Raw genomic sequence first — 72,089 nt, 5'->3', positions numbered from 1 at the left:
GTGATTTGTGCGTGGATGCCGTGAAGAGTAGCGTGAAGCCTCCACACGCGCTATGTCTCCGCGGTAACGTGGCCAACAAGCCACGTGATAAGATGCACTGATTGATTGTCTCAGACGTGGAGGCAACTGAGATTCATCCTCTGCCACCCAGAGCCGAGTCACTACACCACCTCGAGGACTTGGAGCACATTGGGAATTGGGCATTACAAATTGGGGAGAAAAAACAACAAAAAAAGTTAAAGATCAACGTTCAATGCACATACAATGGAAGTGAATGGGGCCAATCTGTAAATACAGTACTTACTGTTTCTAAAGTAAAGCCACAAGATGTAAACAATATGCATGCTAAAATGAGTTTAGTGTGACAAATTAGCTTACTAATAGAGGTGGGAAAATGTTTTGATATGCTACATTTGTTTAGCATTTTTTCCTTGTGATACTGTATCAATGCATGCCAAATATCGATATTATTATTTACATTTGCCAACATGAATATTGTAGTTATGTGAAAAAATGTCTCTTTGTCAAATCGATCTAAGAATTCAACAACAGTCCCTTAGAAGGTGCATCATGCTTTACACATAATCACCCTCCCTTACTAAAATGTATCATGATTTTACAGCAGTAACAGAGGAATTTGACAAAAATGTTAGTATCATATAAAATAGATAACTTTTTAGGTGAAATCAATTATAATTTTGTGTATTGAAACAGTGTTGTAATAAATTATGTTTTTAAAGTGTTTAGGCTGCGATTGTATTCATAAATACTATAATTTATTTTTAGAAAGACTAGCTACATTGACTTAACCACAGAAATAGGGAGCCGTGATAGTCTTTTATGTATATGGCTTTGCATTGTAAACAGATATTAGGAAATAAACAGGCCTTGTTTTGTAAACTGGCACTTTTATATTAATTTAACACAGCATTTGGTGATTTTGAAGCATTTCTCTTAAGTGCAATGAAGACAAATTAGAAACATTGCATGAAATATCACAATATATCATAGTTTTGAATCACAATACACCAGAAATCGCAATATATCGTATCATAACCTAAATATCGATATTATATTGTATCGCCAGTTACCTTGTGATTTCCACCCTTACTTATTAACCTTTTCTGTGTAAAGTTAAATCCAATTTTATACTTTGTTGCCACGACACTGTAACACCATGTTAAAATGCTGTCCATTAAATCTTATAATGCTTGTAGTACAGCTCTGCTTTGTATTTATTTTTGTAAATGTGGAAAAAATGAACAGATTGTGTGTTGTGTGTGTGGCCTATTAATGATTGATGTAGCTGTCTAAAGCCCTATTGAAACGGGAATAGTTGTCCCTGATGAGGTTCAGGAAATTTGTGTTTCACAAATGTTCTTTGTGTTTTTAATCCTGTCTGAATCCGACAAGTTTGTTTTTTGTCCTCACACAACCACTATAAAAATTCCAGAACAATTTTCCTACTGTTTTTTGACTAACTCAAGGGTCCTTTGAGAAGTCTAATCCCGTAAGATTATGTAATGTTGTAATTACATTATTCACAGATAATTATTGTCTATTTCAGTGGGTTTATTCTAAGTAGTCACTTCTATAAACTCGTGTGAAGTTTATTTTAATAGGCTTTTTAAAATAAGAGATTAATAATATATATTTAGAAAGAAAACAAATTAATCAATAAATTAAATAATTAATTATAAAACAATTGTTTTATTAATTATAAGTAATTTTAAATTGAAAGCGATAATTTTTAAATAATAAGTACATTTTACCACCCAAATTAATTAAATGTGTTCATCCTTATGTAACGCCTACATCCAGGGCTGGACTGGGAAGAGAAATCGGCCCGGGATTTTACATAGCAACTGGCCCAAATGTATTCGCTATTTTGTGGTCCGTTCTGCATAACGCGGCAGCTCATTTTAGCTTATCGCGGCCCATTCAGCTTGTTTCGCGGCCGAGCGACTGGCCCGCTCGGTTCTCCCGATGGCCAGTCCGCCCCTGATCGGCCCCAAAGTGCGTTGGCCCACTGGGAAAATGCCCGGTATACAAGATTTCCAGTCCAGCCCCTCCCACATCTAGAAAACAGACACTCCCACCTCTGTAACAAACAGAGAGATCTTTAGTCCCGTCTGAATCAGTACATGAAATCACAGACATCGGTTGATATTGTTTGTAACTCTAAGGTGTTTTAGAAAACTAATCCTATCCTAATAGGGCTTAATTCTGGTTAGCTGTGATTTGGAAACACCTTTACTGTAGGGAAGTGTTAACTTTGTGGTTTTGTCCTACTTTCAGGTCTTCTGGTCTACTTCCTCCAGCAGGTTGATAGAGCCCTTTCCAGGGCCAGTCCATTCGCCGCAGCTGGAGTTGTGGTGGGCACCGTCTATTGGTCGGCAGTTACCTATGGTGCCGTCACAGTTATGCAGGTGCGTTAATGTCAGATAGAAGGAAGTGGATTAGCGTGCTCGGCTCTTTTAGCACTTTTTTTTCTCTCCAGTTTGGAATTCCCAATGCGCTCTAAGTCCTCGTGGTGGTGTAGTGACTCGCCTCAATCCAGGTGGTGGAGGACGAATCTCAGTTGTCTCCGCGTCTGAGACTGTCAATCCACGCATCTTATCATGTGGCTTGTTGTGGGCATTACCACAGAGACATAGCGTGTGTGGAGGCTTCACGCTTTTCTCTGTGGCATCCACGCACAACTCGCCACGCACCCCACCGAGAGCAAACTACGTTATTGTGACCATGAGGAGGTTACCCCATGTGACTCTACCCTCCTCTAGTAATCGGGCCAATTTGGTTGCTTAGGAGACCTGGCTGGAGTCACTCAGAACGCCCTGCACTTTTAACAGTTTTTCTTCTCTCTTTAGGTGGTGGGTCATAAGAAGGGTTTAGACGTGATGGAGCATGCGGACCCTCTATTTCTGCTCATGGGTTTGCCCACCATCCCTGTTATGCTGGTACTGGGAAAAATGATTCGCTGGGAGGATTACATGGTGCGGCTATGGCAGCGACACTCCTCCAAGCTTCAGGTCCTCGGTGGGCTTGTTCCTGGTATGTAGATAAATCTACTTGAACATAATGGATATCATTGCATACATAGTTGGGTGCTTTTTCAACTGTGAACTAAAGAAAGTTAATTTGCACACACTCAATATTGTTTTTATTTTATTTGTCTACTAACAATCTCTTAACAGTGTTCATGCATCACATGAGATTTATGTAAAAAAAAAAAAAAAATGTCATGAAAGTTTTGATAACGATTGTGTGGTGGAAGTGACGGTGATGGATGGAAATTACATTTTTACGGTTTCTTTTTTTTCTTTTAATAAAATGGCCAACTCCATATAAGGCTAATACTATATCTAACATTTTATGTATACTAAATACATACAATTAAATTTATGTATAATTACAGCTGTATTAGAAATAATGACCAATATATATATATATATAATGGACTTTTATAGTTTAATAATGAAAGTCTGGGTCATGGACAAGGCAAAAATCTGTCAAATATATACATAAATAAAAATTATAAAGTACTGAAAATAAATGAAGGCTTGGATAAAAAAAATTAAAAATCTAATTCAGTTTTCATCAGACCTTCATATAACAAAAAGAAAAATCTGATCATTTTTTTAATTAAAATTTACCCCTGGGGCATGAAATTGCCAAAAGATTTAAAAAAACACCCTGTTATTATAACTCTGTATGTAATATTATTTAAAATGTAAATAGTATATTGTAACTCCTATATTACCCATGTAGTTAATATAACCTCTATTTTATGTACGGTACATTTGATAATAAACTAGTTGATCTTGGGCACTGTGTTTGTTAAAGCATTCACTGACATGTTGTTCCCTTTATGAGTCATCCAGTAAACATGTATTAAAGGCATAGTTCACCCATCATATCCTTTACTTACCCTCATGCAATATCAGATGTGTTTGTCTTCCTGTCTTCTGCTGAACACATACAAAGATTTATAGAAGAATATTTCAGCTATGTAGGTCATAGCAATGCAATTCAACAGGGTTCAGAACTTTGAAGCTCCTAAATGCACATAAAGGCAGCAGGAGAGTAATCCATAATCCAAGCTGGTGGTTAAATCTATGTCTACAGTAGCGATATGATAAGTGTGGGTGAGAACAGAATATTTAAGTCCTTTTTTACTATAAATTCTCCTCCCTGCCCACTAGGTGACAATATGCATGAAGAAAGTAAATCGGCAAAAACAAAAGAACTCTTAGGAGAGAAGAGCGCTTAGCAGGGCTGTTTGACGGTGAAATTTGATTGTAAAACAACTTAAATATTGATCTCTTTCTGCATACTTATCATATCACTTCTCAAGACATGGATTTAACCACTGGAGTCTAATGGATTACTTCTATGCTGCCTTTATATGCTTTTTGAGCTTCAAAGTTTTGGAACCTGTTGATTTGATTTGTGAGGACCTACAGAGCTGAGATATTCGTCCAAAAATCTTTGTTTGTGTTCAGCAGAAAAAAGAAAGTCATACACATCTGGGATGGTATGAGGGTAAGTAAATGATAGGAGAATTTTTGGGTGAACTATTCCTTTAATAACAGTAATAAGCTTAATTTCTAAAGCAACTTTAACACAGTTATGTACAACATAGCAGCATAGCTCAAAGGGTATTATTGATGTGTTTTGTGCAGGAATGGGCCGACCTGTGCCCCGGGCCCCAGCAGAGGGTGGTTATGGAGGAGACCATCTCTCCGTGTCTCGCACCCTGTGTGGTGCTCTTGTGTTCCCCTCTATCGCCAACCTGGTGGGTCGTCTCCTGTTCCGCAGAGTCACTTCAAACCTTCAGCGCACCATTCTGGTGAGTCAAGGTAGCCATGCATCTACCATGCAATCTGGTGTTACGTTAGCCTAACTGGGTTTTCCTTTTTAGGGTGGCATTGCCTTCGTGGTGATCAAGGGAGTGTTGAAAGTGTATTTCAAACAGCAACAGTACCTCATCCAGGCCAACAGACACATACTGAATTACCCTGAACCAGAGGCAAGAGCAGAGGGTGTTATTGAGGATGGCAATGAAGACAGTGGCAATGAATGAACACAAAGCACTTGGGGCAGTCTCAACAAATGCAATGTAGTATTGGATTCTCTATTGGTTCAGAATAAAAGTACATATTTACAGATGTTTTAAAGATTAAATCATTATTTTTGTTTCACATGGCCCTAGTTATTTTTTAAACATAGACCAGGAATTCACTTTGCTACATATTCTTTATTTAATTCAAGGATGACTCTCTGTGAGAAACTTGTCAGTGGTTGGGGTGTAAAAGTGCCTGTAGTAGCAAAATGAACCATTAGATGGCGCCAAATGTAGGGATATAAACACTGCACTGCTGTCTCTTGTGAGAAAAACAAAACAAAAACACATTTTAATTTAGATTGCTATTTGGACATAGTCCTGTACCAGCAATGTCATCTTGCTAAGGCATTTTGCAAGTCAATTGAATGATTCTATATGAAGGTAACTCATTGTATCTTTAAAGGCAATAACAAATAAATGACAATAAACTCAAACTCTTTTAAGACTTTGATCATGAATTTGACTATGTAATTGTATGTACTATATTAAGGAGTTTCATGGGGAAATCTCACAATTCCAGGTGACATTTCACGACAAAGTATTAAAGCAGTACAACAAACTATCATGGAACGTAAAATATTTGACCATTTTAATAGCGTATAATAATATAATATATAATAACGTAAATAGTAAGCACTTTGCAAATGGGAAAATTCTGTAAGAACGCCAATAAATTTGTTTGCGCATAGTGAATGGTGAGCAAAAAATTGGAAGCTTACAATTCCAGTGGTTTAATCCATGTCTTCTGAAGCAATCTCATCAGTTTTGGGTGAGAACAGACCAAAATATGAACTCCTTTTTCACTGTACATTGCAGTCTCTAGACATGATCATGATTTCAAGCTCGATTACACGTCCAAGTGCTTCACGTATGCACACAGTGCTAGGTGGTGCTATGAAGTGTAATTCGGCTTGAAATCACGATCGCCATGGAGACTGCTGATGTCAAGATTTATAGTGAAAAAGACGTTATATTTTGGTCTGTTCTCAGCCAAAACTCTTTGGATCTCTTCAGAAGACATGGATTAAATCACTGGAGGTTTATGGATTACTTTTATGCTGCCTTTATATGCTTTTTTGTGCTTCAAAGTTTTGGTACCCATAACTTGCATTCTATGGACCTACAGAGCTGAGATATTCTTCCAAAAATCTTAATTTGTGTTCTGCAGAAGATTGAAAGTCACACACATCTGGGATGGCATGAGGGTGAGTATGATGAGAGAATTTTCTTTTAATGTGTATACTGAACATGACCTTACATGATGTCAGCTTATTAAGGATAATTGGTTTAAGATCTTGCATGTAAACATGCTCAATGCAAAAAAATCTGAATGATCCTATATACAGTATATACTGTAAAGTGTATATAAACAGAACATGGATGTATTTTATATATTATATATTTGATTTTTAGAAATGGCCATCATTTAACATTATGACATCAGAGAGTGATAGAGACAGTCTTGATCTCACGTGTATTAAAAGAAACAAGTCTTTAAAAAGCAGACAAATAGATTATGTTGATCTTAATAAGAACTGTTCATTATCTAGTAGTTAGGGGAGAGGCGACAGGCAGAATATTTCCACCTCCCCAGCCACAATGTTTGACAGAGACCCTCATTACTCTTGTGCACTTCAGAATGCCATTTGAAGGAATCGCAAAGAAAAAAAAGACACCCCATAAATTTACTGGCCTGATCTGATCTTTTATTTCAAGAAGGGAAAAAAAATGGTATGAATTATGCAAAAGTTTACAGATGGTACATGGCTGGCTGAGAGAGAGAAGACAGAAGAGAGAGTGCAATCGTCTCACCCAAGATGACATCATTTGGGTTTAAAAATACACCTCCGCTCACACAGCCGTGAACTGGAACACTGCTGAACGTAATTTACACACAGGGTTTAAAATAGTCCCTTGGGATTGTTCCCACCTCCTTTTAAGCATCTCTGGCAAATATAACTATGGCAGACAGGCTTTGTTGAAGCCGCCAGACATATAGTGGTACATAATAATGTTTGTGAAAAGGCTATGCTGACAGATTGTCAAGGAACTTGTAAATCCCCTCCATGCAACTGTTGCATTCGAAACTAGTAGCACTTACCAGTTGTATATGTAAGATGCAACAAAAAGATGCTAAATGGTAAATATATTAATTATATGGATAGGTCGCCCAAAAATGAAAATTGTGTCATCGTTTACTCATCCTCTTGTTGTTCCAAACCAGTGTCACTTTTTTTCGTGGAATGCAATAGGAAATGTATAAGGCAGAATGTTAGCCTCGGTCACCATTCACTTCCACTGTATCTCTTTCCCATACAAAGAAAGTGATTGTTGACTGAGGCTAAGTAACAATTTGCATATCACTTTTTAAAATGAGTGTTTCGACTTTAAACTATAAAAAATATAACTATAAAATGCTTTCCCACACTTTTCATTTTGCAAGGCATTTTGTACAAATGTGAATCAAAGGATTTGGATGTGTGAATCAAGGATGCAGTTACTTATAAATGGCATCCGAGATTAATCTCACAGCCTTGAAGCAGAAGTTCACAAACCCATTTTATTTTTGAAAATGTTTCTCGGTGGTCTTTCTTGATGCTACAGAAATTAAAAGAATTTAACTCTGAAATGATGATAATGATATTGGAAACTAATGAATAAAGGAGCACAAAAAGCTACACTCCATTTGTAAGAATATCATAAAATCGCTTTTTAATAACCAGTAGCAACGTGAAAAGTTAAATGGGAAATTCTGTTAAATATATAATGACCCTATTTGTCTTATGTCTCAATAAATGAAAAATTGCAGTCATAAATGGGAGATGTAGATGTTATTATTTTAGGTGCATGGCGGTAAAATTTTAGTTCAGCATGTCCATGGAAGCATCTAAGCTAAGCGTAAAGAGAAAAAAGTGCATTATATAACAATGGCTCATTAGAAGTCCAACGTATGCCCTTCTTCTGTGAGTGGCACAACACTTCTGATAGTGTCTTATAGCACTGTCATAGCCGTTGGCTTAGTGGGCAACACCTGTTTGGTCTTCATCATGTCCAGACAGAAGGAGGTGAGGAACGTCACCAACATCCTCATCGCCAACCTATAAATCAATAAACCTGGAATGTTTCTTAAAGGAATAGTTCACCCAAAAAATTTAAATGTTGCCATTACTTACTCACCCTTTTCCCATTCCAAACCTGTATGACTTTCTTCTGTAGGAAAAAAGAAGAAAATCCTGGCCACTCTTATCAATATATTAAACGAGAATGGAGTTTGGGGCTGACAAGCTCCAGAAATTACATAAGAGCTTTGTAAAAGTATAATTAAAGTAACCCATATGACTAGCACTATAAATCAAAATTTCTTTATAATTCACCCTTATAACTTAATTTAAATAAATGAAAACAGCTAATATAATTTCCATCTTTAAAATGATCTAATATTTTATCCAAATTGTCTATATTAAGACATATAAGATGGGAACATTACTATACACTGCATAGTAGGAATGACCTTTGACTTCAAACATCAGAGGGTCTGAAAACGTGCTGCGTTTGCAAGTAAATGTGAGGCTAATGATTGCAGAAAGACTATAAGGGAATATCTGTCATATCAAGCAGTACACATCAAAGCTGCTTGGCTTCTTTAGATGGCGTTGGAAATAAATATACCGCAAGAGGGTCTCCTTTCCTATTAGACCATTGCAGATAATCCATGCCAGCGAGCCAAAAAACAGCAACGTTGAGAATTATAAATAAGAAGTGAGATTCAAATCGCAATCCCCCAGGACAAACGATGATTATCTGCTTCTATAATCTCAAAGCTGTCTTTTGATGGTATGTCCCCTGAGGATTCTGCCTAGATGTAAATGTACTGAACAAGCGTCTTCAAACACTTCACTTTCGGATATTGTTAGTGACGCATCAGAAATCAATTGCAATTTAAAAGAAGTGCATTTTATCAAGACTGAGAAAACAAGGTTAGCTGTAATCAGAGGGGAGAGAGCAAAGCTTTTATCTGTGTGCTACACGTTTCATCTTCTCTAATGAGAAAACGGCGGTGCAATAAAAGAGCGGGAACAGCCAGGCTACGAAGCCAGACTACTTGACCTGAACACCTTTCACGGAAGAGTGGCCGTGATTTTATCGCATGAGTCACGGAGAGCACTTGAGTGTGGCACAATTTGGCAAAAAGTCACAAATATTTAGAACTCAGTGAAACAAGCCCTGAAAATAAAGTGTTGGATAGGAAGCTAGCTAAAATGTGATGCCTGCCTGTATATAACTGTTAAGGTTGTAGTCCAAAATCCGGGAAGAGAGTTACCATTTTCAAGCTATGGGTTCCCTCGAGAATTTAGTAAAATAAGATCTATGGTTAACATTACTTGAAGATACTTGGACATTTTGTTCCACAACATGAATTACACACAGTCATACCTCAAACATGAATTTTGAAGCTGCAGTGTTTTTTCTTTTTTTTTTTTTTTTAAATGATTTTGCTAACAATTCGCTAGTTAAGAACTACTATGGTTTTCCTTTTCACCAGGCATGTTCACACACAAGCTTGTGGTATTTTTACTGTAGCTTGTAGGCAACATAAATTTTTCAAACATGGCAGGTTCAAAATTCACATTTGAGGTAATTTATGTTGCAGAAAAAAACCAACCTTATTATAAAAACCCAAAAGAAATTCCACAGGGAACGCTTGGCGAATTATCTTTCTGGGTTTGTCTGCAAATTGACATCATGGCTGTATCCATTTGAAATTCTGTCTGTCGATTGGTTGGTTGTGAAATAAAAGATGTACCTTTTTTGTAAGACCAAATTCGCACAATATCTTACCATTTTCCATCTCATTATGAGTTGATCTTCTAAAGGATTCCCATACAGTATGACCAATACATTTACTCAACTTTTACGTGATTTTTCCAGTGGGTTAATATTTTAAGGATTTCTATGCCTGCGGGATCCCTATAAAACATTTTAACTTCAGTATATGTGTTGAGAGTGCTATTGTGTTATGTTTTTCCAAACCACAAGGTAGGCAAATAGCCTCTCAGGCAATCAAGGAATTTGTTTCCAAAGCTACAAACATGACTAAACTGTCTAGTGCCTTGACGAACATCAAAACGATGACACCTTAGGTGGAGACAACTGCACGACTCTTTTAGTAAATGTGCACTAAGTGGCTTATACATTGTGATTACAGACACCTGTTGTATATGCAAATGGTTTCATCCTCAGTAATGAGTGCAATGTAATTACCAGTAATGCTGCAGCAGAACAACAGAAGATAAGCATAACAAACAACAAGTGACAGAGAACTGCATGGATGTCATGTTTCCAAATTTATTTGCGCTTTCGAAACAACCATTTATAAGGCAACAATACCATAAACACCAAATAGAACAAATTAGAAGTTTTCATTTGCTTGATCAGCCTTCATAAAGACATGATCAAGAAAATATTTTAAACTAAACTAGCATTGGCACAGTCATGTTTCAGTCACAATGGAATTAAAATCCTATTAATTTCTCCATCGACTAATTGATCAAGCAAAGTTCAGCTTTGTTCAAAATGCATGGGAAAATACTTCTGGAACAAAGATGGCTGAAAAAGTGGCATGGCACGTTTGTCCTCTATTAAAGATGGGAGTGTTGCTAAGCTAACACCAATGCTCAAACGTCAAAAATGTTTTCCAACATTATAGAGGCACAATTCAAAGTTAAAATGCAGCTTAAGCAGTCCCATCAAAGCAACACAATAAATAGTAACAGTTACACTTCGTTGAATAAAACAACAACAGCAACAATTAAAAAAACAAAACAGCGGTCTCATACATGAACTAAAGATATACTTTGGTGCAGGTTGTGAACATAACTGCTACAGTGATTTTAACAAAGAACACAAATTGCAGATGAAAAGTACTTTCATTATAACAACAACTTCCTGCTTGACAGCGGCGCTGGATCTGTTTAATGTTTTGAAGCGTTTGCCACAGTCATTGGAGACACTTATGCGCAATGACGATTAAGTCTCATTAATAATTTGTTTCATAATGCAACAGCTTGAAAGTGTTAGAGTGTCAGAGGAATAATCACATTCTTAATGAAATGTTCATCCCTTTGTCGTACATCAAGATGCCTGACTATCTTACATATGTCCAGAGTTGTCGTAAACAAAACGTTGCACTGTGTTCTTGAAGGATCATGACTTGACTTGAACCCCAGAACACTGAAAAAGTGGGTAGAGGTTGTTTTTAGATGCAGAAACCCACATAACAATTCCACATCTCCATGGAAACAGTGCCATCTCATCTTCAAACCCTTCCCTCTAATCTCTCATCCTATTCTCCTTCCTGCCCTCTCTCTTTAGCAGTGAGCGCACTGTTCAGATCTGATCAAGGAGCCACGTTGCATGGAGGAAACCTTGGTGACATCTGTGGCAACAGTTGAGAGCGGGAAGCTCTCGTAAGTCTCTGGTACCCCCCAGCCACAATGGCAGCGTTGAAGCGTTGCTTTCAGTTCCTTCTGGAAGTTAGTGTTGAGAAAGCCGTACACCACCGGGTTGACGCATGTGGAGGCCATAGCTGTCAGATGGCATGCAGAGAATATGACATCGTGCTGACAAGAAGGAAGGGCTTGGTGGTACCAGTCAAAAATGGTGTTGAAGACGTTGAGTGGCAGCCAGCATAGCGCAAAAGCGACTACAATCACTATCAACATGGCGTTGATGCGTTGAGCGCTTCGTGCTTTCCTTTGTCGTGCTTCGGTGGCTTGTTCCACCATGTCTCGCCGTCTGTGCAGACGCAGAAATATGCGCAGGTAGCAGAGGAGAATGAGCAGCAGGGGTAGGCAGTACTGGAAAAGCAAAAGCGAGGTGGTGTAGGCCAATCGGTTGCGTTCAGATGGCCAGAGCTCCATGCAGATGACGTGGTCACTGAACGGGTTGAAGGGCAGGCTGAGATTCTGGAACGGTACATTAGTAAGGATGTTAAAGGAGAGGAAGGGTAGGGAAATGAAGCAGGCCACCACCCAAGTGACCGCTACAGCCAGATACGAATGCCCGGCAGCAGGGGTCCAACCAGTTGGGTGGATGATCAATTGATGCCGCTCCAAAGCAATGAGAACCAACGAGAAGATGGAAACCGTCACGGACATGCACTGCACAAACGGTGTGACCTTACACAACGTCTCGCCCAAGATCCAGCGGTCCATCAACGTGTAAATAACTGTGACAGGGAGGCACACCACACACATGAGGATATCCGAGCAGGAGAGGTTGGCGATGAGGATGTTGGTGACGTTCCTCACCTCCTTCTGTCTGGATATGATGAAGACCAAACAGGTGTTGCCCACTAAGCCAATGGCTATGACAGTGCTATAAGCCACTATCAGAAGTGTTGTGCCGCTCACAGAAGGAGGGCATAAGTTGGACTTAACCCATGTCGTGTGGTCCAACTCAGCTGAACTGTTGCTGATGTTGTCAGGCATAGGGGACGAAGAGACATCCATAAGTGCTGGAGTTGATTGAAGAGCAGTTAGAGACACCGGTGGCGTTGTTTACAAAAGTGGCTCTTCAAACAGTTAAAGAAATTCGACTCATTGTTTAGGTTTTGGCACTTATTCACAGATGGCCAGTTAGTTGTTTGACCTAAGGGAAAAGGACCATGTAAAGATTGTTAGCTGGCATTAAAATGGACAATATGTTGAGAGGGATTTAATAGGAAAGTAATGGATTTAACTCTGGGAGAGGTTAAGCTCCTTCAACCCAACAGCGGTTTCAAATATGAGAACAGATACACGTTAAAAGAGAAAAAAAAAATTGTATACGTAAATCATTTTTTAAACCAACCAATTAGTTCATGCACATGTCGCTGCAAATACATGATTTGTTCAGCACTAATAACTGCATGGACTGGACTAATACTTTTTGCAATAAGTCCCACGAGATGTTGAAAGGTTATTCTGTCTGTTAAGCTGACAGATGGAGAATTCTCCACAGAATTCACTCTTTATCCTTTTTTATCTCTATGTTCTCTTATCCTCATCTCTAGCCTCATGTGGCTTTCAAGTCATAAAGCAATGAAAAAATTGAAAAAAAATTTCAAAAATTGAAAAAACTGCCAATGTAAATGTATTAACACAATTTTATTCAGTATTGATAGGTTTATCATGTATGAACGACAGTCAGTCTGTAAGGTTGGACAGAAAGAGAGAGAGAGAGAGATAGAGAGATGGATAGATAGATATTTTAAGATAATTTAACAAATTACAAACATCAGATTTAAAGAATCGTTAAATTCCTTTCAATTCCCATCCCACTCAATTTATTGCTCCATATACTTGAATAAGCTTCACATTTTGCCCTTGGGCAATCGAAAAGTTCACTTGCCTCCTGTAATGCATACAGATTGGCAATTGCATTGAATATTTTTCTCCTGCAGCCTCTTGGCTTATGTATTCCTCGTACCAGGCCACACTGAGTCTCTGGATTGAGTAAATGTCTTAATTAAGCCACTCTTAATATACTCTCTCCTCCAAACCAACTGTCTGGAGTTTCACACCAGCTTATTACGTCATTCATCTCACATGGAGTGGCAAACTGATTCAGGGAATGCCTTGGTGAGATTATATACTCCAAAGTTTCAAGCCTTCACGGTTCTAAAGAGCATAATTTATCACACATAATTTTTTGAAAAGGCACACTACAAAGTACATTTGCATTTTCTGCAGGAAATAGCTGTGCTTGAGATTAAGCAAATGAGTAGTGCTTTGGTGAAATTGTGATTGGAAAAAGTTTTAAAACAAATGGAGAGGGAGAGAGAGATTGAATATGACTGCCTAAAATTGATTCACTTTTATTAATAAACCAGCATGATCACATGGAAGATCAACGTGTTGCTTCCGAAAGTTCCATGTACCCTGAAATCAACCCCATATAGCCGAACGTGACATCCCCCATAAGACATTTTTGCATTATTTCAAATGTGAACAGATTTCGTGTTGTGCTAGCAGCCTCCGAGACATGGGTTCTGGTCCCGGGAGAACCAGGAAGTAATCGTGTTCACATAAATAATGGTAAGCTTACTTTGGAAGTAGCATTTTCGCTGACAGATAGGTTTAGGTTTGGAGTTCGCTTTAGGGGTAGATTTAATCAAATATTCATTCCTGTTGATTGTATTACATTATTTACAACAACAAAAAATTTGCCGCCACTCAATGGACATTTCACCCAGATACTGGAGCTCCCAAATGCCCATCTGATTAACAAAAATCAAGTTTCAACAACTGGGGGTAGTAGTTAAAATTTCGGTAAGCACAGATTGATTTCAGCAGTAAAACTTTCGACCTGCTGTTGCCGATTTTGTAAAAAGTTATGGTCTGTTTGTTTTTTGGTCAATATGTTTGGTTTGATACATGTATATCTGCAAAAAGTGTATTTGTCTGCATTTAGGAGGACACAAGTAAATACAATAGATAGCATTGACAGGGACTAAAAGCCACGAAACTCTAATTCTGATTTCATGAGGTTTTAAGTGTCTAAATTTAGACGTCTTTAAAATACAAACTTAAGAACAAACAAATATTCACAGCAGCACACCAAAGGCTGGAATTATCTTCAAAACTAAGTTTAAATGGTCTATTTAAGCGATTGGAGCTGAATTGCAGAAAATTGTGCAGAAGATGGCAGAAAAAGATGCTTGGAGACAATCTAAGGATATTCTCATATTGAGGTCAGATATGAGAATATCTGATATCTATTATTCTCTGACAGAAGTGCCCTTTACCATAGGATACAATGCATCATATTACCACAGCATTGGCTTGCTCTCTCAATCAGATATATAATGGCATAAAATGGCATATATATTACAGGCAAATGCACTAGAATTTGAGGTTTCTCTGTGTGAAGAGTGACTCAAAATTGTAAGGGAGTGTGTGAAATTACATAAGACCGTATTAAATTAATCATCTAATTTTCATATCACACATACAAGCCTGAGTGACGTGCTTTCATAACTGCTCGCAGAGACTCGCCATGATACTGCAAATCAAAAGCTCATTGTCGTTTGAGATATGAAGAATTAAGGAAATGAACTAAATCAAAAAGATAAAAACGAGGAGCAAAGAAATGACTAAATGTAACTCTAAGCTGGGAAAGGAGAAAGTATTTTAACAGTAAAAAAAAAAAGAAAATCATGCGCATTAAAAATACACATTAAAAAAGCGTATGTAAAACTAACCTCAAAGATAGCCGAAGCACACATCACTCTTTGCCAGGTGCTGACTCAGATCCAGATCGACTAGATTGGGTCAGAAAACAAAAGTGTTAATTCTATTCTCCAGTGCATAATACATACAGTCGGATTGATTACTTTCTTGTGGTTGCTAAATTACTACCATATGTAGTATCATTTCTGACCACGCTCCTTTTACTTACTTGCTAAATTTAAAGACCCTGGCTGATAGGGCTGAAGCCCCAGATCTTTTGTTAATAGCCCCGAATATTTTTTGTGATGAGAAAAAAGAAGAAGAAAAAAAAGCAAGGCTTAATGTTAATTACATCAGGGTACAAAAGCAACAAGGCAGGCTTCAATTCTCACTTAAAATGTAAATTAATTCTGATCAGTGAGCCCAACTTGCATTAATTGACTGTTCGCACTTTGACTTTTACGTGCTGTTCATGCTCAAGTTCATCAGATGAAACGTCACAAACGCCTCGTGTGGGAGCTTTCTATTTTCTCTTAACTGGGGTGCAGCTTTTCTGTATCAGAGGCACTGAGGTTTTATTATGCAAGCCTTATTTCTACATATATAATCTATAAGCCTCATTTGTTTTAAAAAAAATCCACATAACAAATAAATTTGAATGCATGCAACAGTCATCGGTTATTCAGGTTTAGTCGGGAGTTGGTATGTAGGAATAAAGAATATTTATTGCAATGGAATTTCCGGAATTCCAAACCGGAATCATGTCATAAAACCCAAAGCAGGTGTTTCGAGATGCTTTAATAAAAATGTAAGTTATTTATAACTAATATCCCACAATGGTGTTCAATTGCCACATTAAATAATAAAAAAATATATATATAATTAAGATATGGATCATAAAGTTGTAATATTTTGTGAATAAATCAAAAATTACAAGAATAAAGTCGTAGTATTTTGAGATTATAGTCATAATATTTTGAGAATAAAGTCTTAGGCTAAACAGAGCGTTATTACCACAACAATAGAACGGACGCCAAGCCAGCAGCTTCATTAATGCAAGAGATGGATTTAGAGGATGTAGTTAAATCACACTTTAGGATAGGATTTTACACTAAAGTAAGTCTTTTGGTGCATCAGCACAGAGTTATTATCAGGACACTGCAATGGCTATGTAGGAAATGTAATTTATTCAGGAGAAAGTACCAGAGAAAGAACAGATTCAAGCAGTCCTGTTCTGCATTGTTATTGGGTTTCCTCTCTAAATAATACTGTAACTGAGGGGATGTTACCACATACAATATCTTAATATGGATTTATATAATTCACAGCAGTTCCAATAATTTTTCGCTTCACTTGAGTGTGAGCCTTTATCTCGCACCTCCCTTGACAGGCGCCCACATGTTGAAAACTCCTGGACTAGTGCACACCTCATTCATGAACAGAGAGCTCGCCAAATTCCCACAAAATTCAGCTTGGTTGCATTGCCAAGTTTTCTCCATGGTTAGGGATGATGTATGTAATGACTCAGATGCTCCACTTTGTTGTTGTCCACCATGTCACTTTGCTGTTACTTTCCTTCAATTTATTCTCAAAATATGACAACTTTAATCTCATAATGCTTTGACATTCTTCTCGTTATTTTCAACTTTATTCTCAAAATATTATGATAAATAACAATTGCAAATTTAAATGGTTAAATTACTTTGATGTTATTGTTAGCATTAATTTCTGCACAATGAACAATGAGCCAATGCGTTTTAATTCTTGCTTTGATCCTCCGCAATTTAATTGAAAACCTGTTTTATCTGTTTATTTAAAGCTCCAGATGACACTGAAGTCCTAGCGACACCCCTGCTCAGCAGTAAGATTAAAATCTATACTTCTCAATAACCCAGTATATTGCTCTAACCTTGGGACCCAAACCAAAATATTTTTTGAGATGAATGATAATCCTAAAACCTCCTCAAATCTTCTCTGGGTTACTCTTAAAGCATATCTGAGGGGCCAAATATTTTAATTTGATTCACATTAAAATAAAATGAAGAGAAACGAAATCGTCATGGTTACTGTTGTAACCTCCATTCCCTGATGGAGGGAACGAGACGTTGTGTCGAATGTAGTGACACAAGGAGTCTTTCTTGAGAGCCTCGCGTACCTCTGGATTTGAGAATAGGCCAATGAGAAATTGGCAGACAGAATTTGCATGTCCCGTCCCCGGACATACGGGTATAAATGGAAGCGGACGTGCGTCTGTCAGTCAGGTTTTTGCACTGAGGAGCCGAGAGTAAGGTTCAGCCATTTACAGTAGTAGGTCTAGTGTCGTGGCAAGGGGAAACACGCCGTAGATCCAACAGCTATGCTCTGGTAGAGGTGAGTGGAACAGTAGTGAGACTCAGCTTGCTGCTGCACAACTGCTCGGCTCCGAAGAAAAAATCTGACTGACAGATGCACGTCCGCTTCCCTTTATACCTGTATGTCCGGGGGCGGGACAATTTCGAAATCTCATCTGTAAACCTAATACAGAAGGATGTTTTTGCCTTCCCCACTTTATCTGCTATTATTGGGCAGCAAATATGCGCATGTTGGCCTTTTATATGAATGGTACCACAGCGGTCCCAAACTGGCTATATATGGAAAAAGAAGAATGCTTGTATGCACTAGGGACAGTATTTTTAGTGTCCTCTCTTTTGAAAATGTCATTATACCTTCATCAGTCCGTATCTGGATTATGCAGACATTTGAAACTGACTTCTCCTTTTTTTCTGATGCCTGTTAGTGGAAACCTGGACTTTCCCCCCTCTGTCATCGTTACTTCTTTCAAATCTGGGAAAATCTGGGCATTTTAAAGATTTTGCATCATTTGATGATTTGCTTCCTAGGACCCACTTTTTAAGTACCTTCAAATTCGAGATTATATGCGTAAAATAAACACAACTCTCAGTATCATGGAATACTCACCCCTTGATAAGAGTCTTATGCTTCCCCCACATAAAGAGCATTTTATTTCCCTTATATACAGTGCATTACAGAGGTGCAGCCCTGTTCCTCTGTTAATAGAAAGGAAGCATAGGAAAGAGGTGTGAGTAGTGTCATCACAGATGAACAGTTGAAATGGGCACTTGAGCACGTCCACATCTGTCCTATAAATGCTAGGCACCGCTTAATCCAGTTTAAAATTATACACAGATTACATTACTTGTCAGTGAAATTGTATAGTATCTACCCATACTAGAGGCTGGATCTGCATGGTATAGGAGATTTTCATTATTTCTGAGGCACTCTGGAAAGTTTCCATAAATATGAGTCATCATATCAGATGGTGGAGGGGTAATTCGCTATATAGGAATAGTAATCGAGGTAATAGCCCTGTAATATCTCAAAGCGGCCCTAGGCAAGGTGGTTCAAATGCATCTGGGCAGGCCAACTACACAGAGAAAAGTCCATTTATTGGAAAATCAAGCTTGTAGAACAGCTGATGTATGGCTCCAGTAGAGTCTATTATATTTGGGAGGGCATGAAAATAGCAGGAAATAAAGTATTGAGCTATGTGAAAATGAAAACATTAGAATTCCGTAAAGGAATAGTTCCCCCCCAAAACAAGAATTCTATCATCATTTACTTGTCCTCATTTTCGTTCCAAACCTGCATGACTTTCATTCTTCTGTAGACCACAAAAAGGGATGTTGAGCAGTTCACACTGCTGTTGTTCATTAAATGAAAGTGAATGGTGACCAAGCACTGTCAAGCTCCAAAAATGACAAAAAGCACCATATAATATAGTCCAATGTGCCATACGACTCATATGCTATATTTCAATCCGTATATTAGCTTTATGTGAGGAAAGACCACAATTTAAGTCATTATTCACTGAAAATCTTTCCCTCCACTATAGCTCTTAGCATCATGATCTTTATGGTGATTTTTGTATTTTTTGGAGTTTGACTGCCTCTGATCGCAGTTTCCTTTCATTGTATGGAAAAGAGCAGCATCAGGGCCAATGGAGTGACATTCATTTTTTTGTCCAGATCTATTAAATAATTTATATATATATATATATATATATATATATAAAATGCAGTTCACAAAAACAATTACTTGAATACACCTCTTTAAAAATGAACATGTTTTTATTTCCAAGTTCGAAGTCAATTCGACGTTTTTCTTCAGGGGATTTAGTCAAAAATGTTAGGGTGTGTAACCATCCAGAGAACGATCAAAGTCTCATTAAAAGCTGAAATTCTTGAATAAAGAAATATTGGAAATCGTCATGCAGAATAATCTTTTCTTAATATTTCTACTGATTTTATCAACATTTGATGAATATTTGAAAAACTTTTGTCCACCAAATGAAGTCACATGGTGTAACTAACATAGGTTGCCATTTTGTTGTTTATGTTGACAAAAACATAAAACAGAGAGGACCCTGTTAGACTCTCATGAATGTTTCGATATGAAAATCAAATAAAAAAATAAAAAATTTTTTTATGAAAAGGCACATTTTGTTCAGGTTGTATGGAGTAACCCTGCGAAAACTTCTTGATATTTTTGACTCAAAAGTTTATGATATTTGTAAAACATATTCTTAACTCATTTTTAAAATCAATGATTAAGTTGTGTACACTCTCATGTTGGCCTATTCATGGTGCAAGGAAAGTACTTTAATATAATTTCTTTGATGGCTACACCACGTTTCATTTTTGAAGTCATTCAATCTTTGTTGTTGTTGTTGTTGTTATTATTATAATTTTAAATGCTATAAATGTCTTTTAGTCAAATTGGAGACATAGATTACGCGTACGTTTTAAACTAGATATTTTTAAAAAAAAAGTTTTATTTTTGGGTGAATTATTCTTACATTTTGGGATTTATTTTAGCTGTGTATCTTTTGTCAAAGGGATGCTTTAAACCCAAAGCTTGAAGCACATTCTTAAACTCATAGCAACAAGCATACATTTTCTGAGCATTCTCAAAATGAAAGATATTGGGCCACGGGGCTGTAGTTGAATCTCAAACTTCACCGCTGTCCTCTGTTTAACTGCCTTGGGACGTCCTTTAAAAAATTTCACAGTGTCACCTTGCTCTTTGGGAGATGGGTGTTGAAAATCTATGTACCAGGGGACAGCTTAAACAAGTGTCATAAAAAAACAAATAAAATAGTGCTTTTCTAGACATGTCATCTTCATCCGACTGATGAAGTTTGACAATCCATCAAATTGTATTACATCCGTCTAGTAATGTTAGATGTATTCATCAGCACCTTTTAAGGTCTGCAAGGCTTCCTCTCACAGGCTAATGCCGTTTCACATCAGACAGACATATGTATGAACTCTGCCCATTTAGAAATCCCCCAATGCAGCACATGTAAAGGCCTTTTTTTTTTTAACCTTGAGTCTCCTCTGCAGAAAAATATGAAAGGGATATGCACGATCAAAGATCTACAATGTATAAAAGACATCTTACAATGTATACCGCAGTGGTTCACAACTGTTTTGTCTGCAGATTTGTTATTGATGCTCAGCTTTTATACTGCACATCAGTGGCAATCCAACCAAACCCTCTATCAAAACTTTTTATTGCACCATATATAAAATAGTAGGGGTCAAATATATATACTGTATATACTGTATATATATATATATATATATATATATATATATATATATATATATATATATATATATATATATATATACACACACTATCATAATTTTTTTTTTTTTTTCACATTTTAGAATAATAGTAAAGTCATCACAACTATGGGATAGTAATAGAAATGGAAATATGGGAATTATGATGACAAAAAATCCAAAATAAATAAAAACTGTGTTATATGTTAGCATCTTCAAAGTGGCCACACTTTGCCTAGATTTAGCAGAAATGTACTCTTGACATTTTCTCAACCAACTTCTTGAGGTATCACCCTGAGATGCTTTTTAAACAGTATTGAAGGAGTTCCCATCTATATGCTGGGCTGGGTGGCTGCTTTTCTTAATTATTCGGTCCAAGTCATCCATTTCAAACACTTTACAATATATTTTAGATATTTATATATTTTAAAAAAAATGTTTTGTATTTAAATACATTTATATGTTGGCATAATTATTTTTTGTCATTTAAAAATAAACATTTAAGCATACAACTTCAGATCAAAAAGATTTTTAAGATCATGAGAAACATTTCATGCAAGTGACCCCAAACGTGTGAAAGTGGCCAAAACTTTTAATAATGTACAGATTTTGCTCTTATGGAAAGGAATTGGTACTTTTATTCACCAAAGTGATCACAATGTATAGTCAGGACATTAATAACGTGAAAAATTACTATTACAATAAAAAAAAATAAAATAAAAAAAAATAAGAATTTCTTAAACTACTTCAAAGAGTTCTCATCAAAAAAATCCTCCACATACAGCAATGACAGCTTTGCAGATCCTTGCCATTCTAGCTGTCAGTTTGTCCAGATACTCAGGTGACCTTTCACCCCACACTTCCTGTAGCACTTGACCTTTCACCCCACACTTCCTGTAGCACTTGCCATGGATGCCTTGTCGGGGCACTTCTCACACACCTTACAGTCTAGCTGATCCCACAAAAGCTCAATGGGGTTAAGATCCATAACACTCTTTTCCAATGATCTGTTGTCCAATGTCTGTGTTTCTTTGCCCACTCGAACCTTTTCTTTTTCTGTTTCAAAAGTGGCTTTTTCTTAGCAATTCTTCCCATAACGCCTGCACCCCTGAGTCTTCTCTTTACTGTTGTACATGAAACTGGTGTTGAGCGGGTAGAATTCAATGAAGCTGTCAGCTGAGGACATGTGAGGCATCCATTTTTCAAACTAGAGACTCTGATGTACTTATCCTCTTGTTTAGTTGTACATCTGACCTTCAACATCTCTTTCTGTCCTTGTTAGAGACAGTTATACTTTGTCTTTGAAGACTGTAGTGTACACCTTTGTTTGTTTGTTTGCCATTTTTGACCTAATATTGACATTAAGACATGCCAGTCTATTGCATACTGTGGCAACTCAAAAACAAACACAAAGACAATGGTAACTTCCTTTAATGAACCAAATAGATTTCAGCTGTGTTTGATATGATGGCAAGGGATTTTCTAGTACAAAATTAGCAATTTAGCATGATTACTCAAGGAAAAGGAGTTGGAGTGATGGCTACTGGAAATGTGGCCTGTCTAGATTTTTATCAAAAATTACTTTTTCAAATAGTGATGGTGTTGTTTTTTTACATCAGTAATGTCCTGACTATATTTTGTGATCAGTTGAATGACTTGAATGAGTGAATTAAAGTACCAATTTCCTTCCGAAACAGCAAAATCTGTACATTATTCCAAACTTTTGTCCGCCAGTATATATATATATATATATATATATGAAAGTTGATACATTTATTTTCCTATTCTAACAATGCACAATAATATATTTTGTTTATATTAGTTGCATTTACCATTGTTTTTTTTCCCTGCACTTGCGACATCAGAACACACCTGCCACCCAAAACCACTGGATATTTTATGCCTCCATTTTAAGCTTAACTAAAACTAAAATTGTCTGACCATCTGTATATTTTATTTTTGACATTTTTTTGATCACACTTCAATCTTAGCAGATCTTTATTTGAAAACAGATTAAAATAATGTTCACCGGCATGCTGCCTTATCTATTCTTGCATTCTATTCATTTATTTTCAATCAAACGCAGTTCATACGGGGCATTGCTCATTTAGAATAACATGTTAGATTACCTTGAGCAGAACACTTTGACTGCCCCTTGAACTCAGTATTGATGTGAAGGGAGGTGCAAAGATTTCAAAATAATCTTAGGTGACATATTGCCAGAATACAGCTGTTCCACACTATATCTTGATTGAAGGGTCTTTTTCAATGGTATTTTCCCAAAGGTGATACAGCCTTAGAGAAAATTTACAGGAAATAGGTAATCACCTATTTTTAAGAGAAAAGAGGCACCATCAAGCTGTTTAGCCTGAGGGGAAAATTTTATTTTCTTCATTAACTAACATCTTATGGAGTTTTGGGATCCTCACCACAGTAGCCTTTGGCTTGCTCGCCCTTACAAAAATCGAGAGTTCCCTGCAAATATGAAAAGATTAGCCACTGATCATTTTGACAGTTAATTTGTTAGTGCATCATTTTCTTTAAAGTTGCTTTGAAACGTGTTTATTTAAAAATATAATAATAAAAGTTTATTTAACGTGAAAATACTGTGCTTTCTCATTGTCTAGCAGTGGCGTAGAATTCCCGCCAATTTTTCACCGGAGAGATAATCTTCAACCGCTGCTCGGGCGTCACTCACCCGGCGGAATCTCAGCAGGCACCAGCAGTGCGTATGTTCTCACGTAAGTTAGGATGTAAAGTTCACACTAAGGGCTTAGTAACTACTAATTAGTTTGTAACTAAGTCAGTGCTTAAAGGTGGGGTATGTGATTTGCAAAACGGCCGGCAGATTTTGAAAATACACAACTCATAAGGTCCTACCTTCTCTCCTCCAACGCTGGCCCTGACTCCACCCATTCGAAAAACATGGACGCGCAATCATGCACGAGCGAAAACTCAGATGCGCGAGAGCGAGCCAGGCTAGCATAGGTTGTAGTTTCTGCATGACGTCACCATTTACCTGCCAAGACCGTCAACATGGCCCAACATTCAGCGGTAAGTTGCACCAGATATTATTAACATTCAACTGTCACATAAATCATTAGTATTGTTAGAAAATTGATGTTTTTGAAATGTAAATATATATTGTATAAATATAAAATATATAAAAATATATTGGACGTCCTGGTTGTCACCGAAGTTTATGGCTAAATATAGGGCTGACCGATATAACGTTATCAGATGAGATTGTTATGCGCATCTCGTCAGTAAAGCACATAACATAAAGTGCATTCATTGATTAGTAAATCGCCATCAGCTGCTTTCAGATGGAGCGGCGTATACTACACAGAGCCGTAGTTCACTAACAAGCTGGGCCGTGATAATGAAGGGTAAATTGCCCAGCTTGTCAGTGATGAACTACAGCTCTGTGTAGTAAATGCCGCTCCATCTGAAAGCAGCTGATGACGAACGGGACACGCGCGCCAGGGTGGTGGGGGGAGGGGGGCATGGTACGACCGTTTGATTGACACATTTTCTGTCCAATGATTCTAGATGGTCTTGAAAATGATCGGCTGGAGTTTTTCGAGTCCTGCCCGTTCCACAGATGATTAAATTGCTTAATTCTCATTTCAGTGCTTCTAATTTACAGCCAGTAAGTGGGTTAGGAATAGGATTTCAAGTTATTTTGAAAAAATGGTCAAAAAAGAAAATCACATACCCCACCTTTAAGTTGGTTGAACCACCTCTTCTTCAGGTAAGTAGGCCATAAGCTCTCCATAATGATGCGTAGTCACATAAACACGTTTAACTGTATTTATAATTTATCTTAAATGTAAACTAGCCATACATGTTGCTTAACTTGTCCGTTACAATTATACAAGTTTTTTTTTTTTTTTGTCTAACAGGATAGGGTCATTTAAATTATAGTCCTGCTAGGTCTACAACTATTACTGAAAGAAGAGTCATCAGAGGTTTTCAAGGCAAAAAAATAAATAAAAAAAGGTAAGAAACACATTTGGATGACATTATTCATATTTATATAGCACTATTTTAACATATCCACTGACATTCATATAAATGTATGTTTTTACAGTGGTTGAATAGCTGTGTGCTTCAAATGAAAATTCTCTCATCGTTTACTCACCCTCATGCCATCCCAGATGTGTATGAATTTCTTTCTTCTGCTGAACACAAACTAAGATTTTTAGAAGAATATTTCAGCTCTGTGGGTCCTCACAATGCAAGTGGGTGGTGACCAGAATTTTGAAAGTACAAAAAGACCTAAAGGTAGCATTAAAGATATGAATACGACTCCAGTGGTTTAATCCATGTTTTCAGAAGCGAAATTATAAGTGTGGGTGAATAACAGATTACATTACATTAATTATTTTTTTATATGAATTTTCCTCCCTGCCCAGTAGGTGGTGAAATGCACAAAGAATGTGACTCCCCAAAACAAGAGAAGACAAATATGAACGTGAAAGTGGAGACTGATAGTAAAAAAGTACTTAAATATTGATCTGTTTCTCAACCAGACTTATCATATCACTTCTGAAGACATGGATTAAACCACTTGAGTCATATGGATTACTTTATGAACTCTTTGAAGTATTTTATTATTTTTTTTATTGTAATAGTAATTTTTCACGTTATTAATGTCCTGACTATACATTGTGACCATCACTTTGGTGAACAAAATGAACCACCATTCACTTGCATTGAATGTACCAACAGAGCTGAGACATTATTCTAAAAATCTTTGTTTGTGTTCAACAGAAGAACGTCCTACACATCTGGGATGGCATAAGGGTGAACAGTAAATGAGGGGTGAACTATCCCTTTAAGCATCACTTTACTTTTTACTCTGTAATTATTGATTTAGAGGATATTTAACTGTGCAAATAAATACAATGGAAACTGTTAATATGCATTTTGACCAATATTATTTCTATGCATTGAGGAAGAGGAGGAGCTTGACCAAGCACAGAAAGCAGCAGATGCCATCAATGCTTTGGAGCAGGAAGAGCGAAAGTTGGCTTTCAACCCACTGGATGTATTGATTGTCCTTGAAAAAGAGTTGTCAAAACTTATGTCATTGCACTGACTTTTTGGGCTGCTTTATGCCCTTCACATCAGCTACCCAAAGAAGCTGACACTTTTTCTTTATTTATTTGATGTCGTACAGTACATGGTGTTGCATCTTGATGATGGCAATGTCTGGCAAGTTGAAAAGATCTTTTGAATGAATAGTTTCATTTATAAATACAAACTGTTTCTGGTGTTTTTGTTAGAGTATAAGTTCAGAGAGTTTTCTCCTACCTGCATATATATATCAATATACTTACTGTTAAAATGCATTTTGAATTGTGTTTATTTAGATTTACTGAAATTCTTTGTCATTGCAAAGCCCACTTGTTTTTATGTTTTGTTACTATTTTTCTAGGATAGCATGATTATGTTAGATTGTAAATTTGTAAACAGCAATAAAAGCCTTTGACATTCACCAGTTGTCTGTTATTTCTTCAGGTAAATTGATTTTAAAATTAATTGAAAGTAAATGAACAGAACCTCAAATTTGAAGATGCTAATAGCACTTACAATTTGAGCTAAATGAGCTTAAAATGCTTAGTTGGGTAAACAGAGACTCTTAGGGTTAAAAAACCATAATGAGGTAGCTGGCGTGGCACAGTATTTTAAGTAAACATATTTGAATGGAAGCTTATTAATTTGGCCATAGCAGCTACGTTTTTTTAGGTAACAATGCTTAAAATTCCTAGTGGAATTTGGTAAAAGTGGGATGCAAAAATGATGCAATATATTTTTAATCAAATCCAGCACATTATATTTTCAGTGCAGGGAAGAAAGAAAGTCATGCAGGTTTGTAATGACATTATGGTGAGTAAATGAGGCCAAAGGTTAACAACTAAAATCTTAGTCGTTTCTTTGCATACTAACACAGCATTTAGACAAATATATCTAGTGTTGACAAGAAGAACAGATTCTTATCTAAAGATTAGGCTACACACTAAGTTGTTCAGGGCCAATACATTTAATGCACACTGTCACGCATATCTTTAAATCCCACTTGAGAAAATCTCTGGTTGTTTATAATAATTTTACGAGTGATCATTCTTTCTAAGAACTACTTAAATGAACGCTACTTACTTCAATTGTATCAATCACCTTCAGCTGTCATTTTCATCCTGCGCTGTCAGTTTGATCATTCACTCAAGACTCAAATTTCAACACAAAGTAAAAGGTGAACTGCCTCTCACCTCCTTTCAGTTATAATTTACATATACGGCTAACAACATTTCACATTATGCTCTCCAAATTGACATTCATTATGCTTGGATACTTCAGCAAATTGCTTTTGAGCATGGGCATACACGCAGTCTCCTGTTTTCAACGATTCTCTCTTAAGCAGAACATTGAGTGAGCAGTCTAATTAAAGGAATGTTCCAGGTTCAATACAAGCTCAATCGACAGCATCTGTGGCATAATGTTGATTACCACAAAAAAATTATTTTGACTAGTCCGTACTTAAAAAGCAAATTAAACAACAACAGAAAATGCGGTAACAATGAGGTACTTGCAATGGAAGTGAATGGGGGCAGTCTATAAACGTTAAAATACTCACTGTTTTAAACGTATAGCCACAAAACGTAAACACTTTACATGTTAACATGATTTTAGTGGGAAAAAATTGCTTACCCACCTTATCTTTGTAAAGTTGTATCCAATATTACAGCTCTGTTCCCACGACAACTAAAGACTGTAAGACAAGTAAAGACTGTAATGCTGGTAAATTCCTGATTTTATCACACTAAAATCATTTTTACATGCATAATATGTATGTTTTGTGGCTATACTTTTGAAACAGTGTGTATTTTTATGTTTATAGACTGGCCCCGGTATACTTCCATTGTAAGTGCAACCACGATTTAGATTTTGTGTTTTGTTTAGTTTTTTTTTATAAACAAGGTATGAGTTTCAATTACAGGAAAATTCCTTTAAACACGGAAGACTGGGGCTAGTTGTCGCACTTTTTACTCCGGTAAGGTTTATAGCTACATACCCTAAAGTGTTGGCTGCAAATAAAAAAACAACCATGGAACATTTTCACCATTATTGCACTCTCACAGGAACACACACGTTGACCATTTGTGTCAACTTGTCCCAATAGTGGAGTATGTTATCAACCAACATGGGGTAAGCTGTCACAATAGAACCTGCCATTAAACCAGTGGCATAGGTTTCATGTGAGTCACAAAACAAAAATGGAAAGGTAAAAAATATCCAAACTTTGTTTTGGCCAACAAAACAGTAATAGATTGAATAGATTTATGACATGTGACAACCTGCCCCAATAAAAATATGACATACCCAGACCTGACTTTCATGAAAAATATCCATAACACATTAAAACCTTTCAGTAAAAATCAGCCTTCATCATAGTTAATACTTGCCTCAATGTTTGCCAATGTGTTTCATTTGTTTGCTTGTTTACCCAAGAGCTATAGGGAAAATATGACTTTGGAGGATAGAATTCAGTTCTTTGAAACAAATATACAAACCACTGCTAAAGAAAACACATCTGCACAATCATATAGCCTACAGCCATTTTTACAATTCTCACGTGTGACAACTAGCCCCAATCTCCCCTACATTTTACCATTTACTATTTAGGATAAACGCTTATTTTCTTTCCTAAAGTCCTTTTTTCCTCTTCTTCTTTTTTTATTTTTAATAAGGCATCACATTGTAATATTCACGACAAGAGAAAATCAGTTACATATCTATTCTACACAGAAATACAAGGAATAAATTACATCAGATTTGAAACTATTTATTTCAAGCGATAGATATGCTTAGCTGCTCACAAAACACAAATGAAACAATGTTTATGTAATTAAGAAATAACACGATATTATCGCGATTGCACTCGAGCTTACCATTTAAGATGTGTTTGCTCCAGCGCTGATGCCGACAGTGCGTTTGAGAGCCCGAACCCGACTGTGAATGACGGAGGAGGAGGATGAGGAGGATGAAACTCTTGGTACCACCATCAGCTGTCAGTCTGACTCTCTCTTAACGGAGCTTAAGGTGTACGACTGAGGAAAAAAGCGAGCGATGGCCGAATCAATCGGTGAGAAACTTTGCTGTTGGACCCGAATATCCTCCCCCTCTCGCGCAGTTTTTACGGCACCTTTGGCTTGTCACTCGATTGGTTGTTGTTTTAACTCTCCCTGCTTTTATGAATTCAGGCTGACAGCGACAAAGCTCGATCGCACACTGATTGCAGGAAAGCTTAATTAATAAGGTGTACTTGCTGTAATGTCACGGTGTGCTTATGAATTATTTATTTATCGTCTACACATCAGTAGCTTCTATTTGTACGCTGTAAATGTGGTAACCTGCAATTCAGGGGCATTGCTAGACATAAAGCTCTACTGGGGCACAGGACCCCCATTACTCATATCGCTTTTTTTCTTTCTTGAAAGCCTGCTATTAACCAACTACACTGCAACAAGTAGGCCTACTGTTAAAGGTAAACATCTAGAGATATTAATCTTTATGAAAATATTTATTTAAGTATCTTCAACATACTGTAAATGAACATTCTCAACATGTTTTACAGCATAAAATGCATACACTGTATATGCAAATAACAAAACCGCACATTTCTTGCACGTTTGCATTCTTCTATATTACACATTACACTTCTGGAAAACCTCTGTCAAGTACGTCTATAGAATTGCATTATCCAACGTCAGGTAAAACGGCCTCAGACAAAATGGCTTTAGACATAAAGGTCTCAGAATGAGCAGAGAGTTGGTCGCTTGGCAGAGTTGGTAGCTAAATTGGCTGAGTTTGGTTGCTAGCTTGCGAGACTAGCTGAGCTATCTCTAACTTTATAAATGCAGAAGTGTCATTTCTATAAATTAATAACTAGCTAGCTAACATAATTGGTTTATGTTTAAACTGACGTTTGAAACTCATTAATTTTACTTGCCACAACAACTCAAAACAAGCCAAACTATAGTCCTTTTTAGTCGCTAGGTAATTATCACAAAGTAGCCATAGTTACTGCCAACTGTTTATGTAGTGTCCTAAACTAGCGCTAGCTAATTAAATGTTTAATTTAATATCCAAATGATTGATTCATTGTTATCAAAGACAGAACACAAAAATGTGTTTATTTTCTCTGCAATTCCATAGACACTAAGCGTCAAAGAAGAAAATCCTCATGCTCATTGCCTGCCGCCTATGTCGATATGCTTGACTATGCATAGAGCAGTGTTGTTTGGTGATGCTAAGAGCAAAAATAATACAATGCAACATATTTATTATCTTGCTTTAGAAGTGGAGACAACAGGAGATTCAGTAGCTGTACTGCCGAAGAAGCGAAAAAGGTCTGAAGCAAGAAGACAGAAAGACTGGCTAAGGCAAAAAAAAAACTAGAAACATCGGTATAGCATACACAAGGTGGAAAGGCTTGATGACAGAGAAAAACATAAGTAGTGATGCTGATGTTGCTTCTTTTTTGTTGGACAGGACATTATTAATTGTTTAGACCAATCTAAAATAGTATCAGTGTAATTGACAGAAAACTCATACAAGTTTCCCTCAAACTTTTAAAAATGACGTGTGTAGTCAACATGTTAGTCCATCCATCCATCCATCTTCAACCGCTTATCCGAAGTCGGGTCGCGGGGGCAGCTGCTCCAGCAGGGGGCCCCAAACTTCCCTATCCCGAACCACATTAACCAGCTCTGACTGGGCGACCCCGAGGCGTTCCCAGGCCAGTGTGGAGATGTAATCTCTCCACCTAGTCCTGGGTCTTCCCGAGGCCTCCTCCCAGCTGGACGTGCCTGAAACACCTCCCTAGGGAGGCGGCCAGGGGCATCCTTACCAGATGCCCAAACCACCTCAACTGACTCCTTTCAACGCAAAGGAGCAGCGGCTCTACTCCGAGCTCCTCACGGATGACTGAGCTCCTCACCCTATCTCTAAGGGAGAAGCCCGCCACCCTTCTGAGGAAGCCCATTTCGGCCGCTTGTACTCGCGACCTAGTTCTTTCGGTCATGACCCAACCTTCATGACCATAGGTGAGGGTAGGAACGAAAATTGACCGGTAGATCGAGAGCTTTGCCTTTCGGCTCAGCTCTCTTTTACGTGACTAACGGTGCGATAGAGCGAGTGCAATACCGCCCCTGCTGCCCCGATTCTCCGGCCAACCTCCCGCTCCATTGTCCCCTCACTCGTGAACAAGACCCCGAGGTACTTGAACTCCTTCACTTGGGGCAAAACCTCATTCCCTACCTGGAGTACGCACTCCATCGGTTTCCTGCTGAGAACCATGGCCTCAGATTTAGAGGTGCTAATCCTCATCCCAGCTGCTTCACACTCGACTGCCAAGCGATCCAGTGAGAGCTGAAGGTCACGGACCGATGATGACATGAAGACAACATCATCTGCAAAAAGCAGCGATGAGATCCCCAGCCCACCGAACCGCACACCTTCCCCACCCCGACTACGCCTCGATATCCTGTCCATGAATATCACAAACAGGATTGGTGACAAAGCGCAGCCTTGGCGGAGACCAACCCCACATGGAATGAACTTCGACTTTGTGCCGAGGACCCGGACACAGCCCTCGCTTTGGACGTACAGGGATTGGATCAGCCCTAAGAAGGGACCCCCCACCCCGTACTCCGCAGCACCTCCCACAGTCTCTCCGGGGGACCCGGTCATACGCCTTCTCCAGATCCACAAAACACATGTAGACCGGATGGGCATACTCCCAGGCCCCCTCCAGGATCCTTGCGAGAGTAAAGATCTGGTCCGTCGTTCCACGACCAGGACGAAAACCGCATTGTTCCTCTTCAATCTGAGGTTCGACAATCGGCCGAACCCTCCTCTCCAGCACCTTGGAGTAAACTTTACCAGGGAGGCTGAGAAGTGTGATACCCCTGTAGTTGGCACACACTCTCTGATCCCCCTTTTTGAAGAGGGGAACCACCACCCCGTTCTGCCACTCCTTAGGTACTGTCCCAGATTTCCACGCAATGTTGAAGAGGCGTGTCAACATGTTAGTAATGGATAGTTTTCAGCTGTGTTTACAAATGCAACTGGAAAGCAACGAGTCATTTTCTTTTCAAAACTCCATCTCAATGAAACCTCATACGTCTTCATTCGTTAGTGCATAGTACAGTGAGGAAAATAAGTATTTGAACACCCTGCTATTTTGCAAGTTCTCCCACTTAGAAATCATGGAGGGGTCTGAAATTGTCATCGTAGGTGCATGTCCACTGTGAGAGACATAATCTAAAAAAAAAATCCAGAAATCACAATGTATGATTTTTTAACTATTTATTTGTATGATACAGCTGCAAATAAGTATTTGAACACCTGTCTATCAGCTAGAATTCTGACCCTCAAAGACCTGTTAGTCTGCCTTTAAAATGTCCACCTCCACTCCATTTATTATACTAAATTAGATGCACCTGTTTGAGGTCGTTAGCTGCATAAAGACACCTGTCCACCCCATACAATCAGTAAGAATCCAACTACTAACATGGCCAAGACCAAAGAGCTGTCCAAAGACACTAGAGACAAAATTGTACACCTCCACAAGGCTGGAAAGGGCTACGGGGAAATTGCCAAGCAGCTTGGTGAAAAAAGGTCCACTGTTGGAGCAATCATTAGAAAATGGAAGAAGCTAAACATGACTGTCAATCTCCCTCGGACTGGGGCTCCATGCAAGATCTCACCTTGTGGGGTCTCAATGATCCTAAGAAAGGTGAGAAATCAGCCCAGAACTACACGGGAGGAGCTGGTCAATGACCTGAAAAGAGCTGGGACCACCGTTTCCAAGGTTACTGTTGGTAATACACTAAGACGTCATGGTTTGAAATCATGCATGGCACGGAAGGTTCCCCTGCTTAAACCAGCACATGTCAAGGCCCGTCTTAAGTTTGCCAATGACCATTTGGATGATCCAGAGGAGTCATGGGAGAAAGTCATGTGGTCAGATGAGACCAAAATATAACTTTTTGGTCATAATTCCACTAACCGTGTTTGGAGGAAGAAGAATACTATCCCAAGAACACCATCCCTACTGTGAAGCATGGGGGTGGTAGCATCATGCTTTGGGGGTGTTTTTCTGCACATGGGACAGGGCGACTGCACTGCATTAAGGAGAGGATGACCGGGGCCATGTATTGCGAGATTTTGGGGAACAACCTCCTTCCCTCAGTTAGAGCATTGAAGATGGGTCGAGGCTTGGTCTTCCAACATGACAATGACCCGAAGCACACAGCCAGGATAACCAAGGAGTGGCTCTGTAAGAAGCATATCAAGGTTCTGGCGTGGCCTAGCCAGTCTCCAGACCTAAATCCAATAGAGAATCTTTGGAGGAGCTCAAACTCCGTGTTTCTCAGGGACAGCCCAGAAACCTGACTGATCTAGAGAAGATCTGTGTGGAGGAGTGGGCCAAAATCCCTCCTGCAGTGTGTGCAAACGTTTGACCTCTGTAATTGCAAACAAAGGCTACTGTACCAAATATTAACATTGATTTTCTCAGGTGTTCAAATACTTATTTGCAGCTGTATCATACAAATAAATAGTTAAAAAATCATACATTGTGATTTCTGGATTTTTTTTTTTAGATTATGTCTCTCACAGTGGACATGCACCTACGATGACAATTTCAGACCCCTCCATGATTTCTAAGTGGGAGAACTTGCAAAATAGCAGGGTGTTCAAATACTTATTTTCCTCACTGTAGCTTGGCACAGAGATTGTTGTGGGTTTTGTGTATACCATGACTTTGGTTGCTTGGAAACATAAAAAGTTTGTCAAAACACAGTATTCATGGACATGCTAAAGTTGACCTTCAAAAACAATTCTAATCTTTCCTTTACCTTGATATTCTGTATCGCTAGATAATGAGGTTCATTTTATGCTAAGCAGTTCACTAATAAAGGTAATAGCTTTGGAAATAATATGAAATGTAGACAGTCTCCTAAGATTATTGATATGAGGGACAATTCTAATCTGTCCTTAACAGTAGAAGCAAGTTCGCTTGATTTCTGACGTTTGTTTTTAGGCAAAGCATTTATAGTATAGTAGTAATAAATAACTTTAGAAATGACCTCAAACTCTGACATTTTCCAGATGCAAATGAGCTGCAGGGGCAGCAGATATGATCATGCTGATCCACGTCGAAAGATAGCAGTACAGCAACTAATGCTGAGTTTACACTACACGATTTCCGCTCTGCCGACAGCCAACAACAGCCCGAAATCGTAATCGCATCAGAGCTCGCTCCCGTGAGTGACGATCGCAATGTATGAATTATCATAGACGCGATCTGAGAGAATCGCTGATGTCAGCAGGATATTTAGAATGTTAAATATCTGAACCAGTCTGTGATTCCAAATCGCGCAATGTGAAATATGTTTTGACTGAATACAACTGCAGTGTTGACCTACAGCCAATGAGAGAGCAAGAAACGGGGCACGGTAAGTTCTGATGTACCTGCAACAGGCTGTGTGCGGTATCGAGAAAGTCACATTGGACTGAAGCAATTGAGGAAAAATTTGTAGAACATTGGCTGGAGCACCAGATTTTATGTTTCATCTCAACTGTACCACAACCGGGTGGAGAAAGAAAAGAGTTGGAGAGAAATTGCCAATTCTCTTGGGACAGTTGGGTAAACAAATAGATCGGTTTTACAGTAGGAGATACTTTTTCATATTGTAACCAATAAAATATATGATGACTTGCGATTAAAAACATACACATCATATTCTGAAATGCATAACATGTAATCATGCATTTGTTTTCATGTCTCGTATCACTTCTCGACTGTACTCTGTTGTGAAACAGAGAGTGCCTCACTATAACCCAGATTTAGCTGGAGGTACGAGCTTGCTGGAGCTCATTGGACTTTTTATAAAGTGCTAGTCATTCTTTTGGTTGGTATTTCTCCAGCAGATTTCTGCCTGGTAGGCTATATACTCCAAATATTATTCGGTTAAGCAACTGTACTAAGCAGACAAGGTTATTACTTTTCTGACATTTTGTTCCTGGACACAATTAAGGGTCGAAATTATTTCCGAAGGCTCCATTTGAACATGACAGTATGCAATAAGAACAAATGAAATCTAAGGAATCGGCACTGGAGTATTGTTGAGAACTGGTAATCACATCAATTGTTAGAATAATGAGTTTTCAGGTCCTGGAAAAAGGATTGCAGATGGAAGATAATAGGAGCAGAGTATCCAAGACAATGAAAGGGAGCAGCAGAAGAAACTGTTATTACAAATAACCCTCTTTCATCTCAGAAAAAATTGAAAAAGGAATCACAAAGAGCAGGCTGTCTACTGTGAATAACCGAATGTTTGATTAGATGTGTGCTGGGAGTTTGAGTCACTTCGTGGCAGGCATGTTGCAGTCAGATGGCAAGACCTTGACCTTGTTTATACCAAGTACAGATAATATTAAATTCAGGTTGTTGCCTACAATGATTTACTGTCCTGGGCTTTGTTATTTTTGGCAAATTTGTCATGTAAATCACATCATTTACAAGAAGCCTTGCAAGGGGACGCTATATAAAATGTGAATTTGTGATCATTTATTTGATTTTTGACGTCGAAGGAACTGAGTTCATTCTGTTGAAATGTAAATTCTGTTCTCAGAACCACTTTCAGAGTTATTTTAGGAGCGAAAGTCAATTTCAAGTGCAGAGCTCAGTTAAGCGATCTACTTAAGTGGCAGTATTTTGAGCAAAAGTTATTCTGCTAAATTTCTAGGTGTTAATAAATTGGTTAATGTCATGTTGTTTGTTTTTTCTGGTTTAAAAGGATATATTTATAGAAGATAGCATTTGCAATCAAAATAGCAAATCTAAGGTTCTGTAAAATTAACAGTAACATTATAAGTTTATGGAGATAAATTAAGTTTGTCAACATTTATCAACTTCCTTTGGAAAATTGTTATGTGATAATGTACTTCTGTGTTCGGCCCATTTCCAAGTACCAGTCTTGGGGAAATCCCTGGAAAATCTCTCCCAAGCCCTGGTGGAATGAACTCACTAAGTCTCTGATGTCACACAGTGCTTTTTGCGATGATCCATTGAAGATAAAACCAGAGAATTGAAAATCTGTACATTCAGAACATAAGTCAAAAGGGAGCATCTGTTTTATTAATGTTAAAAGCACTATCTCTGTTTTAGCAGTTATAGTCCTTTTTCTTTCCGCTGTATGTAACACCTGAAATTTGTATGATGTTTTTGTTTCATTTGTGCTGAAAAAACAGAGTAATGTGTGTTACTTTCAAGCTAATACACTCCATTGTGAGTGATTTATTATTGTTTTTCAATATGTTACATGTGTACAGTAAAGAGCAAGAGAAAACAGGACATGTAAGCAAAGCCTCTCTAGGGGCTTCCACTTAAAATTAATTTTGGAGAATGAATCTTTAAGCTTCTTATACGTGTCTTGAACATGGTCAAAAATTGCCTGTACAAATATGAAATAAAAATCGCTTGCTCCAAAATCACTTTGGCTTCAATGCATAGGCTTTGGAAGCACTACCAGATTTAATGATTACTAAATGTCTACCATTCTATACAGCACTGTGTCAGTAGTGAGTAATTCAGGTTCCTGGGCACTACCATCTCACAGGACATAAAGTGGGAGACCCACATTGACTTCATAGTGAAAAAGGCCCAGCAGAGGTTGTACGTCTTTCGCCAGCTGAGGAATTCAACCTGCCACAGGCGCTGCTGATACAGTTCTACTCAGCAGTCAATGAGTCTGACCTCTGCACTTCAGTAACTGTCTGGTTGCCCCCTGTCCTCCCTTCAAGAACCGTACACTTCCAGATTGAGGAAAAAGGCTGGAAAAATCACTCTGGACCCACTCACCCAGCCCACTACCGTTTTTGAACTGTTGGCTTCTGGCCGACGCTTCAGAGCATCAGAACCATCAGGCACAGGAACAGATTTTTCCCTCAGGCTATCCATCTCAGTTAAAGCTGCCCCATTGAGCAATAATGAATGTGCAGTACACAGCTTATTCTATCAGGGAGACAGTATAATGTGTTTAAGTGTTGTAATAAATTGAATTGTGCCATTTCAAGCCAAATTAATACATTTTAATAGACCTGTATATTGCGACATATTTATGCTTTCAAAAGGGTAAAACTGGGTTTATGGTTGACGATGACATAGCTGACAGCCGTATTGACTTTTCATAATGTGAAAGATATCTATAATTGATTTTTTACTAGTGATAATGCAAGTTCTTGATATTAGAAATTACTAATAGTGAAAATGCAAATTTTTATATCAGTAATTAGGTTTGCTCTAGTAAAAAAAAAAGTTAATTATTTAAATATGACATCATTACTTGTGGAAATAGTCATTCTTGATATCAAAGATTGAATTTAAACGTGTAAAAAACAATTATTGATATCTGTAACGGCATTTTCACTTGTAGGATTTTGTAGTGATCTGTCCTTCATTAAATGCGACGACAGATTTCTATAATTCATTTCTTACAAGTTGGAAATCCAAAAATACATATTAGCATTGCAGTACTTAATCCTAATAACCTTAATTTTTTTATATCAATAATGACATTATTACTAGTGCAAATGTCTATTTCTGTTATCAATTACCACTAGTAAAAATGCTATTTTTTGCTACCAATAATTTTCTTTTTCACTAGCTTTGTGGTATCTTCATTTTAATGGTGTTTTATATCCATTTCCAGATATCTGACATACCAAATCTAATATGTTGAAATAAATGTACAGATATCATGAATTAGCATTCTTACTAGTTGTAATTTAATTATTGGTATCAGGAATGGACATTCACACTAGTAACTATTCTTATTGATATGAAAGAATAAATAATTTGAACTAGTTAGAAGTCCATATCTGATATGTGTATTTGAAATTTCAACTAGAAAGAAATTAATTACAGATATCTGTAATTGCGTTTACTACTAGTTATTTCATTGCTGATATCAAGAATTAGCCTTTAAATAGTGAAAACGAAATGGTAGATATCTACAAATCATAATCTGCATTTGATTAAATGTCAATACGGTTGGCGATACAGTAACAGGTTTGAAAATTATACTATTTAATTTGACATCACAAGTTTCAACAGGATTGATATTTCAAGATCTGCCCCTAATAACAAATTAAGATAAAGTCATAGACAAGGAGACTTTTTAAAAGAATGATGATTTCATTTGGCATATTTTTTTAAATGGAACAGTAAAAGGGACAAATATGATGGTAACAGGGTTGACATATAACCTGTAGAAACAAATGCAAGTCTTTATAGTGGTTAAAAAAATGAATGGGACACCAAAGTGTACAGCATTGGTGAAAAGTGTCATATATTGGATGGCACATGTAAATCTTCTTATTGCAGAAAACTAGAAGCATAAAGAGTCACTTACATCCAGGCAGATGTCACACTGTAGGTGCATGAGTTCAATACAAGTTCATATTTTTTGGTCAGCCAACAGATTAACAGTCCCGTGGCGTGGGACAACGCCATCTGAAAAGGGAAATAAAAACGATGGTAGTTGAATTCAGACTCAGTGGGAAACGAAAGGCTGTAATAAAACAGAATAACTGTGGTGATCTAATCAAAGCCCAGATGGCAGGAGATGATAAAGGGTGGCTTGCCAGTGGAGTGGGAGAGTATCCAGCCCTGGCACGCTCACCCTGCGGTGTCACACCAATGCATATATGACATCAGCAACCAACGCTGTCCTACGGTGCCAGCTGATGAGGTCACAACTGTACACATTTTAACAAGTTGTTTTTAAAGCCATACATTCAGATGTACATTCACACATCTTATAAGTTTTGCATGGCCATTTCCTTTTCTCTCTTAGTGTCATCATTTACGTAAAACGCTCTTTAACCTGCTCAGAGTAAAGGTCAGTAATTGCTAAAAGTAATCTTTCTGTCTATAAGTCTGTCTGTCTGTCTGTCTGTGTAAATAAATACATAAAATAATAAAGTAAGTTTCTTTTTTTTGCTTTTGTGGCAATTGCCTCTAGTAAAACTATTGTAATAGCCTATGGTTTGAAAATGTCCCTACTATTTATTTCATCAAATGGAGTTTTTCTTTCTTTAATTTTTACATTACCTTTTTCTAGCAATTTTTTCGCCCTATTTCAAATTGTCAAATCAATTTATATCAGACACCCTATCTGCCATTTCTGGAAAGGGCAATTATAAAGAAATCTCTGCTCACAATGCACTGACAGTAGGTGCCTGAGCCGCAGTCGCCCTGAGGGTAAAGAGGGCTACAGAGCATTTCACTTCGTTGAAATTATCTGGGTTTTATCTCTCTTTGAAATCCCCTCAGCAGACCAGATGTGCCTGAATATTCTCTCCTCAAACAAAGATTGTTATAAAAAAGACTAGGTGCCTTGAGAGAGAGAGAGAGAGAGAGAGAGAGAGAGAGAGAGAGAGCGAGAGAGAGAGAGAGAGAGAGAGAGAGAGAGAGAGAGAGAGAAAGAGAGGCTTTGAGTCTGCACTAGAAAATCCTCGTATGATTCATATTGGGATGATTCAACCAGGGTGCAAGTCAAATACCAGCCAACGTCACAATCGAACTGTCAAGACCAGTGTGAAAAGATGAAGAAAAGAAATGAAGTATGCACAGCAATAAAGACTGAAAAATGTGATGTGCAATGACAATGCACTTTCAAAACTTAATTTGCTCAATATACACATTTACATTGCATGAACAAAATGTGAGTGGTGCTTACCTGTGCGAAACTCCCCCACAATGCTAGGGTGTTGCTATGTGGTTGCTTAAGGGTTCTGCTTGTTTTGTTTTTAGCATGTTGCTTTGCAGTCGCTCGGATGTTCTGGGTGGTTACTTATTGCCCCAAGTCAAAAGAGCCCATCCTCAAGTTGATATGATATTCTGGTTTCTAGAGATGTCTTGGGTCCTTCCATTGTTCACCCATTGTATGGTCGACCAGACAGAGATCGTAAGTCTGATGGCTTTGAAAAGTAAAAGTACACCTCTCCTTAACAAGCCTCATGATTTGAGGTCTCATTCATGTCTGTAGCACAAATGGTGTGGGTTTAGTTATAAGCCAAAGTTTAATACTTAGGGTTAGAGGTTTGTCCAAGTCCCTAAGTGTAAGTATGAGCAATAGTAATAGTGATTCACCTCTTAAAAACCTTTGCGATTTTTATTTAGTCTGAAATCACCATAATATACATCAGCGGAGATGCAATGATGAAGTCCATTCTCAATGCCACCCTATTGTTTTGTTTTGAAATATCAAATGGCAAGTATCAGGCTGCGAATGAGGTTCATGTCCATTTAGTGGAAATCAATCATAAGCGATGGGGTCACACGGGTTAATTAATCTTCCACGAATTGATCAAATAAATGTGAGGTTTTACAGCCACATCAAGATCTATACGATCCCCCCAGCATTCGCCATAATGGCTTTAAATGGGCTTTCAAAGCAGAAATGGTGAATAGAGGTTTTTGAGTGGATTTTTGACAAGCACAACTAGGGTCTGGACTTCAGGCAGATTGGTTGCTATGGAGACTGTGCCCCTGCAGCACATTAATGGTGGGCACCGTTGCACAGATAAGCACAGTGCTAATCATAGCCCATTGTCCTGAGATGCGCTGTGTGTTGTGCGTGCTGTGCGCTGAACCACGCCTGCCAAATGTCTCTGGCTGCGTTCCGTGGGTTCATTGAAATTTTTTCTTCCTTACAATTCACCCGTTCCGCACTTGTTGTCTTGGCCCACTGAGAAATGCAGAACAGAAGTCGCAAATTTAAAAAGCAGAGATGACTTGTGCATAGCAAGAACATTGAGAGCCCCTTTTGGCCCCAAAACAGTAATAATCTTTAATTATTCATAACTCTGTTGAAGTTTAGCCTGTTTTTAAAAGGATAGCTTTAAAACTGGTAGATATGTTTTTAGTGACAGTTTGTGAATGAAACATCAACCATGAGTTATCCACACAAGGGGAGACTGGTGCCAATGGTTGCAATTTTAACTCCAGTGAACCTTTCTTAGGGAAAAAGTGGATTTTTGTCAATATCTGTATAGACAGATACCTTTAAGTCTTGGCTACAAAAACGTTTTAGAAAAAGTATTTCCATTATTGCCCAGGAAATAAGATCCTGGTTTATTGAACAAATTGAATAGTGGGTTATGTTGTCACAATGTATAGAGTAAGTGGTCACATTTGAAATCTGCCTTCAATAGCCTATAATATGTTTTTTGGCAAATATTTCAAAAATACACAATTTTAATACACCTGTCCCAATGACCTGCCCCATCCAGATATTTATCCTGACAACACAGTTCAGTTAAAATTAAAGCAAAAACTACAACCAGAATTGGACTTTTGTCTCATAATCTTTTAGTTACAGAGATATAGCCTTTGTGACAACTTCACCATTGACTAGATATGATCTTCAATATATGCTCAGGAAACTTCTACTACATGAATTCTCTGCGAGACTGTACACCTGTAGTTAGAATGAATCTAGATAGCACTGTTACATAACATCACCGTCATTTCATTGTATGCGCTTGTTCAGATCACAAAAAAGGACCTTGTTTACACAACTGTGAAAAGCCAGATATGCCTCGCGCTTCCTCTCCAGTGAAACAGATGCATTTTCACTGTGTTTGTGCCAATTTCATTCAACACTTTTGTCTAATGCCATTTGGAGACTCATTAAAGGCTGCCTTGGATAATAACTCACAGACCGAAGCACGATAACAAGTCAAGGGGGACTTTTAATTCATTCCAAGAGAAGGGAAGAGCATTAAATATGTACATTCACTCAAAATTAACATAATTTCATCTTCCACTGAGTAATGCTCTGTAATCTATTACAACATACTTCAACCGCCTGGAGCTTCTGGCTTTTCCAGTCATCTTGCGGGAGCATGTACAGTCCCTGTGGAATACAGAGCGGCATAATTCAATCATTTTTAGCGAGATGTGATGGGCAGACCACTACGTAGGGGGCAAATCGTCCTCATATATCTCATTACTTCTCTCATAGCTTCCATTGTGTCATGGGTCGCCATCAATGTGGAACTCCACTCATTGAGGAAATGCTCCAAGGACGGGCGCATTATGTAGATGGCAGCCCTAAAAGGATAAACAGAAGAATAGTTCATTTGAAACCCTGCTAAATAATATGATCCATTCAGACATTCTCAAAAACTATTTTGCATAGCTTCAATATAGGTTGCACATTGAAAGGATGGATTAAAGGAATACATTGAAAACCGTAATAAGTTGACTCTGCTCAACTGATTGAGTAAACTCGTTCCCTCAGTTGAATTCTATAATAGGGTCTCCAAAACAAGTACAATTAAGAATGCATTAAGCTAATGCAAGTAGACTTAACTCAGATTTGCTATTTAAATGTTGTTTCAACTTCATAGTTTTATTTGAATGGGGCAGTGGTGGCTCAGGGTTGAGGCTCAGGGTTACTGACCAGAAGGTCGGGGGTTCAAGCCCCAGCACCACCAAGATGCCACTGTTGGGCCCTTGAGTAAGGCACTTAACTCCAAGTTACTCCAGGGGGATTGTCCCTGTAATAAGTGCACTGTAAGTCGCTTTGGATAAAAGCGTCTGCCAAATGCATAAATGTAAATGTTCTATATCAGTCATTATATTAACTTATTTCTCCACATTAATGCATAGAAACCTGTACTTCAGTTGTGCATGTACATAGACAAGATAATGTTTACAGGGTCCAACTTGACCAAATGGGACACAGATAACCTGGTGATATCAAACGAAACAACTATTTCCAATAAAACAACATAAATAATACTACAATAGACCTAAAACGTTTTTAAATGCACCAATAAGTTCCCCTTGACCAAGGAAACATCATTTAATAATAAAAACGCAAGGCATTGTGGGTATTCCCCACAGCCTCAAGTTTGTACTCAATAGTTTGAATTATTAACACTTAAATATTAAGTATATGGATTTTCAAGAACAATATGTTCAAGGAACTTTTAAGTTAAGAAAACTAGATTTTTCCAGTTATAACACCATTCAGGGTTTTCAGTGTTGTTTACCCAAAACTGAAAGTTCTGTCATCATTTACATTTATCCCTATGTCCAAAACCTGTATGCAATTTTTTTTCTGAAATACAAAAGTTGAACTCTTTGAAGAATCTTTACTCAGTTCTCACTACAGATATACATACTTAGATGTGGCATTAGCAGCTGATATGTCGGTGCATCCTCCATATTGGAAAGATCGAGTGTCAGACGTAAACACAAAAGTAAATTGATGGATGTGGTCTATAACAGTCTGGAGTCAATTTTCACAAGATCTGATTTGTTATAAACATCTGAGAATATTGTAGATGACAAACAAATTTCAAATTAAAAAGAGTTTTGGTAAAATGCTCTAATGTTGATCCTCAGAGCACTGAATACATGGATATATCAAGGCAAACATATTTAACATTAGTACCCAGGCAGTCAATTTATTATGTGATGGACTGTTTCCACACAAAATCAGCTTATGCAACATATTGAGACATCTCATCCACTGACGATGGCACCGCGATTGACCTATCTGATCCAACTGAATGTGGTATAGTACTAGCTACATAACGTATGTACAGTATATCTATGGTTCACGCCAATCCAATGGCAGTTCACAGAATCCAATGGCAGTTCACAGTTACCAGGGGCTCTCAAGCTCCAGAAAGTACAGAAAAAAAGTATAAAAAGTAGTTTGAATGACTAGTGCACTATGCTGTAAGTCTTTTGAGGCCATATTAAAGCTTTGTGTGAGAAACAGACTTTGTTATTTGATGTCTTTGTTCACTGATAATCTTCACTGCCACCAATGTTCATGTTTTTGCCCATTTCAGCAACCACAACTGATGCCTAAACATCATTTGTTGTAGCATGTGCAGAAACTGAACACCATTTTTTAATCTGAATGTGAACGCTAATGAGATCTCTGAGCTTTGGCTGAGGGCAAAATTAGAAGTGAATAATAACTTAGCTTTTAGACTGTTCCTTACACAAAGCTAGTATAAAGAATGTAGTAGCGACACATTATGCAACATTTTACCCTGAAATAGATCAATGGAATCTTTCATACTCAGTTGTTGTGAGCAAGGATTTGGACCCCATTTAAACTCTGCAAATATAAGTCTTATACCATGTGCGGTGCACAACATTTCATTTAAATGCCACAGCAGGGCAACCCCTCAAATGTCTGTATGCTGCATTTTCCTTGCTTTCACAGTTTGCCTCAGCAAGTCTAGGCAATTATGTGCAAGTTGCACATCACGTCTCCCTAGCAGGGTTTTTTGGTGTCAGGAAAATGAAATGAAAAAAATAAATAAATAAATAAACAAATGACCTCACCGAGGACATCTTTTACATTAATGTGCGAGAGATTTTAAAAATATACTTTAAGATGCATGTTGATTTTAATGACTTTCAAATGCTAATGTCTTATGAACGATTAACATAGACACAGTAAACATGAGAGAGAGTGGAAAGGCATGGAAATTCATGTCTATGAATACGCTAATACCTGTACTTGTAATCATTAATGAGCAATCTGGATTTTAAATGCATTAATAATTAATATTAATGAATACGTCATTATCAGTTGCAATAGTCAATATTTTCTAGCTTCAGCTGTAGATTAAAAAATAGAAACTACGTTGTACACTCTAGATAGAGGTCTATAGTCTATATAGACTATAAAAACTATATAAAAAACACTTATTTTTTATCAAAAATAAAGCAGCTAATTTAATGGAAAATGTTGTATGTTAGATATTTAAAATATGAGGAAAGTTTTTGGTAACGATATGACAGTAATTTCACACAATCATGCCTTTGTGTTTTTCTTTAGAACTTCTAATTGTGAATCGATCCAACAAATGACCCCTTGTGGACATAAGGAGAGAATACAAATCCTGAAATAAACAGCTGAACCAGATTCAAATAGTTAGAAAGGTAATTAATAATACAAATAAAAACCCTCATGCCATTCCGGATGTGTATGACTTTCTATCTTCAGCAGAACACAAATATTTTTTTAGAAGAATATCTCAGCTCTGTAGGTGCTCACAATCCAAGTGAATGTGACCTTGGAACTTTCAATGTCCAAATATCACATAAAAGCATCATAAATGTAATCCATATGACTCAAGTGGTGAAATTAATGTATTCTAATGCGATCTAATCAGGTTTGGATGAGACCATACCAAAATGTAATTCTGTTTTCATTATAAATCTTGACAGTGGTCTCCTTGGCCAACGTGATTTCAAGTTCGATTGCACTTCCTATAGCGCCATCTAGCGCTCTGCAAATGCACCACATACTAGGAATTGTGATCGTGCCTAGAGACTGCACTGGCAATACGTACATTGAAAAATAAAACAATCTTTATTTTGGTCTTTTCTCACCCAAAACCAATTGGATAGCTTCAGAAGACATCGATAAATCCATTCAAGTTATTAAGAATACTTTTATAATGCCTTTCTGTGATACTTGGACCTTCAGAGTTCTGGCCAGAGCGGAGATATTCTTCTAAAAATCTCTGTGTCCTGCAGAAGGTAAAAAAACACATCTGGGATGGAGTGAGGGTGAGTATATAAGATAATTTTCATTTTTGGGTGAACTATCCCTTTAATGCTGTAGCTATCATAAAACAAAAAACAGTGATTTCCTTTTCCATTTTATTAATGTTGGTGGCTTTTCAAATGAAAAGAAAGTCACTACAGAGCCCTCCTTTAGGAATTTGGGAAGCAAAGTTCATGGAGCATTTCAAAATGTCACCTTGGCAGACCAAACTAATAGATAATAATAATGTAAGGAAACCAAATAAGAGTACAAGAGCCAAAGTCAGAGCAAGCATGTTTATTAGGTGTAACTGGACTGAGTGAAAAATGTACACTCATATAATTTACATAAACTGTTGTTTTTAGGAATTGTTAGAATTTTGTGTCCCACAGCAGGAGGAAAGATTGTTTATATCTCCTGTGCTTCTTTGCAAAAAGACAAATGTGAATGAGGTCACAATGTCTCTGGAATTCTGATATGCGAGTCAGCGGGCTCAGTGAGGCAGCTCATGAGGAACCAGCTTGTAATGAGCACCGCATGAGGGACAGCGCTGGGGTTCACCTTCATGCAGCCAGAACCACACCACAGCTGTGTTGTCTTCCTCACCTAGAAGAAACACAATAATTTGCTTCAACACAACATTCAAGAAGAACTGACATGAAATGAATATGTCTGAAATACAATCTTCAGATCAAAGCTTACAGACACAGCCGACAACTCTTTTGTTGGTTACTGAAGGTACAAGGTGGGGGTCTGAATTTGATCCAGCATACTCTTTGGGCTTCAGCATATTGTACGGATCCTGGGAGAGGGAAGAAGTTTCAGTCAGTTTGCTTCAGCTAGAAGACTCAGATTTTTATTTAGCTTCCTGTTTTTCTGCAGTTGAAGTTGTTTTAAATAAAAGCAGTTATCCACTGCACGTTTGATTTAATTTGAATGCTCTGGACGTGGCAACTTTAACTTTAGCCTTTTGTTTTTGAAAATCAGGCACACAAATTGCAGATTTAGATCCAGATTTAGGGTTATCTGCAAATATCGGTTATTGGTATCGGCCAAAATCTTCATATGGTTGCATTCCTAGGTATTAATATATTTGTTGTAGCTTACAAAACTGAAAATATGCTTCCTATAATGGACAGCATGCATTAAAGGGATATTTGTTCATTGTTCATTTCAGTGGGAATTTCAATTCAACTTTACTGTTGGACTAGATATAAGATTACTTAAAAGGAAGAGTCACCTCAAATTTAAATTCTCTCATTATTTATTCAACCGTGTGCCAGCACATATATGCATGACTTTCTTTCTCCTGCAGAACACTCACAAAGATTTGTAGAACAATATCTCAGAAGGTCTTACAATGCAATTGAATGGTGGCTAGAAATTTGAAGCTCCAGAAAGCACATAAAGGCAGTATAAAATCAATCCATAAAACCCTTAAATCCATGATTTCTTAATCGACCCAATCAGTTTAGGGTGAGAAACAGACCAATATATAACTCCTTTTTCACTATCAATTTGGACAACAACAGTCTCCTTGGCAATCATGATTTCAAGAACATGGCTCAAGCACTAGGAAGTGTATTCAAGCTTGAAACCATGATTGTGTCTAGAGACTGCAATGGCAAGATGTACAGCAAAAAAAGGAGTTACATTTCGGTCTGTTCTCACCCAAAACCAATTTTCATTTTTGGATAAAGCATTCCTTTAAAATAATGATGGAACTTTCACAAGGACAGTTGAATTAGCCAATAATATGCATTATAAGACTTATTGTAAACTTTAATGTTGATATTTTGTAGACACAGGGCAAAAGGAAGCAATAGGGACATGTGTGAGAGTAATGTATCAGAATATGTTAGAAGTAGGGCTGCAACTAACGATTATTTTGATAATCGATTAATCTTCAATTATCTTTCGATTAACCGATTAATTGGATAGAAACCCTGAAATTTGTATTTCCTGCATTTTATTAAAATTGTATTTAATTTTTTTTTAATTATGAAGGGCACGATTATTTGGTTCGATTTACGGAACTGAATTCTACTCTCACAAAACATTGAACGAAGCCTGAAATCATGAAAGTTAAGTTACTAGGATTTAACATACAACAATGACAAACCATGGTTTACAGCAAAACTCAGACAGCTTCATCAGGCTAAAGACGATGCTTACAGAAGTGGGGATAAAATCTTGTACAATCAGGCCAGGAACACACTAAGGAAATCAGTGTGGCTAAAAGAAGCTACTCCGATAAGCTGAAAAACAATTTTTCAGCTAATGACCCTGCATCAGTGTGGAGAGGCCTAAATGACAGCAACTTCAAAACACCATCTACCAACAATGTAGGGAACCAACAACTGGCTGACGACTTGAATGTCTGAAATTACTGTCGATTTCTCACACCCCAAACCCACTCTGACCTTCACTTCACACAAACATCAACACCTCCTGCAACACCCCGCTACTCAACCTGCAATTAAGATCTATGAAGAGGAGGTTTGCCGTGTCCTCTGGACACAAAAGACAAGGAAAGCACATGGCCCAGATGGTGTTTCGCCCACTTGTCTAAAATCTTGTGCTGACCAGCTTCACACAGATCTTCAATAGATCACTGGAGCAGTGTGAAGTTCCCTGCTGCTTCAAACGGTCCAGCATCATTCCTGTCCCAAAGAAACCCCAAATCACAGGACTCAATGACTACACCCCCATCGCTCTGACGTCGCTGGTCATGAAGTCATTTGGGAGACTGGTGTTGGCCCACCTGAAGTATATCACTGAACCCTTACAAGTTCTCCTTCAATTTGCCTATCGAGCAAACAGGTCTGTGGATGACGTTAACATGGGATTGCATCATATCCTGCAACATCTGGACAGACCAGGGACATATGCAAGGAACCTTTTTGTGGACTTTGCGGACAGTTCAGCTTTCAACACCATCATCCCAGCTATTCTCCACACTAAATTACACAAACTCTGTTCCCACATCTATCTGTCAGTGGATCACCAGATTCTGACGGACAGGCAGCAGCTTCTTCACTTCCAGCACATGTACGATCAGCACTAGTGCCCTCCAAGGATGTTGTCTCACGGAACACGCGCATCTAAAAGGTTCTCACTCTTTCTTTGTTTCTATCTTTTGAATTTTTTTTTGCAAGATCAGTATCATCTAGGAGTGCTGCAAATGACCTCAGACATCTCAGCTCAGGAGGTGCTTTGAGTTCAGTTTGCTTTATTTCCACAGAGCAGTTCATTGTGACCACAACTCTGCAGCCTATGCATCTGTGATTAAAACATAAAATACATAAAAGTAATTTCCAAAGAGATGTTGCCCTTCACAACAAGGCTGACGATAGGACGATCTGACTATGGAGAAGATCAACCAACCCTACTGTATACCGATGACTGCACCAACAAGGACCCCTCTGTCAAGCTACTGAAGTTTACAGAGGACACTACTGTCAACTACTGTCACTGTCAGAAGGGAGGTTGAACGGCTGGCTCACTGGTGCAGTCAAAACAACCTGAAGCTCAACACGCTCAAAACGGTGGAGATGATAGTGGACTTTAGGAGGAACACCCCAACATTGACACCACTTACCATTCTAAACAGCACTATGGCAGCAGTGGAGTCATTCAGGTTCCTGGGCACAAACATCTCACAGGACCTGAAGTGGGGGACCCACACTGACTCCAATGTGGAAAAAGGCCCAGCAGAGGTTGTACTTCCTTCACCAGCTGAGGAAGTTCATCCTGCCACAGGTGCTGCTGATACAGTTCTACTCAGTAGTCATTGAGTCTGACCTCTGCACTTCAATAATTGTCTGGTTTGGTTCAGCTACAAAATGGGACATCGGAAGATTACAAAGGACAGTTTGGACTGCCAAGAGGATTATTGGCTTCCCCCTGCATGGAAAGCTTCTGTCACCAATACAAATTCCTTGTGTAAGCACACTTGGCAATAATGTTCATTCTGATATCAACTTTGTTTTTTGCTTAAAAATAATGTTAAAAATAATTATAGCACCAGAGAGCAAATATCAATTTAAAGAGGCTTGTACTGTGAACTTTTGACTATTCTGGTTTTGGCAGTTAATGCTTGACAGCTTTTTTTTTTTTTTTAAATTTCGAAAGAGATCATAATACATACGGAGCCTGTTTTCAGGGCGTGCATAATCTTCTTCTCAAGTCCAGTGGCCTGTTCCTCATCAGTGGGAATACCTGCCAGACAAAACGTCAAAATACAATTTATTCCGGTCCTGAAATCCACAGTCCATTTCTGTTTGTTTGACTGTGTCTGCTAAAAGACAATCTAACATATGTATGACTTCTCTCTAAAACTACTGCCCAAAATATCATCAATACACGTTTAAACAACAAGCCAACTTAATTTCTTAAAATACATGAAGATAAATCATAACTGAACACATATTTTCCCGTTTAAACTGCCCGTGAAGTTACAGCATCGGCCTCCGCGGAAGGCATCACGTCCTTGGCACGCGTTCAAACTGCCTCGCGAATGATGCTGCGGCCATTCTCGTGCAATAAATACACTGGGATGAAAGACTGACCTCCGGCGGCCATCCCTCTGCTTATAGCGGCCACGGGAGATGCCCGACAGGTCGTTGCGGCCCGTACGGCAGATCTCAACAGTAACCTTGCGGCCATGTCTTCTTCCTCTTCCTCCAAAACTAGCAGAATCAGTCTGATGACGTCGACGAGGCACTTCTGTAAGCATCGCGGCGCGTGAATTTGACGTCACGACTCCTACGCATTCCATACATTGAGGTGTAGGACCCACACAAAAGTACAAAATGTACCATTGTAACCGTTGTTTGCGCCAATATACCATAGTTACATAATATTACATAATTAAATTTTTTTTTTCAATAAAAGTGAATGCTAATATATTAGTTGTAATTATAATACAATGGTATTGTCATAGTTTTGGACATGTATCATGGTAATACCAATGTAGTACCTTGGAATTTGTAAAAACCATGGTGCATGAATATAGTATTCATTATCTGATACCATCATGATACCACCACAGTCAATTTTAGTAAGGGTTTTAACTGTGGTATTTTGTAATTAGTTACCATGATACATGTTTGTGAGGGAAGATTATGTTAAAGAAATAATTCACCCCAAAAATATTTAAGGATATTTAAGTCCTTTTTTTCCTATAAATTCTCCTCCCTGCTCAGTAGGTGACGATATGCAAAAAGAGTGTAATCATCAATAATAAAATAATTACTTTTTGGACAGAAGAGAACACTATAAGAGAGAGATTTATAGTAAGAAAAATTGATCTGTTTCTCACACACACCTATCATCGCTTCTGGAGATATGGAATTAACCACTGGAGATGTATGGATTACTTTTATGCTGCCTTTATGTGCTTTTTGGAGCTTCAAAGTTTTAGTCACCACTCACTTGCATTGCACCTGCATTTTAGAGCTCCTTGGGACCAACAGAGCTGAGATTTCTTTTCTAAAAATCTTGTTTGTGTTCTGTAGAAGAAAGAAAGTCATACATTTCTGGGATGGCATGAGTGTGAGTAAAATGATGGGAGAATTTAAATTTTTTTGGTGAACTATTCCTTTACTACAGAGGTGGAGCCGTATAAGGCCCACAAGACCATTTTACCCAGCCCGTGATGTAATTTGAGAAATAACTTGAAAAGCAAGAAATGACCTTGATTCCATTAACTTAAAAAAATATATATATAATAATTAAAAATTATTTTAAATAATAACAGTGCAAAACATTGTATTATAGAAAGACCTTTTGACTTGTTTTTTTTGGTGCGTGAGCACGTAACGGAATGCATATGTTTATTTCAACACACGAGAAATAGCAAGCAATTGTATGGCCCAAGAATAATTTAGTAAACACTCAAATATCCCTTAACAGAATAAAGGTTCCCAACATCTGCTTTAATAGCAATAGGAACATATTTTATTTGTAGACCGGTCAGTCATTTTGAGGTGAGAGTGTTTTTTCAGGAATCTGAGTATGAAAATATTTCAAATCATATTCATATTTATACAAAATCAAAAGGGTATTTTCTCTGCTTTGTTTATTGGTTTATTTGAGACAAGATTAAAATAAAATCAAAAAGGTCACACAACTTTATTGTTACATAAGACAGGTAAAAGGTAAAAGATTCTCCAAACGCCTGGTGACTCCAAGATGAAACGTCATGTTATGACCAGCCTGTCACTTGGTATAGCGTCTGATTGGTTAGTGCAGGATTAAAGCAGCTCAACATAGTTAGCAGGAAACATTCCGTAGTGACCGTCAGGACTGTAACCCCTCCACCAGCCCACATCTATCATCTCTATGCCTTCTATAATATCATCTGGGTCAAAAGTGATCTCTGTGTCATCCACTGTAGAGGAGACAAAAAGGAAATAAAAATCACATATTGATATCAATAGCAATATCTCTGTTCATTAAAGTGAACAGAACATCCTTAAGTTTATTTATTCCTACATTAACAAACATTTTCAAACACTGTTGTGACGAGGAGGAGGGTGGGTCCGGGCCGTGACTATGCACGCCCGGCCCCCAATTGGGCTAATCAGCCGAGGATTGGTATAAATGCGGTAGTTCGGGAGAGAGAGAGAGAGCCACATGCTGCCATGTGTGCGTTGGTGTTCTGTGTGTTTGTTTAAGTTCTTATTAAATATTATTTTGACAGTTCAGCCAGTTCCCGCCTCTTCCTTTCCCAACCTTAACCTTGTTACATTGGTGCCGAAGCCCGGGAAGGAGGAGGGATGCTCTGGTGATGACTACAGTCAAAATAATATTTAATAAGGACTTAAACAAAAGACACACAGAACACAAACGCACACATGGCAGCTGCATGTGGCTCTCTCTTTCCCGAACTGCTGCGTTCTGCTACATTTATCCCTCTCCTCGGCTGATTAGCCCAATTGGGGCCGGGCATGCGTAGTCACAGCCCAGCCCCGCCCTCCTCCTCGTCACAACTGTAGTTTGGAAAACTAGTAATTTGTACTAATTTGGGCTAGCTTTCCTCTCAATTTGAATCAGAATTGCCTTTCTGCAACATTGTTATAGATATTACAGTGTACAATATATTGCATTAAGATTTAGGTAATACTGCAAAATTAGACCACTCACATGCTTGATAGTCATACAGTGCTCTTGCGCAGATGTTCTCGTTATCACCTGTTTCCTTCTCTTCAGCAGTGGGGGATTCAAAATCCTTCACATTGTCAGGAAAAACATAAAACAGCATGAGTTAGCCTGATACTTGCCATGATCATTTGAAGCAGCCTATTCTGTACAGCAATTATGTGATGCACAAATAGTATTTTATATAAGGTACAATGTAGAGCCAACTGACAAATATCAATGCAAAGCAGAATGATTGTGTTTCTGCCTAAAGGGGTATATTTTTCAATAATGACCTACTGACTGTACTGTATACCACTTTTTACATGGCTGCTTAGCAATAAATAGGCTTAAAATGTTAATTTGAGATATTTATGTGAACAAAAAATTAAATGGTTACACTTTACAATAAGGTTCCGTCTGTTAAAATTAGTTAACAATATTCATTAACATGAACTAACAATGAACAATACTTATTAAGCATTTATTAATTTTAGTTCATATTTAATTTGAACATATACAAATACATTTTTTAAAACAAAAGTTGTATTTGTTAACATTAGCACTATGAACTAACATGAAATAACAATGAACAATTGTTTTTTATTTAATAAAATTATTCATTAATGCTGTAAAAATAGATTGTTACGTGCTTTTTATGATACTTAATGCATTAAATAATATAACAAAATGGAACCTTGTTGTAAAGTGTCACCAAAAAAAAAAAATTATTAAAAAGAATACTTCGAAATGATACAAGAGACATGAAGTAGAACAACTGTAGGAAATCAGTTGGCTGGGACAACAGTCAATTTTACCGTTTAACTGTCATTATATATAACTATATTATTGCAGAATCCTGCAACTGGTCAATCAGAATCAAGTATTCCAGACAGCTATTTAAAATGTGTTATGTTACTATTATAGTATTAAACAGTAAGTAATTAAAAAATACCACTAATACGTAATGGAAGCTTGGTTTGAGGTCTCGGGACAAGGTACCAACCTGATGAATGTGATAGTGACTTTGTGAAGGGAGATTTGCATAAATGTTGTTTTTATCTTCACTTTGCTTAGTTTGGTACACAGTAGCTGGGGATGATACCGCCTCAACAGAATCTACAACTGGATGCACAGTAATTCAGATTTCAGACACAAATATGACACTGTCTGACATAAGTAACAGTAACAGAGAGAACAAATACCTTCCCATCCGTCTTCTGATCCCTCAGCCTGCTCAGCTCCAAATGAATCCTCATAGAAGTGGTCTGAAAGACAGAAATAACAACTGTTCAACATTCAAGTAAACCTTAAAGAAACAGTTCACCAAAACTCAAAATGATTTTCCATACAATGAAAGTGAATGGTGACCACGGATGTCAAGCAAGATTTTCAGTGAATTATGACTTGAAAGAATAGCTCACTCAAAGATGAATATTCTCTCATCATTTACTCTCTCTCAGGCCATCCCAGATGTGCATGACTTTCTTTCTTCTGCTGAGCACAACAAAGAGATTTAGAAACATTTCTCAGCTCTGTAGGTCCAAACAATGCAAGTAAATAGTGGCCAGAACTTTGAAGGTCTAAAATAGGCAGCATAAAAGTAATCCATACGACTCCAGTGGTTTTATCCATGTCTACTGAAGCGATATGAGAGGCATGGGTGAGAAACGTATAGATATTTAAGTCCTTTTTACTACATACGTTCCATTTTTCTTCTTTGTTTTTTTTTGCGATTTGCATTCTCCATGCATATCGCCATCTACTGGGCAGGGAGGAGAATTCTAGTTAAAAATAATTTAAATACTGATCTGTTTCTTTTCCACACCTATCATATAACTTCTGAAGATTAGATTCAACCACTGGAGTTGTATGGATTATTTTTATGCTGCCGTTATGTACTTTTTGAAGCATCAAATTTCTGGCCACCATTCACTTGCATTAAATGGACCAACGGAGCTGAAATATTCTTCTAAAAATCTTCATTTGTGTTCTGCTGAAGAAAGAAAGTCATACACATATGGGATAACATGAGGGTAAATAAATGTTTAGAGAATTAAAATTTGTAGGTGACCTACAGTATTCCTTTAAATTTCTGTATATTTCTCATCTAAACAACTAACCGAATTGCTTCAGAAGATTTTGAAAATAGCGCACAAGTCCTATGGACTACTATTATAATGCTTTTTTGTCCTTTTTGGAGCTTGAGAGCACCTGGTCCCACTCCACTTTCATTGTATGGAAGAAAGGAGCTCATCCATCCTGCTAAACTTTTCTTTTGGTGTTCCACAGATGATTTGGAACGATATGAGGGTGAGTAAATTATGACAGAATTTTCATTTTTGCGTTAACTATCCCTTTAAATTCCTTAACCAAAAAATCAAGAGGGATTATTGTCTTTATTCACCTGGATTTTTCACTGAGATGCCAGGAGCGTCATACTCAGAAGAGATCGGTGCTGGAACATATGACACTGAGGCAGGCACCATAGGGTGTATTGGAGATAAGGGCTCACTGGGAGGGTTTCCCACATTTGCTGCTTGCTGGGATAAAAATGGGCTTCTCAGCTGACCTGAGGGAACAGACATGAGTAATCCGAATTTTGGGATAAAAGGCTTGAGACTGCACATGTTTTTACATGAGGTTTTTCAGAACTTCTGATGGATTTCTCTATACCTGGTCGGGTTGCAGAGGACTGCTTTCCACTGTTGACCAATGTCCTCTCCCTCTCCTTGAACAGCTCCCTGGGATTTATGGAACACTGAGAGATGATTGACGCAGCTTCCTGAAAAAACTAAGTATTTAAGTATGCAGGGTACAGTATGATTTCTTAAAGTTTTCTTTATTACAGGAACAGTTAAAGTAAAAATGAAAATTATGTCACTAATTACTCACCCTCATGTTATTCCAAACCCATATGACTTCATTTCTACGTTAGAACACAAAAGGAGATTCTCTTTCATTGCATCTTTTTCCACACAATGAAAGTGAATGGTGACTGAGGCTGACATTCTGTCAAGAATTGTGTTCCATGGAAGTAAGAACGTCATGAGGGTAAGTAAATAATTAAAGAACTAACATTTTTGTGTGAACTATCCATTTAACTCCTGTTTAGACTCAGAAAATGTGAACTCACATTGGCCTTTTGCACAGACTCAGATCGCAATATCCCTGTGCTTACAGGAGTCTGGCGTTCGTTCTCCTCTTCCTCCTTAATCAACAAAAAAGGCAATCATGAGTGACTAAAATGACACATTTCAATATGATTTTATATTGTTCGGATTCATTCCAGGATATGAGAAGAATATGAAAGCCTTCATTTCACCCATTTTCGCTGTTCCTGTTTTTTATTCCCGGCTTCTTGCTTCTTTTCAAAAAGCCTATGAGACAAGTAAGTAGTCATTTTAGCTGACGCTTTTATCCAAAGTGATCGATGGTACAATTATTACAGGAACAATCACTCTGGAGCAAAAGGACACATATAGTGGACACAAAGGGGGCTCTGATAAGCACTTATGAGTAAGAATTTAGTACTCTCAGCTCTGTTTAACACATTTGATCATGTTTGAAATAAATTCTTACAGATTCAGCTTTAATATCTAAACACACAACAAGCATGTTCAGCTGGTCGTTTCTGATGATGTGAATAGGACTGACACATAATCACTCGCCTCTGCTGGTCGATTTGTTTCGCTCTCTCTCTCCGTCGTTGTTCTCGTTCATTTGCCTCTCTCTCGTCCTGTTGCCTACTTTCTTTCTCCAGGCGCTGTCTCTCCTCGTCTGCCCTCCTGCGCTCCTCTTTTCGCCTGTTCTTCTCATCTTTCTGATAAAGAAAATGGGAAAAATCTTGTTTTAAAAGAGTTTTCTTAACTTAAATTTACAAAGTAATATCAACTTAAATACTTGAAGTAGAGGGAACTAAACTGAAACAAGTAATTTTGGTACAAAACCAGACATTCTTCTAAATCTTAACATAATGAAACATTAAACACTAACAAGTCTCCCCCTTTATATTCATAGACACAAAATAATACTTAATCTTTAAATGTACTCTCCCTGTCGAGTCCCAAGGAAAGCAAGCATGGGAACTAGACATCCTTTGTTTCAGTTTACCATAAACAAAAAATATTAAAGTTGTCCCAATGCATATGGATTAAGAAAAGCTTTTTTCTTAATCATTTAGGTGAATCATTTTTCTGAGTCATTTTAAGTTGTCTTGGTTACATACATTTTTTGAGTAATATGAACATGGGAGGATTGAGTAAAACTGACGATAGTGAAAGTAAATATTTAAGCAACCTAGTCTCATAGAATAAACTAACCATAACTACATTTTTGCAAACTGACTTTCACAAGCTAAATTCTGAAGTTGAAACATGAGGTGAGAATGTCATAGAAGTGACACGAAATGACGTGTTTGCTTCAAAAAATTTGCTTTTTATATATTTCTCATTTCGTTTTTAGGTTTAGGCGTTGGTTCAAGGTAAGGATGCCTGTTTTGTGTCTACCTCTTATTTGATTTTAGATCACTATTGGTTAGGTTTACAGTAGGTTCATATTTTAGGATAGGGATGTATGTTTTACTCATTAAAATCATCTAATTTTCAAATTTCACTGGAAAAGGCATGTCATTTGTTTTGCAATAATGTTGCCATGGTCAAGTAATGTACATGAGACCAGGCTGTTTTATTAGCACAAAACAGTAAATACATGATGTTTTACCATTCCATTTCCTCACCTCAGCCTGAGCCCAAAAGATGTCTTTGTTCGTACCTTGGATTTCATCAATGGCACTGACCTTCTTATAGACAGAACCCTGCGGGGTAAAAAGACACAAGAGTAATGTACTTACACTTAAACTTTATAAAAAGTATTAAATGTTAAGCACATAATTAAAAAATTTGGAATCAGATTAATTTTATTCCGTTCTATTTTGTGCATATTACAAGATGATTTATTTTACTGTAACACTAATGCAACATTTCACAACAGTTTTTTCTTCAGGACCCAGATTTTACATTAGTCAACATAATACCACGATTTTTTATCCTGCAAACGTAACAAAAAAAGTCCTTAAAACTAACATTGAAATGTATTATTATTACAAACAACATACACAATATTTTAATAGCCTTGGTCGATCTATTCTGCTATCCAAACTCTGCACAATTATATATTTAGTTGCATTTTATTATTTCCATTTAGTACTGTTTTTTCCCCCTGTTGTCCATGACCCCATCAAAACAGACCTACAACCACTGCACTAAGTGAAAACATTGTTTACTGCACAAGTGAGTGATAACTGATATGATATCTGTAAAAACATAAGGGTACGAGAAGGCCGCATTCAGGGGCGGACTGGGAAGAGAAATTGGCCCTGGATTTTAAATAAAAACCTGCCCAGAAGTTTTTGAGCAGGGAGGGGGGTAGCTGCCCATAAGTTGTTGAGCGAGGGGGGGGGGGGGGGGCTGGGAGGGCATAGGTGCATGTCTAGGCCCCCTTTGGCATACCGTGGGACCGTTATGCAGCCCGTTCGGCCATGTTTTGCACCGTTACGCGCCGGAACTCTGGGAAAAGTCCCAGTTCTCCCTATGGCCAGTCCGCCCCGGCTGCATTTGTTACCGTTACATACAACTCACCACATGTCCAGGACGTTCAGAATTACTGTTCTGGTTTGATTCTTTTTGGATGCTGTAGTTGACACCAGCACCCTTGGCCACAGCAGCAGCAGGTTCAACATCATCATCTGATCGGGCGTTGATGGTCACATGAGCACTCTTTAAGCCAAACACACAGTTCAATGTGAGAATAAAAAAAATTCTAATAGAACATTAAAATTTGTATAGTACTACCTTTTCACACTTTACACTCAGTGCCCATTGAATGAACATGACTGGCACAAACTTCCTTTCTTTTTTTTCTTTTCTTTTTTTTATATTCTACCCTTTTACTCCCCAATTTGGAATGCCCAATTTCCAATGCCCTCTAAGTCCTCATGGTGGTGTAGTGGCTCGCCTCAATCCTAGTGACGGAGGACGAATCTCATTTGACTCCGCGTCTGAGACCGCCAACCCGCGCATCTTACACGTGGCTTGTTGAGCGCATTACCACGGAGACATAGCATAAAGGAAGGCTTCACGCTATTCTCCCCGGCATCCACACACAACTCACCACATGCCCCACTGAGAGCGAACCACATTATAGCAACCACAAGGAGGTTACCCCATGTGACTCTACCCTCTACTCTTCCCTAGCAACCGGGCCAATTTGGTTGCTTAGGAGTCCTGGCTGTAGTCATTCAGAATGCCCTGGATTCGAACTCACGACTCCAGGGGTGGTAGTCAGCATCTTTACTTGCTGAGCTACCCAGGCCCCACAAATATCTTTCTAATATCCTTAACCCCTGTACCAGTCTGAAACATATACAAAAATGCACAGAAAAAAAAAACAACAACAGTTTTTTATTGCATCTTTTTCCACACAATGAAAGTGAATGGTGACTGAGGCTGACATTCTGTCAAGAATTGTGTTCCATGGAAGTAAGAACGTCATGAGGGTAAGTAAATAATTAAAGAACTAACATTTTTGTGTGAATTATCCATTTAACTCCTGTTTAGACTCTGTAAAGGTGAACTTACATTGACCTTTTGCACAGACTCAGATCGCAATATCCCTGTGCTTACAGGAGTCTGGCGTTCGTTCTCCTCTTCCTCCTTAATCAACAAAAAAGGCAATCATGAGTGACTAAAATGACACATTTCAATATGATTTTATATTGTTCGGATTCATTCCAGGAAATGAGAAGAATATGAAAGCCTTCATTTCACCCATTTTCGCTGTTCCTGTTTATTATTCCCGGCTTCTTGCTTCTTTTCAAAAAGCCTATGAGACAAGTAAGTAGTCATTTTAGCTGACGCTTTTATCCAAAGTGATCGATGGTACAATTATTACAGGAACAATCACTCTGGAGCAAAAGGACACATATAGTGGACACAAAGGGGGCTCTGATAAGCACTTATGAGTAAGAATTTAGTACTCTCAGCTCTGTTTAACACATTTGATCATGTTTGAAATAAATTCTTACAGATTCAGCTTTAATATCTAAACACACACAGACAAGCATGTTCAGCTGGTCGTTTCTGATGATGTGAATAGGACTGACACATAATCACTCGCCTCTGTTGGTCGAACTGTTTCGCTCTCTCTCTCCATCTTTGTTCTCGTTCATTTGCCTCTCTCTCGTCCTGTTGCCTACTTTCTTTCTCCAGGCGCTGTCTCTCCTCGTCTGCCCTCCTGCGCTCCTCTTGTCGCCTGTTCTTCTCATCTTTCTGATAAAGAAAATGGGAAAAATCTTATCAAAAAAAGAAAGAGCAGGTACACATAAAAAATAACTCTTTGGTTAAACGTGTTTCGATCATAGACAGTGGTTCCACATGTTTTAAATGAGTTTTCTTAACTTAAATTTACAAAGTAATATCAGCTTAAATACTTCCAAGTAGAGGGAACTAAACTCAAACAAGTAATTTTGGTACAAAACCAGACATTCTTCTAAATCTCAACATAACGAAATATTAAACACTAACAAGTCTCCCCCTTTATATTCATAGAAACAAAATAATACTTAATGTTTACATTTACTCTCCCTGTCCCATGGGAACTACAAATCCTCTGTTTCAGTTTACCATAAACAAAAAATATTAAAGTAGTTCCATTGCATATGGATTAAGAAAAGCTTTTAGGTGAATCAACTGAGTCATTTTAAGTTGTCTTGGTTACATAAATATTTTGAGTAATATGAACATGGGAGGATTGAGTAAAACTGACGATAGTGAAAGTAAATTTTTAAGCAACCTGTCTCATAGAATAAACTAACCATAACTACATTTTTGCTAACTGACTTTCACAAGCTAAATTCTACGCTTCGTAGCAGTTTCCTGGTGAAATAAACACTAGAGGCACTATAACAACTGTGTGTTTATTTACTTCACATAACCACCACTACAACGGCTGATTATGACTTTATAAACACTTATTTTTTGCATTATTACTCACACACTACTGTGTTATCAAAACACTTTTACTAGAATGCATCATTGTAAAAGCAATACATTTGAATGCTTGTATTACACACCCACCTACATTCGAGCCCAGTTAAGCACGCAAGTTGAAACACGAGGTGAGAATGTCAAAGAAGTGACACGAAATGACGTGTTTGCTTCAAAAAATTTGCTTTTTTTATTTCTCATTTAGTTTTTAGGTTTAGGCGTTGGTTCAAGGTAAGGATGCCTGTTTTGTGTCTACCTCTTATTTGATTTTAGATCACTACTGGTTAGGTTTACAGTAGGTTCATGTTTTAGGATAGGGATGTATGTTTTACTCATTAAAACCTCCGTCTAATTTTCACCTTAAAAACATTGTTTGATTTCAACACCATTTCACTCCTTTTTGGCACCCACCACTGAACGTTTCACTGGAAAAGGCATGTAATTTGTTTTGCAATAATGTTGCCAAGTAATGTTGGTCAAGTAATGTTCATGAGACCAGGCTGTTTGTTTTTCTTCTTCTTTTAGCACAAAACAGTAAATACATGATGTTTTACCATTCCATTTCCTCACCTCAGCCTGAGCCCAAAAGATATCTTTGTTTGTACCTTGGATTTCATCAATGGCACTGACCTTCTTATAGACAGAACCCTGCGGGGTAAAAAGACACAAGAGTAATGTACTTACACTTAAACTTTATAAAAAGTATTAAATGTTATGCACATAATTCAAAAATGTGGAATCAGAGATTAATTTTATTCCGTTCTATTTTGTGCATATTACAAGATAATTTATTTTACTGTAACACTAAGGCAACATTTCACAACAGTTTTTTCTTCAGGACCCAGATTTTACATTAGACATTAAGTGGCAAGCAAACATAATACCACAATTGTTTATCATGCAAACGTAACAAAAAAAAACAACTGCGCCGTTCTGCAGCCGTTCGGCACCGTTAAGGCCTTTCCACGCGGGACGCGGCAAGCGGTGTAATCGACACATTCTCTAGTACAGGAAGTGTTTTTTGCAGTCAAGGTGGTGCTAGTGTCGTGGATTCAAGAGCAGCTGTTGCCATAGTTACAATCAACAATAACTTGCGAAGTCACTTACAAGCACCAACAGCAGCAGCAGATTTGCAAAGTATGTGAGAGAAATATTCTGCACCTATTTTATCTCACCTAATTGAAAAGTGTCCTGGCAACACTCAGTTGTAAAATTTAGATGTAATTGGACAAAACAGATTTTAAACTGGGCTCACATTGTTTTTCTTTAACTGTGAATATAGTTCATTTAGTAGTTATATCAAATCATTAGCAGTTCAGTTAAAATTTTGTATGATTGGCCGTGAATAAAACATTCACTTATTGGCTACACCAGACGCGGCTGCCGCAGCCGCGCAGCAAGAGATAACATATTTTTTTCTCGCGCTGCACCTGCCGCGAAAAGAGCCGTGCACGTGAAAGCAGCAGGATTTTGGGTGTATGAGCACCGCTTGCGCACTGCCTGTGCACCGCTAGCAAAACTGCATGTGATTTGCCGCTTTCCGCGTGCCTCTCATCGAAAATGAACTAGACAGTTGCGCTTGCCACAGCCTACGTGAAACAGCCTTTATGCGACCAGCCCACTGGGAAAGGTCCCGGTTGTCCCTATGGCCAGTCTGCCCCTGGCCGCATCTTTTACCATTACATACCGACTCACCACACGTCCAGGAGTTTCAGAATTACTGTTCTGGTTTGACTCTTTGTGGATGTTGTAGTTGACACCAGCACCCTTGGCCACCTTCTCCATGATGGCAGCAGGTTCAACATCATCATCTGATCGGGCGTTGATGGTCACATGAGCACCCTTTAAGCCGAACACACAGTTCAATGATAATAACAAAAACAAAATTTTTTAATTATACCATTAATATTAGTACAGTATTACATTTTCACTTTTTACACTCACCCTCAAAAAATTGCCCATTGAATGAACATGATTGGCACAAACTCCCTTTCTAACATCCTTAACCCCTTCACCAGTCTGAAACATATACAAAAATGCACAGAAATAAAAAACAACAAAAGTTTTTTGTTTGCAAAATTTAAGCAGGCATAAAAACAGGATAATTTTGTGTATAATGGAAGATGATACGTTTTCATAAACTTATATGAAACATTTATTTTCATTAAATAATTATAAAAAATAGGCCTATAACATAACAAAACATGTTTCATTTGGACATTATGTTTTTGCTCTGCTTTTCTGGTCCATTTTTCTTTTGTTCATACCCAGTTGATGAGCACAAACTTGGGGACTCCACAGCTGGGGTCGATTACTTGACAGAAGGCATACATTATTTTACCACTGTTCAGTTCATCCACCATCTCTTCAAGCCCACCATCTATTACAGCCACACACACACACACACACACACACACACACACACACACACACACACACACACACACACACACACAAATAAAATAATAATTACTCAAATTATTCACAGATTAAAAAAAAAAAAAAAAAAAAAAACAGGTTTCCACTGCTGATTCAAACAAGTATTAGACACAAGAAGAATGACATCAGTCTCTTGGCATGTTCATCTGCATTTGAACCGACTCCCAGTCACTCACCTCCTTTCCCTGCAACCCGGATGTCATTGCTGTTTCCCTCATAGGTGAACAAGACCCTATAATAAACAAACATGCCTAATTCATTGGATTCAGGGTTGTCCATTACCAAAATTACATAACCACTATGCTATAAATTCTGAGACATCATCACATCAATCATATCTAATGTGTAAAAATAACCCAAATTACCAGTTGTATATTTATTCCCTTTTGACGCAGGATTTCTAATATAATACTTTGCGAGTCTTAAAAAGGTATTTGCATATGACTGTTCCTTTTTTTAAAGGGAAAGGATCCTATTTTTTTTTTTTTTACTTCAGTACACTACAATAAACTTGATCTCCTATTAATACTAGGAAAAAGCCACACATTCATCCATTTTATATAGTATGTTTTAGTAGGATAATTCGTATCAAAGCCTTTCTTACCAGTTTGTGTCAGTTTTCCCGTTCACCACATCATTATATGCTTCTGTAAGCGCAGGTCCGTTTTTACTTAAGTTAACCGCCATAATGTGTCATAAGACTTGTAATAACGTGTGGAAAACTTTCAGTGGAGATATAATCATGACCTTGTGGTTCTTCTCTCTTCTTCTTTCAATGGACCGTCCTTTGTCAATTTAAAACGTACCTGTCCCGTGAGATCTGGTTTTTCAAGTTTTGGAGAATTTAAACAAGGAAGGGAATGAGCTTGAGTTTTTCCAACAGTCCATACAAAATGAAAGGAAACAAAAATATAAAATATTACGGTTTATTCGACGAAACAAATGTCCAAGAGTAATGGTTACATTAGAACTTGTCTTTCTGTCGATAGACGTGTTAGAATTGGGAAGTTCGATTTTTGGCGAATCGGTTCATTCGAATGGTTCAATAAGGAACCGGGTAAAAGAAGATTCACTAGTCATCGTCAATGTTCCTACCCTCCGCGAGCCATTGTATATTTCATTTCTTGTTGTAAATTTGCTGTGAAGGACTGTTTATGACTAGTTTTATAGGCCTATATTGTGTCAAATGTTATTTTTCACTAGCAAACTGTTAACAACAAATAAATAAGCTAATATTAATTTCATTGAGTAATATTAATATGAACAATTCCCAATTTTGTTAACAATAATGTTCCCACCTATAGTTTTACTCCTAAACAAAGGAATCACTTGCTGTCGAGAGTTCTTTAACGCTTTGAATCGGTTCGAGTGAATCATAATAATAATTTGTTCGGGAATCGGTTATCAATACAATCGATGTAAAGGCGTTTCACGAGGTGACGCATGGAGCTAGTTAGGCTTGTAAAATCACATTTTTGCAATCGTTTACAGTATACGCCAAACAAACAGTATGCATTTCAGCTTTTGCATTAGAGTTTGAAACGTCTGAATTACAGAGCAGGAGAAACTGGAAGACCAACTCACAAAAATATTATATATTTTTTTTAAGTATCTGTCAAAGCTATCTCTCTCAAATACCAATCTCATATGGTAAATATTCATCTACGCAGTTCACGTATGCTAAAAGTGTGCATGAAACTAGCTTAGTGCTCAAATGCAGCAAATGGGAGTTGTGTTTAATTATGCTGTATTTAGTGGAATTATATTGACAGTCCCACTTTACCAGATGCCAGATCTCCAATCTCCCAAGAAAGAGTCCAAAGCCAGATTTTTAAAAAGCTTTTCCAATGCATTCATGCTGGGCACCAGTAAACCAGCTATTGTAAATTACAACAGCCAATACTTTTGTAAATCACATTAGTATAACTTTTTTGTTTTGTTTCAAGAACATTCTATTCTATCATATTGTTATAACTGTTTTGTTTGTTTCAGGAACATTCTATTCTATTCTATTCTATTCTATTGGACGCTCAGTCTTGGCGGATTAAAGCTCCAGTTATTTATTTGACCGCACGATGTCGCTATTGATACGTCCGCCAACTAAATAAACCTGAAGACTTGCAAGTGACCAGTCACGGTTATAACACAAAGAATTTGACGAGCAAAAGAAGAAGAAGAAAAAAACGGTTTACGAGAAAAGCCTTTCTAATTGTCAACGGACCCCCTCTTATTTTGGATGTGGTCTCTCAATGTAGATTATTAAGTTGGCTTGTAAGAGCCAACTTACTGAAATCCTATTTAAACTTATTATTATTATTATTCTGTCAAAAATTTACAACTCTAACTCCTCCTAGAGCTTTAACTCCACATACTCCAAACTCGGCTCAGACACTCAAACTGTTCTGACTCGGTATGCAATATCTTTTCTAACTGATCGGACTTATGGTTTTCCTAAAAATGACGATCAAACTCGGAAAAAACTCCCATTGACTTAACATTGCGGAATGTTCAGATTTTCAAACTCCTCAACTGCCAAAAATTCAAATCTAAATCCCTTGAAACCAGAGACTAAATCAAACTGCCATTCTATATACTATATGAGCCATTGAGACTCATTTAAACTAATAAACTCATCTATCTATGACACTTATCTATCTATCTATCTATCTATCTATCTATCTATCTATCTATCTATCTATCTATCTATCTATCTATCTATCTATCTATCTATCTATCTATCTATCTATCTATCTATCTATCTATCTATCTATCTATCTATCTATCTATCTATCTATCTATCTATCTATCTATCTATCTATCTATCTATCTATCTATCTATGACACTTATCTATCTATCTATCTATCTATCTATCTATCTATCTATCTATCTATCTATCTATCTATCTATCTATGACACTTATCTATCTATCTATCTATCTATCTATCTATCTATCTATCTATCTATCTATCTATCTATCTATCTATCTATCTATCTATCTATGACACTTATCTATCTATCTATCTATCTATCTATCTATCTATCTATCTATCTATCTATCTATCTATCTATCTATCTATCTATCTATCTATCTATCTATCTATCTATCTATCTATCTATCTATCTATCTATCTATCTATCTATCTATCTATCTATCTACTTTAAACTAAATTCAAACTTCAAACTAATTTAAACTTCAAACTAATTTTGTTAAAATCCTCTTGTTTCTGAACTCAAACTTGTACACTAATAAACTCATAAATCCATACACTTATGAACTCTTAAACTCAAATGAACAAACTTATAAACTCTAAACTCACACACTGAGTGTGTAAGTTAGTGTGTGTGTGTGTGTGTGAGTGTGTGAGCGAGTGTGTGAGCTAGTTAGTGTGTGTGTGTGTGTGTGTGTGTGTGTGTGTGTGTGTGTGTGTGTGTGAGCGAGTGTGTGAGCTAGTTAGTGTGTGTGTGTGTGTTTATGTGCATTAGTGTGTGTGTGTGTGTGTGTGTGTGTGTGTGACAGTTAGTGAGCATGTATGTGTGTGTGAGTGTGTAAGTGTGTGAGCGAGTTAGTGTGTGTGTGTGTGTGTGTGTGTGTGTGTGTTTATGTGCATTAGTGTGTGTGTGTGTGTGACACTTATCTATCTATCTATCTATCTATCTATCTATCTATCTATCTATCTATCTATCTATCTATCTATCTATCTATCTATCTATCTATCTATGACACTTATCTATCTATCTATCTATCTATCTATCTATCTATCTATCTATCTATCTATCTATCTATCTATCTATCTATCTATCTATCTATCTATCTATCTATCTATCTATCTATCTATGACACTTATCTATCTATCTATCTATCTATCTATCTATCTATCTATCTATCTATCTATCTACTTTAAACTAAATTCAAACTTCAAACTAATTTAAACTTCAAACTAATTTTGTTAAAATCCTCTTGTTTCTAAACTCAAACTTGTACACTAATAAACTCATAAATCCATACACTTATGAACTCTTAAACTCAAATGAACAAACTTATAAACTCTAAACTCACACACTGAGTGTGTAAGTTAGTGTGTGTGTGTGTGTGAGTGTGTGAGCGAGTGTGTGAGCTAGTTAGTGTGTGTGTGTGTGTGTGTGTGTGAGCGAGTGTGTGAGCTAGTTAGTGTGTGTGTGTGTGTTTATGTGCATTAGTGTGTGTGTGTGTGTGTGTGTGTGTGTGTGTGTGTGTGTGTGTGTGTGTGTGTGTGTGACAGTTAGTGAGCATGTATGTGTGTGTGAGTGTGTAAGTGTGTGAGCGAGTTAGTGTGTGTGTGTGTGTGTGTGTGTGTGTGTGTGTGTGTTTATGTGCATTAGTGTGTGTGTGTGTGTGTGTGTGTGCACATAGCAACCACTCAGAACACCCTAGCAACTGACAAACAACCACCCAGAACACCCTAGCAACCACCCAAAATACCTTACAACACCCTAGCAACCACCCAGAACACCCTAGCTTTTTTCAAAAGAATCGGCTCATTAGAGTCATTAATTTGGGAATCAGACTACACTGGTCACACTGTATGTTTCACATTGTAGATTCAAAAGAACTGGATCATTAGAGTCATTAATTTGGGAATCAGACTACACTGGTCACACTGTATGTTTCACACTGTAGATTCAAAATAACCGGCTCATTCTATTATTGTAGGTCAATATCTATCTATCTATCTATCTATCTATCTATCTATCTATCTATCTATCTATCTATCTATCTATCTATCTATCTATCTATCTATCTATCTATCTATCTATCTATTTGAGGGTCAATATCTATCTATCTATCTATCTATCTATCTATCTATCTATCTATCTATCTATCTATCTATCTATCTATCTATCTATCTATCTATCTATCTATCTATCTATCTATTGAGGGTCAATATCTATCTATCTATCTATCTATCTATCTATCTATCTATCTATCTATCTATCTATCTATCTATCTATCTATCTATCTATCTATCTATCTATCTATCTATCTATCTATCTATCTATCTATCTATCTATTTGAGGGTCAATATCTATCTATCTATCTATCTATCTATCTATCTATCTATCTATCTATCTATCTATCTATCTATCTATCTATCTATTTGAGGGTCAATATCTATCTATCTATCTATCTGAGGGTAAATATCTATCTATCTATCTATATCTATCTATCTATCTGAGGGTAAATATCTATCTATCTATCTATCTCTCTATCTATCTATCTGAGTGTCTATCTATCTATCTATCTATCTATCTATCTATCTATCTATCTATCTATCTATCTATCTATCTATCTATCTATCTATCTATCTAGCAACTAAGTTAAACTTTTAACTACTTTAAACTACAAACTACTTTAATCTTTAAACTAATTTAAACTTTAAACTCATTTAAACTATAAACTACTTTAAACTTCAAACTACTTTAAACTATAAACTACTTTAAAATTCTAACTAATTTAAACTTTAGACTAATTTAAACTTTAAACTAATTTAAACTATAAACTAATTTAAACTTCAAACTACTTTAAAATTCTAACTAATTTAAACTTTAGACTAATTTAAACTTTAAACTAATTTAAACTTTAAACTCATTTAAACTATAAACTACTTTAAACTTCAAACTACTTTAAAACTATCTAACTAATTTAAACTTTAAACTAATTTAAACTTTAGACTAATTTAAACTTTAAACTAATTTAAACTTTAAACTAATTTAAACTATAAACTAATTTAAACTTCAAACTTTCTGGTCCAAACTTTCACAAGCCAACCTAAAGTTTGTCTCGACGAACTTTTTCTAGTTTTACACTACATTTGTAACAAATTAACTAGGTTATTTGGAACTGCAGAGTGAAATCACTGTTCGCCTCACAGTTTCGACCACATTTATTATCTGCCAAAGAAAATCACGTGTGTGCAATTACATTTCCCTCTTTTTGTATGTGTGACCACATTGGTATGTACTTTGAGCCAAGATCATCCTTGAATGAATTTATCACAGATTCTACTCTTATATGCCAATCTGAACTCAGATGATTGGTAGCGCTAAGTTTATGAAGTCATGAAGCATTGATATGCTGTAATGAAATGGGAACAGTACTGATCAGTAACTTTAGCATAGAGACCACCTTAGGCAAAAGTTTCAATAACAGATTCCCATGTCCCTTGGTTTGAGAGATCTGAGTAATACACAAGCTTTTCCAGAGAGCTGTCATGGGTATCGATATGACCCCTCCCAGCATTCCACTGGTCGTGATATGAAACTGCCAATGCCTTTTGGGCAGATTTAAACTCCCGCTGTCAGCCCCAACTTCTTTGTCTCTGGCTAAGATGACCCAGTTCTCCCTCGGTATCATGTTGCAGGCTCCGGCTGAGCCAGCGTGTGAGTGTGTGTGTGTCTATGTGCATGCAGGTCTGTGCTAAGCGCTCCTGTTGACAGGTATGATATAGAGTGCATCTGCCCCTAGAGCCCTCTCACACACAGCAGACAATTGAGTCCAAGATCGTAATGGGAGTGGGGCCCCTTGGGGCCGTCCGTGCGGCTGGGAGGGCCACAGCTCCTGTGTCATGGCTAGGCTGGTGTTAATGTTTGATTTTACAAGCCACCCCCCATTTTCTGTACACACACACACACACACACACACACACACACACACACACACACACACACACACACACACACACACACACACACACACACACACACACAGCATTACTAAGCCATGTGCCTAACAGATCTCTGAGACTTTTCCCTAGAGGCCAATCCATCATTATCAAAATTAATTGCCTGTTGTTGGAACTATAATCAGGTTTCACTTTCATTCTTTTTCACTTTTGACCTCAACATTTAAAAAAAAGGCTAAAATATATACTGTGTATTTTCTTTATCGGAGTGTCTATTTACACTAAGTGCAAATAGCCCATCTTGTTGGCAGAGGCTAACTCTGCCAACACCACCCACAATTGCTCAGAGCAAACTCAAGAATTTTTCGCTATGGGCCAGAGACATTAAACTGGTTATCGGGTTAGACATTTAGTGGATTAAGAGATTGGATAACTAAGTGAATATTTGTGCTCCAATTGTCAAAGATTTTACAACAAATGTGCATGTGTATCTGTAGTAGCTCTGGGTTACTGTAGTAAAACCATGGTTCATTTTTGTAAGGTAGGGGTAGGAATTAGTGTAGGGTGTCTGTGGGACTCCAAATAAACAATAAAAATGCTGAGGTGATGCCACTATACTGTATGTTAGTATTTAAGGGTTGTAAGAGTATCTGCCACTATATGCACTGAAGTGCAAATAGCATCTTTCACTATTTACACTCTACAAATATCCTCTGCCTTTGTTTATTTGTCCGTAATGTAACTTTAATTTATAAAGTACTCACCATAAAATATTGTATGATAGTAATTTCTAAAAAGTTTCAGTATTGAAGACATTTCTAAATTCTTACATTAATGCAAATCCAATAAAAACCACCTATGAGAATTTTTGGTTGAAATGTGCTGAATTGAATGCAAATAAATAAATAAATCTCAATTTAATGCAATATATCAGTCAATCAATTTTATTTTATTTTGGCTGAAATATGACCTGGAAATGTGTTTGTAAAATTCACTTGAATATATTTTGTAAAAACCTTATAACCCTTTTGGATGTTCTAAATTAGGAGTTGCATTATATTCAATGCAAACACAGCTTTGTGCTGTATTTCTTCCAGACTGGGTTAAGACTGTCTGTCAACATTAGCAGTCAACTAGTGGATCATGTAGCATACAACTGAGGGGGAAAAAGGTTTTAAAAAATGACACTTAAAAGTTTAAATTTGTGTTATTGGTAAATGTTTGCCTTTGGTTGCATGTTAAGTTGCAAGACTTCTGACTGGATTGTTGATATTTCAATCAAATGTTTATTGTTTTAATTTTCAGCTTAAAATGATCATTGTAAACATGTGCCTGAGGTGCTTTGTGTGTTAAATATCAGTCTGTTTGTGCTTGATTCTTATAAAAAATAAATAATTTTCCACCCCCTCTTATTGCTTACTTCTCCTATGAACACACACTATTAGTATCTGATTTGATATTCGTCATGTTTGTAAATGAATGGGAAACATGATACTATATATATTTATTATTAGTTTTAATGACTTCAACCTAAGTGTATGTACATTTCTGATTTCAAATGTATTTGAAGTCAGAAATTTACATACACTTAGGTTGAAGTCATTAAAACAAATTTTTGAACCACTTAAAATTAGCAAACTATAGTTTTGGCAAGTAGTTAAGGACATCTACTTTGTGCATGACCCAATACATTTTTCCAACAATTGTTAACAGACAGATTGTTTCACTTTTAATTGAATACATCACAATTCCAGTGGGTCAGAATTTAATACACTAAGTTAACTGTGCCTTTAAGCAGCTTGGAAAATTACTTAAAATGATGTCAAGCCTTTAGACAATTAGCCAGTTAGCTTCTGATATGAGGTGTACTGAATTGGAGGTGTACCTGTGTATGTATTTTGAGGCCTATTTTCAAACTCAGTACCTCTTTGCTTGACATCATGGGAAAATCAAAAGAAATCAGACAAGACCTCAGAAAAAATATTGTGGACCTCCACAATTCTGGTTTATCCTTGGGAACAATTTTCAAATGCCTGAAGGTACCACGTTCATCTGTACAAAAAATAGTGCGCAAAACACCATGGGACCATGCAGCCATCATACCGCTCAGGAAGGAGATGCATTCTGTCTCCTAGAGGTGAACATAGTTTGGTGTGAAAAGTGCA

The 72,089-nt window shown here is 37.4% G+C and overlaps 4 protein-coding genes across 8 annotated transcripts in view; 1 reads left to right on the top strand and 3 right to left on the bottom strand.

Annotated features, from left to right (window-relative positions):
• The window catches only part of LOC127635990 (E3 ubiquitin-protein ligase MARCHF5), a 6,759-nt gene extending 1,202 nt beyond the window's left edge, over positions 1–5,557 (top strand). For both annotated transcript variants that reach the window (XM_052116333.1, XM_052116332.1), the window contains exons 4-7: positions 2,299–2,429; positions 2,871–3,054; positions 4,686–4,852; positions 4,925–5,557. In XM_052116333.1, coding sequence (XP_051972293.1) covers positions 2,299–2,429; positions 2,871–3,054; positions 4,686–4,852; positions 4,925–5,086 — 644 coding nt within the window. In that variant the 3' untranslated portion in view covers positions 5,087–5,557. The remainder of the gene's footprint in view (positions 1–2,298; positions 2,430–2,870; positions 3,055–4,685; positions 4,853–4,924) is intronic.
• A 4,930-nt stretch (positions 5,558–10,487) lies between these two features.
• LOC127636072 (neuropeptide Y receptor type 6-like) lies at positions 10,488–29,131 on the bottom strand. Of its 4 annotated transcripts, none has more exons than XM_052116447.1 (3): positions 28,922–29,131; positions 15,372–15,431; positions 10,488–12,778 (listed from the first exon to the last, which is right to left on the bottom strand). In XM_052116447.1, exon 3 carries the CDS (start codon positions 12,637–12,639, stop codon positions 11,497–11,499), a length of 1,143 nt encoding a protein of 380 aa, XP_051972407.1. In that variant the 5' UTR covers positions 12,640–12,778; positions 15,372–15,431; positions 28,922–29,131; the 3' UTR covers positions 10,488–11,496. The 4 variants fall into 4 exon arrangements, with proteins under 4 accessions (XP_051972407.1, XP_051972409.1, XP_051972408.1 ...); XM_052116449.1 differs by lacking the exon at positions 28,922–29,131 and adding an exon at positions 25,111–25,215; XM_052116448.1 differs by lacking the exon at positions 28,922–29,131 and adding an exon at positions 18,298–18,359.
• Positions 29,132–45,919: 16,788 nt separating this feature from the next.
• On the bottom strand, positions 45,920–50,351 carry LOC127635864 (cytochrome c oxidase subunit 5B, mitochondrial-like). Its single transcript, XM_052116113.1, has 4 exons — positions 50,209–50,351; positions 49,788–49,858; positions 46,340–46,439; positions 45,920–46,243 (listed from the first exon to the last, which is right to left on the bottom strand). Exons 1-4 carry the CDS (start codon positions 50,303–50,305, stop codon positions 46,131–46,133), a joined length of 381 nt encoding a protein of 126 aa, XP_051972073.1. The 5' UTR covers positions 50,306–50,351; the 3' UTR covers positions 45,920–46,130.
• Positions 50,352–51,714: 1,363 nt separating this feature from the next.
• On the bottom strand, positions 51,715–64,257 carry LOC127635887 (drebrin-like protein B). Its single transcript, XM_052116158.1, has 20 exons — positions 63,869–64,257; positions 63,441–63,496; positions 63,093–63,205; positions 62,770–62,844; positions 62,521–62,667; positions 61,396–61,473; positions 59,957–60,108; positions 59,608–59,662; positions 59,419–59,493; positions 58,420–58,557; positions 57,519–57,596; positions 56,452–56,603; positions 56,106–56,160; positions 55,917–55,991; positions 55,457–55,565; positions 55,188–55,352; positions 53,986–54,048; positions 53,787–53,905; positions 52,787–52,871; positions 51,715–52,031 (listed from the first exon to the last, which is right to left on the bottom strand). The coding sequence occupies exons 1-20, from the start codon at positions 63,949–63,951 to the stop codon at positions 51,895–51,897; spliced, it is 2,010 nt and encodes a 669-aa protein (XP_051972118.1). The 5' UTR covers positions 63,952–64,257; the 3' UTR covers positions 51,715–51,894.
• Between the last annotated feature and the right edge of the window lie 7,832 nt (positions 64,258–72,089).

The sequence above is a fragment of the Xyrauchen texanus genome, chromosome 43 (assembly GCF_025860055.1).
Source record: "Xyrauchen texanus isolate HMW12.3.18 chromosome 43, RBS_HiC_50CHRs, whole genome shotgun sequence".
NCBI classification, from domain to species: Eukaryota; Metazoa; Chordata; class Actinopteri; order Cypriniformes; family Catostomidae; genus Xyrauchen; species Xyrauchen texanus.
The sequence above is the reverse complement of the archived record's forward strand: the minus strand, read 5'-3'. Positions and strand labels throughout refer to the sequence as shown.

What these genes read in the sequence shown, in the direction of transcription:
- LOC127636072 (XM_052116447.1), bottom strand. Translation starts at nt 12,639, where the DNA reads ATGGATGTCTCTTCGTCCCCTATGCCTGACAACATCAGCAACAGTTCA.
- LOC127635864 (XM_052116113.1), bottom strand. Translation starts at nt 50,305, where the DNA reads ATGGCCGCAAGGTTACTGTTGAGATCTGCCGTACGGGCCGCAACGACC. An exon ending in CAGAGGGATGGCCGCCGGAG is followed by an intron (nt 49,859 to 50,208) that starts GTCAGTCTTTCA and finishes TTTGTCTGGCAG; the next exon opens with GTATTCCCACTGATGAGGAA. An exon ending in AAGAGTTGTCGGCTGTGTCT is followed by an intron (nt 46,244 to 46,339) that starts GTAAGCTTTGAT and finishes TGTTTCTTCTAG; the next exon opens with GTGAGGAAGACAACACAGCT.
- LOC127635887 (XM_052116158.1), bottom strand. Translation starts at nt 63,951, where the DNA reads ATGGCGGTTAACTTAAGTAAAAACGGACCTGCGCTTACAGAAGCATAT. An exon ending in GGGAAAACTGACACAAACTG is followed by an intron (nt 63,497 to 63,868) that starts GTAAGAAAGGCT and finishes TGTTTATTATAG; the next exon opens with GGTCTTGTTCACCTATGAGG. An exon ending in AACAGGAACAGCGAAAATGG is followed by an intron (nt 55,992 to 56,105) that starts GTGAAATGAAGG and finishes TTGTTGATTAAG; the next exon opens with GAGGAAGAGGAGAACGAACG.